Genomic DNA, 72,089 nt, shown 5'->3' on the forward strand with positions numbered 1-72,089 from the left:
AACACTTGTAGGCGAAGTTTGAAAGAATGTGAAAGCTGAAAACGGATATGATTGAATATAATTGAATTTTTCTTTTTAAATTAGTTCAAAGAAAATTAGAGAAGGCATTGTATTCATTTTCAAAACAACTTTTTATCTAATTAATTTTATCAATTCCCAACCATTACATAAAACATGAGAGTTGGCTGAAGAAAAAGACAAAGTGTATGTTTGGTTTGGCTTTTGGAAGGGTCAAAAGCACTTCTATAGATGTAGAATTGATTTTGAGTGATTTAAAGATGTTTGTTTAGGCAAAAGTAGAATTGATTCTGTCTCCAGAATTGATTTTACTTGAAGTTAGAATTTGTAGCTTCTGCCTCCAGAATTGATTCTGGATGTTTTTTACCCTGAAATTTATTATTCAACTCACTTTTACATAAATGTATCCAAACATAAATCAATTCTGCTAAACTCAATTCTGATAGAATCAATTCTACCAAACTCAATTCTACTAGAATCAATTCTGTCCACCGCCAATTCTATGAAATGGCAGTACATAAAATAGCATATGATAGTGAAGATAGTCTCTATTTTTCCTCTCCATTACTATAGTTTTGAAGACATTTATAGTACATTAAAAATAAGTGAATTTATTAAATGTCACATTATTATATTTATATTTACGAAACTTTTATAATTGATAAAATGGAGAAGAGAAAAATAGAAAGGATCTTGACTCGATAGATGAAGGTAATTATCCTTAAAAAAATGCTTACATTCGGATTTGTAAAATGGACAAGAAGGCAAATTATTTAGCTGAGTTCCTCTTCATTTTTTTCATTATTATAGTTTTGAAAAATTTAATGAAAAAAAACTGAAATAACCAAAATTTTAAAAAAAATACAAAAAATGAAAAATAACTTTTTAAAATATTTACCTGGATAATCATATTTTGAGGTGCCTTCATACGAGTCATTTTCTATGGCGCTTTAGCGTATTTTTTAACTTATTCGTCACTTTAGATGGCATATAGTGCCCGTCTCTATAGGGTTGTCATGTGGAGTGACGGCAATGTGCTTTAAATTATTTTAATTTTGTATATAATATTAAATATTTAATAAATAATTAAAAATATAAAAAAAAAGCACACTTTAAAATTTTTTAATTTTTTATATAATATTAAATATTTAATAAATAATTAAAAATACAAAAAAAAAAAAACACACACAAAATAAAACAACGAGATTACAATTATTATTATTTTAATTACAAATATTCTAATGATGATCACCACTTTAACAGTCGTCGTTTCTGCACTTGAATTGGCTTGGTAAAAAGACATTGTTGTTTGTGGTGTGTTGTAGCCATATGTTTGTTGTTAGGTGCTATGGTAAAGTGACGGTTGTAGGATTATTGGGTCGCTTGGATCGTATTCCTCAGGTTGGCCCAAGTCGGGGATAAGTTGGGATCTGGAGGAGTCTGCCTCTTGATGTTGGGTGTATTGTTTTTATTGTTGGTATGAAGTTTGATAATATGCTTGGTAAGGGAATTGGTATTGGTGTTCAGTTTGATGATGGCGTTGGTGTTGTTCTTGGTATTGAGTTTGGCGTTAGCGTTGTTGGGTTGGTTGTTGGTTATATATTTGTTGGCAATGGTCGTGTAAATAGTATGGGTCGGACACAAACGATTCATGGGTGGTAATCGATATATATATATATATATATATATATATATATATATATATATATATAAACACCAGCATCATATATTCTTTGGTTGGTTTCAATAGAAATGGGACAACGAGGAACCAGAGAACAAGTCGGCGACGGTCCTTCCACATCAGACAAAATTCGGGTGCGAAGCCTTTCCAATTTTGATCTATTGGTGATTCACTCTTTTGAGATGTCATTCTCCTAAAGAAGTCGAGGGACTCGAGATTTCTTGACGCATGCCAAACTGGAGTTTCACACGGTTACTCTGGTGCATCCCACAATGTTGTACCGTATGATAGTTGTTGTCGCAGTCCAAACAACTTCAATGCCATGGTTCGGCTCAAGTTGGAGACTCATAGATGGTCTCCAATAAAAGGGATTTGTTGATGTGCATAAGGTATATCCTTATGCACAGTGCATAAATACTCAAATATTGTTTATATAACTCAAAATATTATATTTATTATTCAAAATAATATACAGATTACTCAAAATAGTATAAATATTACTCAGAACAATGAATATATTACTCAAAATAGTTACAATTCGATATTACTCAGAATGATATAAATATTACTCAGAATAGTGTACTCATTACTCACAATTAATAATTACTCATAATTAATAGATGTGTACAAATAATGCATATATTATTCATGGATTATGATATTATTACTCGTTTCTAACTAAAATGTTACTCAGAACAATTTAAATATTACTCGTACGAGACTTATGCGCCGTGCAAAAGGATATACCCTATGAACATCAACCTGACCCCCAATAAAACTACATAGGAAAATAGAATTTAATAAACTATTTGGAAGATGGTTGATATTACAAATATGATTATTTAAAAGTTTTGTGGTATTACATCCTCCGGTTGAAGGTGATCCAAAGGTTGTCGATACAGTAAGATATTTTCCCTCGGGTTCTTGCTGTAAGTCATCCCTCTAACACAGAATTTTAAACAAAAAGCGAGAAAATCGATAATTTATAATTTTTTTTAGAAGAGAGTGAGAAAATTGAAATAGAATTATAAACTTACTTTGTTGCATATGAGAACATGTAGTGGCCGTTGGTTGCAGGGGCTAGTATGGGCACTCTCCACCAACCCCATACTTGGAGCAAGAACGCGCAACCATAAAATGTGCAAGTATTGTTTTTTGCGTTTTTGTCGAGAGAATTATAAAGCATGGCCAAAACGACGGACCCCCAGTTATACTTTCTAATTTTATTGATGTTGTCAAACAAACTTAAATACATAAAATTGACAATGTTACCTGTACTTTCTGGAAATAGCATGTTATCAAACAGTATCATAAGATAACACTTAGTTTTATCGAATATCTGTTCCTCAGTCGAGTTCTCGTCCAATTTAAGAGACTTATAATACTCTTTAAGGGTATTTAGGTTGATATATTGGCCCCTCGAATTCACGTCTCCCTCAATCATATCCTTGCCCAAGCCCTTCTCATATAGGGCATTTGCATGTTAAACACACTCATTAACCGCCTTTCCCTCAATTGGAAGACCCATCACATGTGGATGTCCTCTAGTATGATTGTATACTTACCTGTTGGAAGATGAAACATATGGGTTTCAGGTCTCAATCGTTTTAATAAGGCAAGTATGAATTTTGGATCAATGGTGTTGTTGGAAATTGAAATTCTGGTATATAGGTCTCAGATGTCCTAATAAATATCGAGAATTGATATTTGAGCAACATACAATGGCAAGGTAAACTTGATATAAAAACAAGGTTGGAAAGTAACTGAACACACAAAATTGTTAGCCCAGTTCGGTGTACAACAATACCTACTCTGAGGGCTACCAAGTTAGGAAGGAAATCCACTATTAGTAGTATTCATTCAAATTAAAATAACATCAGATTTACAAATTCTCACTTAATCTCTACCCAATGCAACTTCTACGTAGAAACCTACCTAGATATGAGAAACCCCTCTCACTTCCAATCACTGCAGTGATGTCTCACAATAACAATTACTGATATTGACGACCCTTTACCTCAATATTCAATTACAAACGATACTAGATTAAGAACCTCTTAATTAAAAAGAATATTTGATCTTACTTAAAAGCTTCGACCAAGAAAAATAACTCGAGACACAAGCAACACACACTTAGATTCCTGTATCAATGATACCTAAGTGACATGCATACATTTAATACTTAACAGCATATGAATGCATGACAAAACTTACAACTAAAAAATAATCCTTCTCTTCTATCAAGAATGATATTAGAGAGACTCATAACTTACACACAAATCCTAACACATTCTTTCATAAGTTCTACTATTTAATTAAGTTTGTTATCTTCTATTTAAAGCACACATCTGATCTGGATTTGGGTTTCAAAACGCAGCAAAGAGACTGCTAAAAATCTGCAAAAGTTCTCCTTGAAAACAGGTCTATAGTCATTAGTTTCCTAAATAATCTCCTTATTTAGAAACTATGAATACACCAGGAAAAACAAATAAAATATTTTATCCTTAAATTAAGCGCCATATTGGATTGCACATATTCTCCAAAATATTTTGTATCTGTAACAATCAAAAATAGATTCCAAAAGCCCAACTCATTCACAATGTCGGATGATACTACATAGAGAATTTCTTCTCAGTCATATGAAGATTGTCAAGACATCTTGTTTAACATTTTTTCACTGTTGAATAATTCCTCCTGCTGTCACTGATGGATAATTCTTCCAGATGGCATAAGAGACCCCTTAACCAGCAATCAAACACCAACCTAAAGTGTCTAGAGGAAAACTCAGGGGTGCAGACCTCAATTTTGGGTAACTCAGAACACTAGACACAATTGCGTTCATAACTCCATGTTCCACTCCATTCCATTCATTATTTGCAAAATTAAACAATGAAATCACATTATTTACCACTTCATTCAATATCTTTCCATCACATCTCATTAATGCAAACATACTGATGGAAAAAGGTAAGACACAACAAGGGGGTTGGACTGTGTCCCTTTTTAAATTTGTTTATATGATTAAAAGCTTTTTAATATTAAGATGTATGATAAAGATATATACTAATAATTTCTATGAAATAAAAGGATAATATGAATAAAGATTGTCAGTGTATGAGGTTAAATATAATAGTGAATAATATAAGTAAAAGACAATAATAGAACAACACAATAACTTATCCTGGTTCGCCAAGTTGGTTAGTCCAGTCCTCACACTTTGTGAGATTATTCTTCTATTGAATCTTCTTATAACAACTTTCCTTCTATGTATTCTTAGCCTCATCAAGCTTACACTTCTGAATGGTATATCTTACAGGCAACTTACACAATAATTAGTTTTGTATATCTTTGTTGTCCTATACTATATGGTCTCAGGATGTTTATAATTTGTTTCAAGATACTCTCTATATGGCAGTGAGTAAATGAATTGAGACTTAGAATAACAATATGATAACTATAAGGTTTAATTGCTAACTATTTGGTAGTGAGTTTTAGAAGTGATTCTAAAGTGAATGATATACTTTGCTTTAGAGTTTGATTTTCTTGTTGTACTCAATGTTGTGTTTGATACAGGATGTGTATCTCCTTTATATAGAGAGCCAAGACTTGTTTCGCATCTTTGTCAAAAAGTAAGACTGTCATTTACAAAAACGTCCTTGAGAATATAAGAGACAAATGCTGAGAAGTACTTTGGAAGTGCTGAGAATAAATCTTGTCTTATTTTTGAAAGACTAAGTCTAATGCTTGATCTTGATAGATGCTGAGAAGTACTTTGGAATTGTTGAGAATAACTCTTGTCTTATTCTTGAAAGACTAAGTCTAATGCTTGATCTTGACATATACTGAGAAGTACTTTGGAAGTACCGAGAGGAACTCTTGTCTTATTCTTGAGAGTGCAACTTCTTGTTCTTGAAAGACTAAGTGTTATACTCAAATACTAAGTCTTATGCTCGAAAATCTCTTTTCAGTTCTCAAGATATATTAATCCTTTGTTTGATAAAGAACATATCATGTATGTAATGTCAAGGTAAATTAACTAAATTAATGATGAGATATACCGAGATTTCTTTAATAAAATAGTTTGTGATATTCAAAACAATAAAAGAATATGTTTTAGAACATACAAGTATAAATTACTTCTTTATGGTTTCATGTAAAATTGTACAATAAAAACTATTTAATTTAAATACTTATCAACATTCTTTAAATATGTTTCACAAGCAACTTCTCAATATTTAATTGAACAAATCATATTAGAAATCGTCTAGCGAGCAAATACTAACAAATACTTTTACACCGTCATTCAAAAAAATTATATCACTCTGTTATGTCATACAAATAATTTAAAATTTTCATTTTGATTTAGCAGGATACAGGATTGTTATTGACTGACAGTGTAAAATTAATTTACACTGTTAGTTCATCATCCAGTCTTTCTTGATCTAATTATGAATAGCTTTAACTTGACTATTACTAACCATTACTTGATCCAATGGTGCAGGGAGGACCACAATTACACATTCATGTAATTATAATATTTTGCAAGTGTTCGATTAAGATCCAACGACTGAGATTTAATATATACTATCTAGATATATGACAACGTGGATGCATGCTTTCTCTTGAATCATTGTCATTTGTCAATAAAGACGAATAAGTAGAATGTTACAGATTTGAACCGCACTTCTATGCAATTGATATTTAGGTACAATTATCAATTGAACTGATTTAACATGTATAAATTTGACTAGAGAATTTTTATTCTCTTAGTGAATAAAACTTACTATTGTTTTGCTAAAAAGAAAAAACACCATTAAAACTCTATTAAAGAAACCATTAAAAGTTGAGAAAATGGTAAATAAGAAAGAATCCGATTTTGCAAAAACGCAGCAGTAGAAGAGCAATAAAATTAGGGTTCTTAAGGTATGCGCCGTTTTCGCTTCTGCTTCTTCTCTCTCACTCAATTTCTCTGCTCAATTTTCATTGTTTGTTGCTCTATTCACAGATTCACCTAACGTTCCTTCTTCTGAAGTGTTTTGATTCAGTCAAACACAATCCATTTCCACCATGTTCATTGTAAGTTCATCAATTCCCAAATTCCCAAACTGATAATGTAATAAATAAGTTAAATTTATTATTTCTATTTTTGGATTTGGATTGATTTATTGTTTATTATTCTTGTTTTTGAGAAATGAAATGGTGATGTTAGTTTATGTGTTTGGAATATAGGAACTAGATTGTCCTGCTAGTGTCAGGAAGCAATTGGCGAAGCTGTTTGCAGAATCTCTCAAAGTAACTGTGCCTAGTGAATCTGATGTTGTGCCGTTAATTGATGCTTGTGTTGCTAAAAATGGTGTAAAACATGCTGATTATCAATGGTGAGTTTTGATATGTGAAATGGATTTAGTTAGGGTCTGTTTGGATAAGGATTTGTGAGCTATGAAGCACGGATACCGGAAACAAGTCTGACACCGATATTAATTTAAAAAATAAATTATACGTAATCATAAGTATCGGTGTCCGTGTCGGACACTGACACACATATTTATTTCAGAGGTGTTGGTGCTACAGAGCGGTGCTACAGAGCTTGTGAGACTATTTGAGAGAGCTCATAGAAATAACTGTGACTTCCATAAAGTCTCTGGATAGCTTAGGGAAACAGCTTACTATTTATATGAAATAATATTATCTTTTGTTAGACAAGTGCTTCTGCTATAAACCATAAGCCCTTGATTAAGCTGGTTATTCAAACAGGCACTTAGTGTTTTATTCACACCTTAATTTGCAAAAGAAGCTTATTTGTTATTTAAAGCTATTATTATTTTTTTTATAATTCTGGATGCAGTAATAATGCAATGAGTCTATTTGCTAAGATTAAAGGGAAGCAAACAGAATTCAAGAATCCCCGTTCTCTTGGAGAGGTATAATCAGAGATAATTTCCTTAATTTCCCCCTTCCTTTGTGTGATTTATTTTAAATCCTTATTATTTACTGCTTTTGGAATTAGATTTTGTTTGTTATTGCTCAAGTGGAATGCGTGCATGCTTTGTTTGTGTAGGCTATTATGAAAAATCTCCCCCCATCAGAAATGATAGAATCGTGCTCTGTTGCTGGTCCTGGATTTGTGAATATTGTCTTATCAAAGAAGTGGATAGCAAAGGTGATTGATTGCATTTCTATTTGTAGTTTTAAATTAATAGTGTGTTGGGAGTATGTGTCTCCATCCAAATTTCCAGGCTAGTATCTGAATTGTAGCGTGTCAATTGGGTTATGCACTTAACGTACATTATTTCTCCTGCAGAGCGTACAAGAGGTGCTTACTGAGGGTATTGATTCCTGGGCACCTCGACTTCCGATCAAGAATGTTATGGTTGACTTTTCCTCTCCCAATATAGCGAAAGAAATGCATGTTGGTCACTTGAGGTCAACAGTTATTGGGGACACATTGGCACGGATGCTTGAATATTGCAAGGCAGAAGGTCTTATCCGCCGAAATCATATCGGTGATTGGGGCACTCAGGTAGATTTAGTCTCTAAAGTAAACTATGCTATTTTGTGCCCGATGTTTTGATATATTTATATTGAAACCAACGCTGAATTTTTATGCTATTTGTTGTGACTAATTCATTTCTATGCATTGTCGAAGGTAGGTTTTCTTCATTCTTAACCTTTTGTCTTTAGGCTATGGTTTCCTTATTCATAACCTTATATGGCTTTGTGCGATTCCTTTGTAATAATCTTTTAACTTCTAGTTGTGTTTGGACCAATGGTTTATGAAAGTTTTTAAACTGCTTTCACCAAAGCTCATGAGTTGCATTCCTCCAACTTAAATGAAGTCCTGATACCTTCTACAGTTAAGATTTTGCTGTACCTGCCCATAATGAAAATAGTTTAGATATTGAACTATTTCAATTGCCACCTATTAACAATGCTTATTTGAGATTTGTTTGCTTGAGTTATAGAATATTCTATCATTTAGAATCTCATTTTGTCATCTAAGCATAAGGCTTAAAGTCCATGCATTGGTTTTGCAGTTCGGGATGCTGATCGCATTTCTCTTTGAGAAGTTTCCAAACCCAGAAGACGTTAATGAATCTGATATTGGAGATCTACAGGTTAGATTACATATGGAAATGAACTTTGTAATAGTTTTCTTATGTAGGTGTATAATATACATTTTATGGGTATTTTAAGTTCAGATGACATAGATAATATAAGCTGTCATTTTCTCATAAAACAGCAAATAGCCTTGATAAGATAAGTAATTGATTTTCATTGCAGGTATTGCTTTTATACTGTGTTTGTGAAAAGGCTTTTGAGCATAAAATAGTTTTTGCTTTTTGAGATCATTTCAGCACTCCCAATACTACTTTTTTTTTAATTATAAAGATATCAATCTGTGAATTCAAAAGTAATTATTCGGGCTTATGTTTGGCTATTTTCAGTGTCACTTTGTATAAATTATAGATAGATGAATTATCAACCTTGAAATGGCAATTTTTATTGGTCTATTGGGATAACGTTTTATGTTCTCATCGTTTTTTTTAGTTTCGCTAGAAAATTATTTTAGTTATTCTGAAATTATTAGAGTTTGTGCATTTATAGGCATTCTACAAGGCCTCAAAATTGAGGTTTGATAGTGATCCTGATTTTAAGTACAATGCACAGCAGTCAGTGATCAAGCTCCAGGTAAATTTTACTCCATTTTCTTCTTTCTTCCTGCTAGTTGCGAGATCACGAGGAAATGGTTATACGTTTTTTATATAACTAAATTTTGATTTCAGAGTGGGGATCCCAAGTATCGCACGGCATGGCAGCGAATTTGTGATATCAGTAGGACTGAATTTAACAAAGTCTATCAACGCCTTGGAGTCCGTTTGGAGGAAATGGTTAGGGTTCTTTTTTTTTTTTGTATCTCCTATTATGAATTTGTTATTACTTCCCTTTCTTTTAACGTAGTGTAGAGCCTCTTAGAATTCCATGTTTTCCCCATATGTGTTTGGTTTTGTTGGTGTGACTTTTATTGTATGTTCTGTGGCTTAGATTCTGTGTTTTAGCGAGGTCTACCATATTCTTTATAGTAAATTAAAATTGTCTGTATTTTATTCCAATTTCTTGTTTGAATTAAAAATCATTCCTAATTTTTTTTTTCAATTTGAGTTTTATTCTCAGTTCTACTAGACTGAATATATTGATTTCATGTGCACAGCAATTGCCGTAACAATTATAGATTTTGCAGCTCAAAAGAAATTGTTAATGCGCACACAATGTAGAAATAAATTGATAATATCTTGAATCTATGTTGCAGTGGTTACAGTTATTTATTTTTATTGGATAATAGTGACATGTTTGGCTTTGTTCTGTTTGGTGATGTATTTGGTCACAGCCAGAGAGCTTCTTTAATCCATTGATCCCTCCAACTTTGGAGAAACTGGAGAAATTAGGGCTGATTGAAGACAGTGATGGTGCTCGTGTGATATTTGTTGAGGGTGTAGACATACCACTAATTGCCGTGAAAAGAGATGGTGGCTACAACTACTTTTCAACCGATCTAGCATCACTTTGGTTAGTTTTAGTTTTTTTTTTTTGGATATCTTGAAATTTGTGACGTGACTCGTATGAATATTTGAATTCAGTTATCCTGTTTCTATTTGTCTGTAGTTTTATCTGAGTATGCAATAAGGAAATAGATCTACTGTGGAAAATAAACTGTTTTGGTTTACCTTAGTCACTTGAACCTTGTAGGTATCGTCTGAATGTCGAAAAGCTTGACTGGAATATATATGTTACCGATGTTGGGCAGTGGCAACATTTTGATATGCTTTTTAAGGTATGTCCCAATTGACTGATATATTGTCAATACTACTGCTAATGTTCCATTGAGTTTAAATGTCTGACACCCCTTTTGATTTATCAGGCCTTTAGACGTGCAGGGTGGCTTCCTAAGGATCCAAATGAATTTCCTATATGCACTCATATAGGTTTTGGTCTTGTTCTTGGCGACGATGGAAAACGATTTCGGAGTCGCAGCAGCGAGACTGTTCGATTGGTTGATTTACTTGATGAAGCTAAAAGGCGCTGTAAAGTTGCCCTTCTTGAACGTGGTAAAGTATTAGTCGCATATTGCAATTCTTATTTATTCCTATATGCAAGCCAGAATTAATGTTTGTTTAAGATCTATGAATCTGATACTATCAATTTGACCGTTAACCTTCTAAATCCTATGCTCATTTAGATAATGCTAAAGATTGGACAGAGGAGGAGATTGAGAAAACATCAGAGGCAATTGGATATGGGGCTGTTAAGTAAGTTCTTTTTCTTGATAATGTTTTCCCCTATTTACAGTATAATAGCCAACCTGCTTTCCAGCAATAATATGTAATTAGCTTTATTGTAGACATACTTCACTGTGTTATATTGGAACCAGATTTGTTGACCTACATTTTCCTGTTTTACAGAATTTTAAAAGTTCAAGCCTCGCTTTTCATTCTGCTCTAATGTTCTGAATCTGGTTGATATATATTTTTACTTTGAGGTTTATAATAAATGTTCTAACTGCCATATAGTTAAACCAAAATTTCTAACTGGCAATTAGTTTAATTCAACACTACCTCTGTTCCTTATTATAAGCCTCTTTTGCCAATTTCACATAATACCCTTTTGTATATGAATGTGTTCAACTCTAACTTCATCCGCTAAGACAGTAGTACTATTAATTATGGGTATATTTGAAAAAGTAGTAAATGTAGTATGTGGTTGCTTTTTTTTTCCTCACTCTAAAATGTTTCTTTTTGTATCAAATGACTCTACATATCATATTATTGTGGTTTGATTTTACAACGTTTCTGTTGTCTGCCTATGCTTCTGTTTTTGTAATGCTGAATGTGTTGTAGAATTGTCATCCATCATGTTCATGCTTATGATGTGTTTGCAGATATGCTGATTTGAAGATCAATAGATTAACAAATTACACTTTCAACTTTGATCAGATGCTTAATGATAAGGTGCATATACGCTTTTCAAATGCTTTTAGAGAAGTTTGTAGACTTGTGAAGTCTAAAGCTATAAATTTTGGTCCTTTTGATTTACAAATTATAATTGCTGTCAGTACTGCTACAACAAAAATGTTAAGCCCTTTCTTCATCACTCATGAAACCAACGAATGTACGGTTATAAATATCATACATTTCTAAGCTTTTTATCCAACAGGGAAATACTGCTGTGTATTTGCTGTATGCACATGCTAGGATCTGTTCCATTATCAGGAAATCGGGTAAAGACATAGAAGAGCTAAAAAAGGTAAGTTCTTATTTCCATGTTCATGACCTTAGAGTTGTTGAAAAAACAATTTATTTGCTTTGTATCACATGCTTAATGCCTAATTCTGCATTTCTAGTTTTACTTATATAATAGTATACCGGCTAAAAATGAATTGGTTCAAATTTTATATGATTCATATCTTGTTTAACAACTCGTGACAGAATGGGAAGTTGGTGTTGGATCATGAAGACGAGCGTACATTGGGTCTTCATTTACTACAATTTACTGAGGTAGAGTGAAACATTTCCTCTCAAGACTTTGCATGCTACACTTTGTAGTGTTTTATTTTGTTAATCTGGGCCTATCTTCTTTAAGAAAACACTAAGATTTTTTTATCTTTCAGGTTTTTGTGGAGTCATGTGCAAATCTGTTACCAAACGTATTATGTGAATACCTATATAATTTGGCCGAAATCTTCACAAAGAAATTTTATTCTAACTGTCAGGTATCCAAAGCTTCTATGTTAGTAATACTTTGAATGTCTTTCCTATGATCGTATTTACCGTGTATTAATGGGAATGCGTTTGCCAGGTTGTTGGGTCACCTGAAGAAACTAGCAGACTTTTGTTATGTGAAGCAACACTTGTTGTGATGAGACATTGCTTCTATCTCCTTGGAATTGAACCTGTTTACAAGTTATGATCCATCTAACTGAGGAGTTCAAGTTTGTAGAAAACTTCTATTGTTAAATTTATTGTGCAAGAATGAGTATACTCCATCCACATCTTGTGTTTTGTTTATTGTATTTTACTTGTAGGAAACTTCCAATGTTAAATGTATTGTCCAAGAATCACTCTCTGTTATGTTTATTGTATTTTAATGCCTGGAAAATAGTTAGAACATCTATTGTAATTTTACTGACAAGTAAAGATCCCTTGAAATTGACATTTTTAGTTGGTGTAGAGACAATTTTTTTTAGTAGTTCTTAAAAATTCCTTCTTTGATCCATGCATACAACTATGTATTTTCTTAGTTTCACTCGACTTTTGTTACTAATTTAATTAGCTTTGAGAAATTACACTATCACCTAAGGTTAAATAACTATAGACCAAAATTATCTTGTGTTTATTTAAAAAAAAACAAATGAGTCATTTATCTTGAGATAGATATTGTATTGACTCAAACATTATCATTCAATTATCTACTTTGGGTGTATGCCAACTTTTGTAGTAATGGTTGACATGCTTTGATAGATTTTCTTATATTGCATTCTTAATTTCCACTATAAAAAATGTAGTACAAGTTGAAAATGCAGAAAGAACCTAAAAAGAAAGAAGGGAAAATTCATTGTAATGTGGAAGGAGACAATACAATTTTTTTAAGTATTTTTCATTTTTTATTTTAAAACAAAGTAGCAAAATGATAAAATATTATTAAATTAACTACATTATAGTTTTGGTTGATTTTATGGTCTATTTTGGTTTTTAAAAGTTTTAGACTCTATTTCTCATTTTTGATAAAAAAATAATACTTATGTGGATTTTTCTTTAAATACGTGGCAATTAATGAATGAGGTGTAATACATTAGAATTATTGTAAGTGTCATATCATTTTTTAAATTAGAAATAGACCTAGTTTTGACCTCAAATGTTTCAAAAACTCTGTGTTCCTCTTCTATTCGTCGGGTCTTCAGCTTCTTTTTGCAAAAATTGTGGTTTTCTCCTATTCATTGTGTCTTCTTCAATCCTTTTTTTTTATATAGCTTCCCGTCCCTCTCTTCTTTACTGTATATTCACATCAAGCAATATATAATGACTTCCAAATCACTGTCATTTTTTATAACTTTTTTCATTTTAAGAAGAGAGGTATGCATTGTTATTATGGGTTGGATGGTCCACTAGCAACAGTGTGGACATATCAGAATCTTGACATAAGATTTTATGGATGTGAGTTATACTGATACACGTTCAATTTTTTTTATATATTACTTTTACATGTTTGTCTTCATCTTTTCCATATTTCATTTTTAAGTTATACTAAGTGGGTTTCTATTTGTATTGTTGAATTACAAGGAATGAAATAATGTGTCGTTTTGGATTTGTATGATGAGAAAATAACATATCGTTTCAATGATATCTCTTTTTCAGCTTCTTTTGAACAAACGATTCCAAACACAAAAATGGGGGAAGAGAGGGGTGTGAATTATGATATTCAAATTTTAAAAACTTTTTCACAAAACCAGTGGATTTAAAACAATTTATATTAGAAGCATAGATTAATAGAGAATAAGCAGTAAAAAAGTTTTTTTTTTTAAAATATATAATGGATTAGAATATAAAGAGATAGAGTAAAAAGGATCACAACAGAGATTATCCTTGTTCGACCTTAAACCATGCGATCTACTCTAGTTCCCAAGAGTTTTCTGTTATTATTTAATTAATCAAATGGATTGACATAATCAATTATTAATTAATTGTATTATGGTCAATTATTATTAAACACTATTTTATTGATGAATTGTTTGGTTGGGTTTTGTGTCTGAATGGACCTTGATGGGTCAGACCATTCAGTCAAGTCCAATGAGAGGTCCCTGCCATCAGCCATTTAGCTATTTAAGCGTTGTCCCATAAAACGATTAACATACGGAGAAAACCCTAGACGACAATGAGAGTAGTAATCCTCTTATATCATTCTCTCAGATAAAAATCTCTCGTATCCTACAAGATGCACCGTTATTATTATTATTATTATTATTATTATTATTATTATTGATGATTCTATAACATAACAATATGCTATAATTTCTGTCTATTCGGTTTAGTTAAATCTATCAATTGGTATTATAGCCTGATTTAGATACATTTTATGGCTATTATACTTATTGAAATTCATGAATAGTTTGCATGATTACATGTTATACTTTGCAGACAACATTAATATACGCATAAGTATCAAATACTTCTTGAAATTTTCCATTATACATCGTTGTGTGTTGATGTAGAAATGTTGACGCTTTAGTATATTGACTTGATTCAAAAGTTTCAGATTAGCTTATTCAATACATATTCAACATTACAAATTTGAACTACATTACAGTCATATTGATCAACATCACACATTTGGACAACAAATTTGAACTACATTACAGTCATATTGATCACCATTACACATTTGGACAACATTTGACAGACAGTTGCAAAACATTATATTACATTACATTACATCACATTACATTACATTACATTTGAACAACATTTGGCTAACAATTGAACAACATTACATCAACATCAGAACAATATTTCAACAATATAGAATCATCAACATTTACACTCCAATATCAAGTACATCTTGAGCATAAATGAGAATGCAAGACATGTTGACTTGTGATTTCCAAAAATTGCTTCAGACTTCATCTCTATTTGCTGTTTCTTGTTCTTTTTCATTGAAAATTCATACATCTCCTTCAATATTTCAAAAGCTTGCATCTCCTTTAAGTTGCTTTCATCTTTGCTTTAGTCCTCATCAACAAATTCACTAACCTCCTTTCCTTTTGCTAGGTCTTCATCCCATATGAATAAATTGCAAGTTTCCTCACTTTGCCAAAATGGGCATCTACAAAAAAGCTTTCCTTTATTAGGTCCATGCGTGCAATGGTATGATATCGTACAAACATTTCACACACACACACACCTTTTCTCTAGACGGTTGCGTCCAATTGTGTAATGAGAAGATCCTGATTTGCCGTGCCTTAAGGAAGATGCCATGAGCAGTAACACGAAGAACACGAAGGAGAAGAAGAATGAACGAGAATATTGAAACACAACAACTAGAACGAAAAGTAGAACAAAACGAAGTAAAAGAAGATAATTGGAATGGGAAGAACAATGCAACGAAAGTAATTAAGGTTTTTTGATAATATTTTTGAAAAATTATATATTTTAAAAAAGATAATCCAACGTGTATTTTCCAAGTGTAAAAAAATATGACCTTCGACCATCCACGTAGGCAGCCGTTAAGCCATTTTAACGGGAGCGACGGAATTTATGGAGGAAAAATTTGGGGAGGACCATTGTTTGAAGAAAAATTTCGAGGGACTAAATACGAAATTTGAAATATTTATAAGGACGTCAAACATATTTAACCTAGTAAGCTATTTGAAAGCCAATATACTTTTAAATAGCCTTTAAGGTCAGACTAGCCTTTTAAGAAGATATGGCAAAAAAAGCCTATGATAAATCACGAGAAATGCTCATTTCACTCTTAGTTGTGCCTCTAACACGCTTGAAAACCCAAATTTTTTCTACGTGAGTCCGGAGATACATCTCCGAACGCACCCAAATCATAACCAAAATGTGTTATTATGAATTTCACCACATTTTACACAAAACATGGTTCGCATATGCATCTCCGTAAGAAATTTGGGTGAATTCGAAGATGCATATCCGAAATGTACCCTAGAAGGTTTTTAAAGCATGGTGAATACAAAATGAGATTATTTCAGAGATGCACCTCTAAAACCCTCTCTGATTCGCATCATACCAACACTATTGTCCAAACATTCAATTTTTATGAGGCCAAAATTCGTAATTTAACTTATATTAACTTAAATTAACGTAAAATTCAAGTAAATTTAAAGTTAAAGAAGGGTAAATATTAATACATTAATAAAAAATAGTCAAGATAATTCATATATATTAGGAGTCCGAAAATACATTCGAAAATACTAAAAACGAAAAAACATCCCAATGTAAACTACTGGGTATATTTAACCGCCTGCCTCCTCTGCCGCCTATACCGCACAATATTCTGTAACTCGGAAACCATGATTTTCACGAGGGCCAACTAGGGAGAATCATCCTCAAAGAGTCATGCCTATATGAATCCTATATCCATCTCTACAACAAGCCGTCATACCGCCGTCACACTCTTTTCTTGCTCACCCGAACCTCAAGCACCTCAAGGTTAGCTGACCTAGGTGGTTCTCCAGGAGCGTATGGCATCATGATAGGGCATGAAACCCTATAAAACCATAACATTTAACCCTCTGGTACTAGGTGACTCATGAAATAATCTAATATTGCATGTAGGTCTATGCGGCGGACGCCGGGAGTAGGACCTCATAGGGAGGTCTCAGAATGATATGCATATAGCTTAAATGACGCATAACTATCTGGAAGATAATGATACATAAGAGATGACTCACATACAAGCCATTTAGAGTATAAAGAGATGACGTCAAACAATCGTATCTGGTAGTGACCCTCGTATGGACAGAAACTAACGTCATCTTGTACCACACAATCAAGAGATACTCTGAATGACCCGACAACACCATTTCATCTGTCTGGAACAAAAACATCTGCATGCTATCATTTTCTTTCACACTAGTACCTAATGTACCTAAAACAACTAATGCATCATAAAACCAAAAATCCTAACACCTTAACACCTTGCAACACTTAAACTACACGTCTAGTTAACTAAACGAACCGTTCCGTTAGAACCGTACGCAATGGCATCAAAGTAAGGGTAACACAAGAGTGTTTCAAAGAGTTTCCATCTCCAAAACGAAAACCTATTTATTCCCAAACCAAATTACCCAAACGCGAAAATCAAAAAAATATGAACTTACTCTAGTCACAGCTCATAATCAATTTTAGAAAAAAGCGATTATCCAATAATCAATGGGAAACAAAATCGCGCGCACGACGCAAGTTTCCGCGTCGGAGTATTACCTCCACGAGTTACCGTCGACCTACAATTTGGTACTGAAAGAAGTTCTTGGACGCGGCCGCTTCTTCAAATCGATTCAGTGTAAGCACGACGAAGGTTTGGTTCTTGTTAAGGTTTATTTCAAACGCGGCGATTCCATTGATCTTTCCGATTATGAACGACGTCTCAATCAGATTAAGGATATTTTTAGCAGTATTGATCATCCTCATGTTTGGCCTTTTCAGGTTCGGTTTTTGATTCTTTCTGTTTTGGATTTTGGTTTTGATTTTGGGGTTTGTAGGTGGAAATTGTGGTTGTGGTGTGTTGATGTGGTTAGTGTTGAGTTAATTTGATGAAAGATTGGAATTTGAATGAGAAGTTGTTTTGTAGTTTGAGCTAATTGGGATTTTGAGAAGTTATTTTTGTAGTTTGAGCTTAATTATGAATTTGAGAAGTTTATGTGTAATTTGAGCTAATTAGGAATTTTCAGTTTTGGTTACTGAATGGTTTTGTTGTTTTTCATTTTGATTTTTGAGTTGAATTTTGTTGCTTGTTGTGCTGTGTTAACTCGATGAATGATGAGTTAGTTTGATTTTAAGTGCTTGGAGTTGAATGAGATTTTGTTTTGTAGTTTGAGGTTATTTATTTTAATTACTATGTTTAGTTACTGAAAAGACTTGTTTATATTTTGCAATTTCTTGTTTTGATTTTGATTTTCGTGTTGATATTTTGGTTGCGCTGTGTTTTCTGACTGATTGGTGACTTAGTTTTTGTTTCAATGGGTTCGAATTTGAATGAGATGTTTTATAGTTTGAGCTAATTATACTTACTGCTTTTGGTTACTGAAAGGACTTGTTGATATTCTCGTTTTTAGTTGTTCTGATTTTTGAGCTGAAGATGCGGTTGCGCTTAGGATAGATGTTGTTTGAGGAAATCACTGAAAGGTCTTGTTGGTATTCTGCTAATCTTTTTACCTGTTTTAATTTTGAAGTTGACGCTGTGGTCGCGGGGAGTTTCCTAATTGAGTTTTAAGCGATTTGATTTTAATGTCTTAAAATTCATGGTGTTGTATGTAGTTTGAGGGAATTTCCAATTAACATATTTGGTAGCCGAAAAGGCTTGGCGATATTGTGCTCGTTATTTCGATTGGTGTTTTTATGGATCTACTTTATGTTGCTCATGTGGCAGTATCTGTGATTTCGTAGTTTTGGCAAGAAACAGATAAAGCAGCTTATCTTTTGAGGCAATATTTCTTCCATAATTTGCATGATCGATTAAGCACTCGACCTTTTCTTAGTTTTGTTGAGAAGAAATGGTTGGCTTTTCAGGTCTTCTTCACTTGTACACTTCATTTTTTTTTTTCTTTGCATTTAAAAGTTTGTACTTTTGCTGACTTTTTTTTTTGGTTTGGGGTAATATATACAGTTGCTTTTAGCTGTAAAACAGAGCCACGAGAAGGGAGTGTGTCATGGTAAGTTTTGATTTAATTGAAATATACACAATTATAAAAGAGAGAATAGAGTGGAGATGGATCTATTTGCTGTTGATTGGCGTTGCATTTGCATTGATGTTATTTGTGCAAATTTACACTTTTTTTGTAGGTGATATCAAGTGTGAAAATGTGCTAATTACATCCTCAAATTGGCTTTACCTTGCTGATTTTGCATCTTTTAAACCCACTTATATTCCGTATGATGACCCATCCGATTTCTCTTTTTTCTTTGACACGGGTGGAAGAAGACTCTGTTATCTGGCGCCTGAGGTTGGATCCTTTTTCTTTCATATTACTATTTGATTATTTGTACGATCTGTCTTGTTTCAGTTTGTTGGCTCAGCCAAGATGCTTTTGTGATATTACTGAGTTTGAAGTTTCCTACAAGTTATCTTGTGAAATTATTGCATAGAATATTTCTGGGTTTCTGTTTACCTTCATTAGTTGATGTGAATTTCAGTATAAAGATGCAAGTGAAATATGTACCTCGTAATCTTCTGCTGATAGGCTTATTTAAATTTAGAATTAAGCAAGTAGCCCTGATGACTTGATTAAGCTAGGACTCCGGTGGTTATTATTTTTTTTCGTTTTACATGTTTATAAATAATACTGATCTGGGCTTTAGGTTAGACATCGAGGTTAATGAAAAAATATGTCATGCTTTAGCAGCCACTTTATAGTTCTTTTTTGGTATAGTTAACCATTTTGAACTTTATCAAAACATTCGTGGACACATTTTTCTTCTTTAGTTTGTTTAAAATTTATAAAATGCAGTTTGTGACTTGACAATAATCCTTGCCGTGTGTCACTACTTACATTTTTTCTTGCCGGTCAGTATCAGTGTCACTACCGTTTTTACGGAGCATGATTATATTTCTAACTCTATTTCTTTCATTTTTTTGGGGGATTTTTCCTGTCAGAGGTTTTATGAAAATGGAGGGGAGATGCAGATGGCGCATGATACCCCCTTAAAGCCATCAATGGATTTATTTGCTGTCGGGTGAGCAATCATTGCTGCAAGAATCTCAATCTTGCCGGAAATCTTATGTGCATGAAATTTAATTAACGGACTTTTCATTGGAGAAATGAATTGTGTGCATTTTTTATTGCAGTAATGCAATCTGCAAGGCAATATACTTGTGTAATTATGATGTTTAATTTGTTGTTGAGTTGATTATTGTATAGTTTTCTGTCGAATCTGAAGTTTCTAGATTTATTTTGTTGAAAAGTAACCAATGTGGTTTTGTTGGCACACCTATTTTTAATACTGTTTTAATTTGATTTTTTGGCTTACCATGTTTCTAAGGTGCAAATATTATTTTACTTTCTCAGGTGTGTAATTGCTGAACTTTTCCTCGAGGGCCAACCACTTTTTGAACTGTCTCAACTTCTTGCGTATCGCAGAGGGCAATACGATCCAAGTCAACATCTTGAAAAAGTACTCTATTTGTGTGTTTGTCTTATTTTGTCCTCTGATGGTTCCATCAGTAGGGGATTGATCCCTCCTAGCCATACTCATGACCCAGTTTTTAATATTTTAAGCACTGTATTCTCTATGGGTGCAGATACCAGATATTGGAATCCGTAAGATGATTCAGCACATGATTCAGTTAGAGCCAGAGTCTCGATTTTCTGCTGAAGGATATCTAAAGGAATATGCTGGAATTGTATTCCCTACCTATTTTTCACCATTTCTGCATGATTTTTACCGTTGCTGGAGTCCTCTCCATTCTGATATGAGGGTATATGGGTTTACTGAAATATATTTTTTGTCCATTGATTGTTTGTTGTTTTCTGTAACTTGCTTATTTTACCTTGATTATGTGGGGAACAATCTATGTAGGTTTTACTATGTCAGAGTGCTTTCCAGGAGATACTTAAACAAATGATGAACAAGCAGTCATCTGATGATGCAGGTGTAACTTCTGGAGAGCTTTTGGAAGAGATGGTTGCCAAAGAAAGCGTGAGTTTCATGAAGGACACACAAAGGAAAAGAGAAGACGTAGGCAAAGGCTTAGTTCATGATCATTATGAACTTCTTGGTGATATTAATGGCCTACTGAGGGATGCTAAAAATAATAATAAAAATCCATCCGGTCCTCAGCAAGTAACAGGGAATGCACAAGATTCTACCTTTCCTGAAAATCTAAAAAGTTTGCAGTCTCCTGGTGAGCTGCTTCAAACTATCTCCAATACATTTCGAGGAAATGATCATCCCTTTTTGAAAAGTATTACTATGAAAGACTTAAATTCACTGATGTCTGAGTATGACAGTCAGTCAGATACATTTGGAACGCCTTTTCTACCATTACCCAATGATACTATGAGATGTGAAGGCATGGTTTTGATAACTTCTTTGCTGTGCTCCTGCATACGCAATGTCAAGTTGCCTCACCTGAGGAGGGCAGCTGTACTCTTGTTGAAGGCGTCTGCCCTATATATTGATGATGAAGATCGTTTGCAGCGTGTTATCCCATATGTGATTGTAATGCTTTCTGATTCAGCAGCAATTGTGCGCTGCGCTGCTTTGGAGACTTTGTGTGACATTCTTCCCATAGTGCGGGATTTCCCTCCCAGTGATGCAAAGATATTTCCTGAGTATATTTTTCCTATGCTTTCTATGCTTCCTGATGACCCTGAGGAAAGTGTTAGGATATGCTATGCCAGCAATATAGCTAAGCTGGCACTCACTGCTTATGGATTTTTGATACACTCAATGAGCTTGAGTGAGGCAGGTGTCCTTGATGAACTGAGTTTGCCACAGAAGCCATTGACATCACCTACTCAGACATCTGGGAGAATGAAGATGATAAATAGTGATGTCCAGCTTCTGCAGCTGAGAAAATCAATTGCAGAGGTTGTTCAAGAACTTGTTATGGGTCCAAAGCAAACACCGAATATTAGAAGAGCACTTCTTCAGGACATCGGTAAACTTTGCTACTTCTTTGGTGTGAGACAAAGTAATGACACACTCTTACCTATCCTTCCTGCCTTCTTAAATGACCGAGATGAGCAATTAAGAACAGTGTTCTATGAAAAGATTGTTTATGTCTGCTTTTTTGTGGGCCAAAGAAGTGTAGAGGAATATCTGTTACCTTACATTGAGCAAGCTTTGAGTGACATGACAGAAGCTGTCATTGTTAGAGCCTTAGAATGTTTAACTATTCTTTGCAAAAATGGGTTCTTCCGGAAGAGGATATTACTTCAAATGATTGAGCGTGCCTTTGCTTTATTGTGCTATCCTAGTGAATGGGTACGAAGATCAGTTGTCTCTTTCATTTCTGCTAGCAGTGAGAGCCTGGGTGCAGTGGATTCTTATGTTTTCCTTGCTCCTGTTATACGTCCTTTCCTTCGTAGACAACCCGTGTCTCTTGCTTCAGAGAAAGCTCTTTTGTCATGTTTAAAACCTCCTGTCTCAAGACAGGTTTTCTATGAAGTCTTGGAGAGCTCCAGGAGTTCTGACATGTTAGAAAGACAGAGAAAGATATGGTATAGCTCATCACAGTCTAAAATATGGGAAATGGATTTACTTAAAAAAGGAATGGATGAGTTGGACTCGTTAAAGAGCTGGGCTGAGAAGCAACAAGGTTCTGGGGTTCAACAAACTATTGGAACTTCCCTCCCACAGCCAGGGCTAACTGATTGTGACAAAGCCGAGTCTAAATTAAGAGATATGGGGGCCTTTATGCATACTGATAGCAATATGGGGGGACATCGTGATCCCCAATGCTCGGAGAAGTTACAGTTTTCAGGATTTATGTCACCAACCTTTAGTGGTGTAAGCAGTTTGACATATGACAAGCCATCAGAGGGCATACCTTTATATTCATTCGGTATGGACAGGAGAGGAATGGGTATACCTCCTGCAGCATCTGATTCTCCATTACAAATGAATTCTCTGGGTGTTAGTTCATCTGCAATGCCTTGGGTTAATCCTCTTAGTAAGTCCTTTAATCTGGCCAATTCAGTTCCAGCACCAAAGCTTTTTTCAGGTTCGTTTAGCACCAGCAATGGTTCTAAACAGTTCCACCGAGTGGTACATGAACCGGATCCCAAGGAAAGTGAAACAGCTTTTGTCAATAGCACATTTCAAGATTTGGGACTATCTTCTAATAATAAAGGTGCATCAATTTCACTTGAAGAAGCTACTGCCCAAGCTGATTTATCAGGATTTCAATCTTTTGCTCGGACATCCATCCCTGATTCTGGTTGGAGGCCGCGTGGGGTGTTGGTTGCGCACCTCCAGGAGCACCGTTCAGCAGTGAGTGACATAGCAGTTTCTTCTGATCACAGCTTTTTTGTGAGTGCATCAGATGACTCTACAGTCAAGATTTGGGATTCCAAAAGGTTAGAAAAAGACATTTCATTCAGGTCAAAGCTAACTTATCACCTAGAGGGAAGCCGTGCGTTATGTGTAGCAATGCTTCCAGGATCAGCGCGAGTGATAGCTGGAGCATCTGATGGGTTTATTCATATGTTTTCCGTTGATCATATCTCTAGAGGACTAGGAAATGTTGTTGAGAAGTACTCTGGGATTGCTGATATCACAAAGAAGGATACCAAAGAAGGTGCCATACTCGGCCTTTTAAATTGCCCTACAGATAATAATAGCATTATGTATAGCACCCAGAACTGTGGCATTCATCTATGGGATACAAGATCAAATTCCAATTCTTGGACGCTGAAGGCTCCTCCCGAGGAGGGCTACGCCTTGGCCCTAGCATCAGGGTCTTGTTCCAACTGGTTTGTATCAGGGTCGTCCAGGGGTGTAATTACACTTTGGGATCTGAGATTTCGTGTACCTGTAAACTCTTGGAAGTATTCTCCTGCTTGTCCTATAGAAAAGATTTGTCTCTTCCTTCCTCCTTCAAATGCTTCTCTATCTTCAACCACTAGGCCCCTTGTTTATGTGGCTGCGGGATGCAATGAAGTTTCTCTTTGGAATGCAGAAAATGCTAGCTGCCACCAGGTATAGAGTAATTATAATTGTTTATAGTAAGTGAATGCAATATGTGCCAGAACACGACCTAGTTCTATCCAATATACTCTCTAAATTCAAAATTTTATTTATCCCGAGAGGATATGTTTTTTTTTTTACTGAAGGTTACCACCTTTCGTTTTTATGCAAGTACGTTAAGTGCTGTATAAGTGATAATTTATCACGGGCTGGTTTGATGATGCTAATAACTATGTTGGATCCCTTGAATTACATTGATGTTTCATATTTACAGTACTCTGATTATTTTCTTGTACAAACAGGTACTGAGGATGGCCAATTATGACAGTGATGCAGAAATGTCCGATATGCCTTGGGCCTTGGCCAAACCATCTAGTAAACCAACTTCTCAGTCAGATCCAAGACGAAATATTAATCGCAAGTATAGAGTTGATGAGCTAAATGAACCTCCTCCCCGTCTTCCTGGTATTCGCACATTACTTCCCTTACCAGGGGGTGATTTATTGACTGGTGGCACTGATTTAAAGATACGTCGATGGGATCATTACAGGTTTTGTGTTGAACATTAATCCCAATTACTTGTTTTTCTTGTGAAAATAGTCTAATTGAATTTATTTTATGCACTGTTTCTTTTTTCAGTCCTGACAGAAGCTACTGCATTTGTGGACCAAGCCTAAAGGGAGGTGGAAATGATGACTTTTACGAAACAAAATCTAGTTTTGGAGTGCAAGTTGTACAGGTAATTTATGTTTCAGCTTATTATGCTATTCAGCCTTTTTTAGGGGTGAGGGGGAGGTTGTCATTCAGTCTAGTGGCATAGACCATTACATTGCATGAAATTGTGGTTGGTATGGCAGGTTTTTACTCGGCAAATTGTACACTTCTGGTTGGATCAGCTAAACAGTTCCTTTTTATTTTCACCAGTTACTTCTGTTCCAACTACCTGAAATCAGCTAGTGTTACCTTTGCCGAACAAATCAAGAAACTGAACAAACCTAGCTATCATGAATATTTGCTTAAATAGTTTTTATGAATGTTTTTTTTTTCTTGTTCAAATTTTAGCCAGTCTCCATTAAAGTTTTCTATTATTACATTTACAGAAATAGAGAAAATATTGATGTGTGAATGTTTCATTCTTAATCAGCTTTATATAGGTTATTTCTACATTATGCATCCCTTTGTAAAAGTTATTTCAATGGCCAAAATCTTTTACTTTCTTCAGTCCAATGTTTTCCAATGGCCAAAATCTTTTACTTTCTTCAGTCCAATGTTTTCCAATGGCCAAAATCTTTTACTTTCTTCATTCCAATGTTTTCCAATGGCCAAAATCTTTTACTTTTACTGTTTAAATTTATTGTACCATCTAAATGCTGCTGGATATTGCTTGTTTCTTCAAGGCTTTAACTTTCCAACTTGATTAGAATATAGACAACAAAATTTTAGCCTTCTACTCTTGTTTGAACAGGAGACAAAGAGACGTCCTCTTGCAGCCAAGCTGACACCAAAGGCAATTCTTGCAGCTGCTGCTACTGATTCTGCCGGTTGTCATCGTGATTCTGTAGTTTCTGTGGCTTCGGTTAAGTTAAATCAGAGACTTCTACTTTCAAGTGGTAGAGATGGGGCCATCAAGGTTTGGAAGTAAATTACTAAAGTTCATCTTGGCATTGTTGCACATAATTAGCAATTCCTGGTAGGTAGAACTGTACATAAAGTAAGTTATAGGAACTAACCTATCAAACCTTCATTATAGTCCCCAATTTTTGATGTACCCTTGATCTGTACAGCAGGTATTGTTAATAGAGAATTAGAGAAGTTTGTTAAGCTTAGAGTGTTCATGATGCCGGTAGTTGGCTAGATTATCCTGTGTTTTTATTTTATTTAAATAGACTTTTAGATAGAGCACACAAGTTTCTTTGAATGTATCTTCTTCTTGGCTGGCCTGATGATATCTCTTGAAGGTAGATTACCTTTTTTCTTAAGAAGTTCCGAGTCTTGTGGCTCCAATTAGTTGATTACAATTGTTTGCTTCATGTAACCATTAATGTGAACAAGGATAGTTTCTCCCATCCATAAATACAGATCGTTGCTCGTTGCGTATCTATTTTAATTCCTATGTCCTTTTTTCTGTTTCATTTCTCATCCATCCATGGCTTACCTTTGTTTTCTGTGCTGGATGTTTAGTGAGATTTCTATATATAACAGCGTCAGCATGCTCAGAATTTGAGTATAGGTTGGCTCAAATGAATGTAAGAACATGTTCAATAGTTGAGTATGAATCCGTTCAAATGAATGTGAGATTTTTCAACAGATTGCCAAACACATTATCAACCATTTGATAATTCTGTGAATGATATTTTCTGATTGCTTGATACTAGGAGCCAAATATGAAAATTGATTTCTTGCAGTTTGTCTAGATTTATAATTCTCATAAGTTTTACAAATACGTCGGCTTCTCATTACACCAGTGTGACAGCCTTATAGCAAGAACGAGAGAAACTAAGTTGCAACTAATCATCGAAATTGCAAGTTATGGAATATTTATTCACCATCCATCATATTTATTGCTGTGCTGTCAAAGGTAACCATATAGGTAAAATAATATTCATGTTAATTGACCCGAAAGAACTAACGAAGCGTGTCTGATGACTCTCGCGACTCTCCAAACTTCGTGTTGTACTTGACGCCATGATTCTACAGTACGTAGTTTTTTGGCCATTTGTACAGCATCACCAATTCCAGGGAATGATTGAGAGCCATAGCCATTATGTTTAGATGGTCCATAGATCTGAAAAAACAGTGGAAAATAAAATTAAGTAGAAGTTTTCATAACTTTTCAACTTTCCAATTGCTCTTTAAGATAAGAAAAGCCCCTAGAAAAAGACTTGCCAAATGTTTATGCCATTGCAATCCAGAGAGACCATCTCTGTCAGTGAATGCGCGCTCAGCCATCATCAGTCTATCATTTACTTCTCTCACTTTCAAATGCTCCATCTTCCATGTTCTCCAATTTTTACTTTCTTCAATTTCCTGAAAAAAAAACACATTTCAACAATCTATTTCCATATTGAGCTGTATGATAATTATGTTGTTATGGTTTAAAGATGCTCAAAGACATACCTTTATTTGGTTATTTATCTTGGTAGCTGCTTTTTCAAGCTCCATGATGGACTTATACATAGGAGACAAATTTATATCCTTATTTGAAATCTCACTCTCCAGTTCCTTCATGTTAAGCTAACATTCAAATATTTGATGTTGTAAGATTCTCTCAAATTTAATGAAAATAGTCTGTTATTACAAATGTTTGACTAAATCACCTTAAGCTCCTTAGCATATGATACATAATTAAAAGGTAAGAATTCCTCATCTGCTAGCCAAAGTGCTATTAGACCCCAAACACTTGCAGCTGTTTTCCAGAACATAAACAATTACTAAGGGTAAGAGAAACACTGAAAACAAAATTTTATCGAATTTAATTTATATACATTGACAGATTCAAAAGCATAAAATATTTTCGCAAAATGAAAAAGACCCTTTGGATAACACTAGTCTGATGTACCAACCTGCAACATGTCTTTGAAACATAGGATCACCAAATTTTTTCATCCAGACGAAATCATCATATAGTGAATGATAAACCGGGTATCCTGCAACATATTTGAAATAATTTTTTTCTTCATATTTTAGTGACAAATCAAAAAAATTTGTGTATAGAAGAAATGAAATTATTGATATGATTAGAAGAATTAATTGTGTTCTACCTTCTCCAAAGGATATATCAGTTGCTGGAATCCCCACATGCTGCAGAAAAGCTTTATAATCTGATCCTCCTCCTCCTAACCTTCCAAACTATTAAATAACTGTATTAGAACTTAGTAATCGCATGCTTCATGTATATTCATTCATGATCACAATGAATTGAGCTTACAAACACGTTATAACGAAGATAGCTAGTTAGTTACTTGCATAACAAGTAAGTTACCTGAGGAGAGCTGCCAGAGCTAGTCAAAGAATCATAGATGCTCCGAGATGAGTTATTTGGATCTTTCACCTACAAATGGAAAAATAAACTCATTATCGACACAAGTATTGGTTAAATAAACTCATCATTGAACTTCCGTCATACTTTCTGAATAGCTTTTTTGATCAATTCATCAAGCTGTGGAGTAGCACTGGCATAGAACCCTGGTCCAGCTACTGCACAGTCAACATTCAAGTAAGCAACTGCTCTTGAAGTAAGAATTTCTCTGTTCTCTTCTACCCATTCTGTTGATCCAATCTGTAAGAAATGAATGTGTGTCAAATTTTGAACTTTTGTGTGAAAGAAATATAGAAAAAAAAAAGAGAAAGAAAGTTATTACTAGGCCATATTCCTTAGCATCCCAATTGCATAATATGATTGTTCTTCTAGGCTTCCACCCTCTTTTCTGAAGCTTCCCTAATCTTTGTGCTACCTGAAATAATCAAAACGAAAATCGCAAACAACAAATGCAATACTTGTTTACATAGTTCGGCCAAGTGTGCCTACGTCTGCAACTACATAGTAGAAAGCCATTGTTACCTCAAGCAGTGTTGCGGTGCCACTATTGGGATCAACTGCTCCAAAAGTCCATGCATCTCTATGGTTACCTAAGATCACATATCTACAAACAGTTGCAAAAGTTAGTAAAAGTTTTGCAAAGGATATAGGAGGAACTTTTTCATACCTGTCAGGCTCTTCTGTTCCTTCAATCACACCAATCACATTTTGAATTCTTGTTATAACATCCTGCCCCTAAAAACGAATATCCAAAATTTTGAATTATAACACAAACGTTATTCAATAAGAACTTAATCGATTCGAGCGGATACATAAACACTTATACGATACCGTGTAACTAAGATTGAGAATCCCTGGTCCCGGTCCAACCCTATAAGTAGGTGCATCTTTACTTCCCTGCCAATCATCTTCCGCAACAGGACCACCAATTGACCTAATTATCTTCTCGCCATCTTCACCCGACACTGGCAATGAAGGTATCAAAGGAACATCACCGCTTTTCTCAACTTCATCCTTCGATATTCTCTCGCACGCATCACTGCTAGCCCAACCGGGTGTTGTAGGATCTCCAGTCCCACGATAAACACTCCCAACCTGAACACCGCTCGGTGGCAACCATTTTTCATCAGGAAACCACTTTGATCCGCCTCCACCTCCGCCATAGTCCTTTCTATCCGAATATATCACAACTCCAATAGCACCTTCTTCATATGCATTCCTCACAATGTCTCCTCTAAAGATCTTTCCGTACTTCGCCAAAACAACTGTATTCGAAACATTGATTCCTATTTCTTTGAGTTTCAAATAGTCCTCCACCCTTCCATAGTTCGCGTAAACCACAGAACCAACGACCGTACCTGATCAGTTCAGCGGTAAGAGTTTGACTTTATAATCTCAAATAACAGAATTCAAAATTCCGGTAGTATAATAGTAGTACCTGACTTGGCATATGCATGGAACGTAGGGACAACTTCATCAGCAACATCAGCATAAGGATCACCTTCATAAACTTGTTGACTAAGGTTAAAGCTAATGGAAGAAGATTCTGATTCTGATGATGATTTTGTCAAGACCAAAGAACGAGAAAGAGGATATGTAAGAGAAACATCATAGGATGTTACATGGGAAAGTATGTTACATGAAGTGAGAACTGAGACAACATAAGCTGCAGCTTCATTGTTGGCTTCAGAACCTGCTATGTGGGGCCTATGTGTGAGAATTTCAAGGTTGTTTGATATGGAAACATTATCTGAAAAAGAATCTGATAGAAAGAGAGAATGATAATAGGCAGGATTCTTGGTTGGAGTAGCTAGAAGTAACAAGTAAGAAGTGCTTATGGCTAATAAGGTGATTGCTGTTTTGATCATTGTATAGGTTTTGAAGAAAAAGTAATAGATTCTACTATTGCATAATTTGGTGGATATATATAATGTTTTTTTTTTCCTTAACTTATTTGATGTTTTTTAAGTGCTTAATGTAGGATAAGTTTCTTGGTTTTTATGGATTCTTCTCTGGTTTGGTTGTTCGAGAGAGATGGAGATAGAGATAAAGACTGAGTTTTATATTATTTGGAATGATTGATTTGATAAAGAAACATAACATATAGTCTATGTAATGAATGTGAATTTAACAAAATTAAATTATGTTTATTATGGTTACAATTGGACACATGACTAATAGATATTTATAAAAAATATTCATGAGAGTAAGATAAATACCAACACAATAATAGAAATGTGGTCTATAGCACATGATCTTATATTTTTTCACCATTAAATTATGGAGTCTTCATTCAACTTCTTAAATAAAATTTCTCAAAAGTTTGAGACTTTGAATATAAAAATAGGGAATTTCTTAATGCACACCCATAACCTTCTAGCGCACTGCGCGAAAATACTTTAATGTCCCTAGGTTTCAGAGATGTATCTCTGGACGCACTAAATTTAAGTTGAAACATAAATTATTTCGAAAATGTATATACGTAACACCTTCAGAGGTATAACTTTGGAAACTTGCGAGGTAGAAGCAGAAAAATAGAATGGAAAAACAACAACTTGACAAAATGAAAATACCATTGATATTCTAAAATCAAAAATACATAAGGGATTTTAAAATAGATCAAACATCACACTTCAATATCTAGGTGGATTTTGTAACATCTTGATAATATCATCGGCCGATCTCGAAACAGTCGCATCCATCGTAGATCCCATTCATCGTTTTCTTAACATATCCAGGTGGCTCAATAAAGCAGGTAAGATCAGAGAGATTAACTCCCGTCTCTTAGGTCTCATTCATCGTTTTCCATCGCAATTGCCTAAAATGAACCCTAAATCGAAAACATGAGTTCCATAAGTATGGGGTACGGGCGTTGTTCATCCTTAGGGAAAACAAAGAGTTTTGGAAGTTTTGATTCGTAGGTTTACACAAGTTTGAATATGCGATGAAAACCTTGTTGTCATTATGGAGACATTGCTGTTATTCACAGGACAACAACAATTAGTAAATATGAAAAGAAATTGTGGGGTTGTCCATGTTTTGAGGTAAGCTTTAATGGTAAATTTTTTTCGTGGATTTTTTTTTGGTAAATCTTCTTCTTATGACATTTTTTTTTGATTTCTTAATCTACCTAGGGTTCTAATCAGGTTGGGTGTGGCTTCTTTGACAGGTTATAGGAAGAAGTTGGAGATGAGAAGGATCAATTCATGATGAAGCAAAAATGTAAGTTGGAAAAGTTAACAAAAGAATACGAGGAAGCAAAAATGGAGGTTGGAAAACTAAGACTCACAAATATTGAACAAAAGCAAGAGTAGTTGGAAATAGAAATGGCTATGAAGAACACGATGAAGTGGACTAGTTTTTGGGAAGATTATGTTTTTTCTTGTTTTCATTGTATTAATAGTCAAAATGTTTTAATTTGGCTGTATCAATTTTATTGTTTGTACCAAATTGAATGACCAGAAAAGTTAAATTACAAGAGTTAATTGAGTTAATTTAGTTGAATTATGTACCAATTTTAGTTGAATGCATTAGTGGAATAATGTACCATTGGAATTTTGTACGAGTTTTAGATGAATGTATCAATGGAATTATGTACCACTTTAATTTCACTGAATTATGTACCAATTTTACTTAGTAACTTGAATGTAAATTTTTTGAGATGTTTATCAATATGCATACATTATACCAGAACTTTAATTTGTTACCATAGAATATATATTATTCTTAAAATTTAAATATACCTTGTTCAACATTCAACATTCATAAAACATTGTTCATACTACAATGTGAAATCTTAAAGACCTTATACCAAAATACCTTGTTCAAATAGGCATACAAAACAACAACATAATCTTCCAACATAAAACATGTCAAAACAAGTAGTACATAACTAAATATTGTTCATAATACAACATAAAACATCTCAAAACAGACAATACATAACTAAACTAAACGTTCTTTTTATTTGGAGCGATTATCTTTATTGGAGTAGTCATCCTCAGGGTTGAGCCAATTGCATTCTTGAACATTATGTAATACCAGAAGATGATTTCTTGCTAACACTCAAGTTCTTTGGCCTTCCTTGACTTGGTTGAGATTACTGACAAACTTGACTTGCTTGAGTTGTGTGTGTAAATTGACTGGGTTATTGATTTTGTTGAGCTAATTAAGTAGGTTCTTGCTAGTCCTAGCTTGACTGTCTTGAATTGGATATGGATATGGTGTCATCTTACAAATAGACTTATTCTGACATGTCTTCTTGCATCTATTGCATCTAAGAATCATTTCAATTTTTCTCACTTTATGATTTGTGTCGCCTTTGGTCTTCCTAACATTTTTATTTATTTATGTGGTTGGAGATCTGAATATTCTGTCTTGACCCACAAATTAGAGTGACTCTCAGGATATATCACATGATTATAGATTGCCTGATACCTTGATTTCTTGTAATACTTTGGGATGTAGTCAGTTACTCTTAGGTTCTCACTGTTCATGGATGATATTGCGTGAACGCATGGAAGAACTGTGGTTTTCCATTTTCTGCAAGACCATAGACATTCCTTCAAGTTGACAAAAAAATTTCTGCTTGATTTTCAATATGTTTGACCTTAAAAATGTGTTCAGCTAACACCCTACAACATTTTTCAAAATCAATATGGAAATTTACTAATGAATAATGACTTTTAGTAATGAAAAATGACATTTATCTTACAATCCATAAGTTGGTGTATGTGATGGTTCTCTCCAGTTTCTTCATAATGTTGGGTAAAAAGTCTTTATCACTTAAGTACGAGAATCTCATCCTATCATGTGCCCACTTTTTCATAAGGTAAGTTTTGATTTTTCCACCATAGTCACCAATGGATTAGCCTTTGATTCAACAATGGTACTATTAAATGCCTGATACATATCATTAAGAACGGAGTCACATTTTGAACGTGTCTTGAAAAATGATTTACTCCAAAATCTACATGGTGTCTTCATCTTGTGCTTAAAATCCTCTTCATTGGCATCTCTCATTCCTCTAAATTCTTTTTCTCACGCTTGTTGATAAGTTGATTTGGAAGCCTTCCATATGATTTCTTTCAATAACTTTCCACAAAAATTCTTCCTAAAGTTGTTATATAAATTTATCACACAAAATATTTGTTTGACATTAGATAATAGCTCATCCATTGCAGATAATAAACCCTAGAATACAACATACATAAATAGTCACATTAATAAATTAGAAATAACATAAAGAACAAACATGAAAGTTTAACATAAATACAACATACCTTTTGTTGATCATAAATAAATGTGTAGGAAAGACACTTATTCCTAACTCCTAAATCATCAATCAAAAGCTTCAAAAACCATGACAAACTATCTTTTGTTCCCCCCTCCACAACATCAAAAGCTATTAGCAGCATCTGATTATTAGGATCTCTACCAATTGCTTCCAAAAGCATCCATCAAGACCAATGCCACGCCTACACAACTTGAAACTCTTCTTACATGCAACATAACATATGTATAATCTTTTGAAATAAGGCCTTTTATCATCAATCCCTTCTTGCACATGTTGGACATTTAATTTGATCGTTGCTCCAATATTTGTTCTTAGGATTTCATGACAATAGTCATAAGTTCTTGTGTAATCCCCTTGAAATGAACCATCATCCATGTCCCTAGTTGCAAATCTAGACCGAATTGTATTTGTCTTATTATCCCCTACATTTCATTTCCTTTGAACTTTTTCCTTTATATCCTTAATCTTCGTCTTATGATAGTTTTTAGGAAATTTTGAATCCCCTTACTCAACCATTTTGTACTCATCATCTTGAAATTGTATTCTCTACTATAAGTGTGGTTATCAATTACTTTGCTAAGTTGCCAAGTTTCCTCCATAGGCAACTTAGCACAATATGCTTCCCACTCACACCCTCTTTACGTCTAACCCTAGTCTTTTGTTTGTGATTTTTCTTAAACTTGAGGTTCCTACCAGATTGGAAAACATATGTTGTTATTGCTTCCTTAAACTCGCTTTTAGTACTAAAAAATGTTCCTAACTCCCATTTGTAATTTGACATATCTTCTTGTAACTTGAACATTTGATACTTCTTCTTGATTGTTCCATTGCTCCCATCACTTTCACATGTACTTTTCCAACTCTTCACTCTCATTTTCACTCCTTTTTGATTCTATATTGTGTTTTTCCCACTTCTATTTCTTATTTTTGCTATTTACCTCTTGATTTACCCCATAGTCAATTAGATTGCCAATTTTTTCTTCATCATTATATTCGCTCTCATCAGAATCACCGAAAGCAATTCCAAAGCACTATCATAATTATAACTCTCATCCTCATTGTCATCAGAGCTTACATTACCATTCAACACACATGTATTAGTTTGATCAATCTCTATCACATAGTGTACCTCACTAACATCATTCAGCCTCTCACCAACATTAACATCACCTCATGATTATTCAAACCCTACACCTCATCATTATTCAGCCCTCACCAACATTAACATCACCACCTTAATCATCCTACACACTACCCGTAACTACTTCATCATAAATTTTTGAAATCAAATTTTCTTCCTCAAGATTTACTATGCCCTCATCATTTTAATCTTCTTCTCCGGGAAGAGGACCCTTACAATATTGCGGTTGGGACATGGAATGTTGTATATACAAAGATCAGCAATGTCTAACGCACATTTGTCATCATTCATAACATTCATCCCAAAAGTGAGGTCTTTATAATAAATTGTATCTACCTCATTATAACCTAATTCCTTTAGTATACCTACCAACTCAAAGTAACTCCACTTATCAACATGAATTTGTAATTCATCACATTTTCCTCCTTCATACATTGTTTGTTCACTATCCATAAATTCACCACCATGATGAATTTTTAAACTCAAGTATTCATCCATTTCTATCTAAGTCCAGAAAATTTAAAATTAGAAAAGGGGGGAAACCCTAAAATCTAAACACCAGAAATACATAACATTGATGCATGAACACAAGATAACATTGACTTTCCCTAAAATTGTAAAACTAGAAAACATTTCATTATTTCATGACATCACATTACATTGAAAACCCTAACATCCTAACACAAAAAAACCCTAACATTTCATTGATGCGTGAGCACAATATAACATTGAAAACTCTGAAATCGCAAAAGTTCATTTCTACAAGAACATCATATAACATTTAAAACTCTAAAATATGAATGAAATAAACTGATACTAACTGTATGAAAAGGTTCTTCAATGGCGTCTGTACCTTCGATTTCGCCTTCAATTGCCGTCTCCTTCACTCGTTTCAACCTTCGATTATACTTTCGCCTTCAAAACTTCGCAGTCACCTTCTTCAAACGTTTGTCTGCTAAGGTTAAGAAATGCGAACGAAATACATTGAGAATATATTTAACTTCACTTAATGTTCACATCAAATTATATTCCTTCATATTAGCGCCATTTGACAATTTAATTGACTTTAACTGACAGATCTAACCGAAAGAATAAATGTGATACGTAATGAATTGATAAAGGATCAAATTGATGTTTTTAAAAGAAAATGATTAAAATGAACTATGGAATATAACCAAGGGATAAAAAGGACACATAGCCTTTATTCATTCCCATTCCCATGTAATTAATATAATTTAGCAGTTGTAAATGGTTATTAAATCTTGGTCTTTCAAATAAATCTAAAAGATATTTTAATTAAGGAATAATTTATTGGATCCTCTAATCAATATCAAAGAGAATAGAATGAAATGAAAAATGTAAGCTACTTTTCTTCATTGTAATCATCTCAAAACCGATATATGTTGCTTTCTATTTAGTTTTGGCTTCATTACTACGTGGCTTTCTCCTAAAGGAGCATAATATCAACCTTTAATTTGTTATCAAGAATCTCTATATATGAAGAAGGTACCAAAATTGTGATTATGTTTTCCACTTCAAAACAAATTATCTTACTTAGATGGCATATAATGACATCAAGTGGAGAATTATTTCACAATTATTCATCAATATATGTTTACTTTATGTTCATGGATCCTAATTAAGTGGTTTGATGTCTTTTTCACTCTTATGTCTTTATGTTCATGTAATTAAATTAACTAATATAATGTCTATGTCACTATATGTTTTGTTTCTTAAATATGATTCATGACAATGCAACTTACAACTTTTTAAATTGGCATGTCACTTTCATTTGTACTTAAACAGAATGTTACATTGAAAAATAGTGTATTCAATTAACTAGATGTTTAAAAATTATTGTTTATAATATAGAATGTTACATTGAAAAAAGATAAATGAATTGATAAAATATCTTAACTAATTATATTATTGACATGTGGTTTTTACAGATAAATTATCCATATAAAAATGGTTTTGTTTCTCTATGGTATAAAGTGTGAATTGGTCAACTATGTCACTCATTTTGACTCAGAACAAACTAAGCAAGTTAGAGCACCTTTGATGAACATATACATCTTGAATAATTTTGAAGAAAATTAGCAGATCACATTCAATCATGTTGAGAGAAAGTGTCAAGAACTTGAACAATAGAAGTTTGATATCCAATAATGTAGATCAAAATTGAATGGCAACAAGTGAGAGTTAATCTCACAAGCAAAACGACTTTTTCGGCATCGGCATTGCAACTTCACTTGATCTTTCTAAGAGTGTTCATATAAGTATAACTGGACAAGATTACAAAAAGCTTGCGAAACCTGCAAAAACGAAATTGATTGTTAATTGAGAAAAACCATATGTTTTGTCATGCAATGCTGATAGATTCACAATAAAAATTATGTAAAGCGTTGCATACCAAACCCATTGGCTTTTGTGTTGCGCCATAGCTGTAAAACTTCTACGCGAATGCTCGTTTACCAAGCACTGCACTGTTCCATTTGAGGGCAGCATGGCCCAAAACATAGATAACCATATATCATTCGGACCGCTATATTTGCGCAGTATGTTGGTGCTGACCTGAGTAATGAAAACACCCAAAGACCCAAAGTAAGTAAATCAATTTGAGAATATTCTAACAAAGCACAATTGGATCATAGAAGAATAGAATAGAATTAAGAAAGCAAAAACATACAAGCTCCCAAACTTCGATATCTCCTCTTGACGTATCATATAGTACCTTGCTGCTTACATTACAACATGGAGTTTGTTCAGGTTAGTGGTATGGTAGCAGCATAAGAATGAGAAAAAAAATGACGTGAATGATCAACTGGATTTAATCTAAATAGCTAAATGATGTGATTACCATACTCCATAATGCACGTCACGATGATTACAATGTCCCGAGACACCGTATTTGTCAAAAGTAATAATCTGCGGTAAGAGTAATAATGAGAGTCTGCCAAAAGATGATTGTGATAGCACAAACGAAAGCTTCTTGACTCAAACTACGTTTGTAGAGGCAGGGTCTTACCATATCAATGCAGTGACTGGTTATTTCTTCGTCAATAATCTTTGCCAATAAGCTATGGTTCCAAACTTTACCAAAACCATCCTAAGTATAACAAGAGAATAAACAATGACAATATAAGGAACTAACAGATTTTTTTTATAGTAACATTAAGTTTTACAACTCCAATAGACCTATTAGATCAAAACCTGCAAATCTGGATGGTTGATAATCTTCACTTGTTGCATTGGAACCTGTAAGGATAAAAAGTTTATCAAAGGCTTCCCATGTTTTCCAAGATTAGTTCTAAGGATAGCTATGACGAATAAATGATCTAAGGATAAAAAGTTAGAGTGAGCGGGCAGTTTTTAATACGTAACAGGAAGCTCTTATCAATGTTTCATTCAATCCACATCTATTTCAAGACTCTTTGCAAATCACCTTGAGGGATACACAAGCCTGATAAAGTTCTTGTTTTCTGATATTCCCTTTGCCATCAGCATCACCTACAGAATATAATAACAAATACGCTATATAAAGGATTGAAGCATAAACATTTAATGATTCTCAAAGCCTATGGCAGAAAAGCAAATAAAAAGAACAAGAAATTATAATTGCATGCAAAATATCTTCCATTTTAAGCCGTATATAACGCCACAGTGCCGCCATCCTTCACAAATTGGCCATAACGGCTAGCGAAAAAAATCTGCTACCACAATCTGCCACGGCGCATGCTACTTGATAATACTTGTACACATTGAAAACAGTTAAAACTTATGTTCTACTTAAAATTTGAACTTGCTTAATTCATAAAAATTCAGCTCGGAAGAAAATTGAACTGCAATACGGGTAGAACGAAGAAATACAATAATTTTAAAATTGGTTAAAAATGAGCATAACTAAAATTGCCGAAAGCACAAAAGAATCAACATAAACACACACACACACACATAGATATACCATAACTAAATGTTATAAATAATAACACAAATAAATTATTTAAAGCTAATCACCATTAGATAAGCAGAGTATTTGAACATTGTGCCCTCTTGAAGTCAGAAAATTTATAGTTGGAGCAAAGAACCTGCCAAAATGGAATAAAGTTTCAAAACAATGTGAAACCACAATGCAGACATTTGAAAATATAAACTTCAAAACAGTTAGATTCATTCACATACAGAGAATAAAGGAACCTTACCTAGAACTAATTTGACAGAATAGCACTAAAACTAGATCAAACCATAAATAAGTTTATCATAAACCTTGAATTTAAGGTTATATTAAGAGATTGACGAGTCAATCAATATCATTAACAAACTAAAAAATAAAAAGATTGGCATATTTAAACATACATGGATTCATCATCAGGGTGAGCAATAACCAGTAAGACATTTCTCTTCCGAAAAGCTCTACCTGAACACAAGCGAGGAAACAAAAATAATATAAACAAACAAACAACAAATTTTTAGAGTGAAATAAAATGGAACCCAAAAAAAAGAGAAAAAGAAAGCGTACCATTCAACGTAAAATGTTTGGTGGAACGGATGCGAGCGAGAAGGAAAATTTTGAATAGAGAAGTTATCCAAACAAAAATGATACAAGCGATTACGAGAATCAATGCCATGGAGATTGAAATTGAAACATTGGAGAATCTGATAAGAAGTATATAACAAATGGTTCAAACAATGCATGTCTATCTCAAAATCTGCATAGTAAACACTATCATCAAGGGAAAAACCTCTGCATCTGCAATTGTAAACTGTCTAATTGCGAAGCGAAACACATACAAAACCGAAATTTATCATTCCATACACTCAATCACAGGAATCACATGCAATGTAGAAGCTAAACCACTTAATTTTGAGCAATTGTTGAAACAATGAAGCATCAAGCATGTCATAACAAATTTAGGGAAACATGATTTCATAAATCCTCAAATTGAAATCTAAATCCCAAAACAATTCATATAACAAATCAGGAAAAGTTCGTATCTTAAATCAAAAAATCAAATTCAAATGTGTATCCTAAAAAAGATGAAATTAATTCCTAATTATACATGAGAAACCCTAACTAAGAGGATGAAGATTTGTAAAGTTACAGCATGCAATAATGAATGAAATAGAGAAAAGAGAGAAAATTGATTAAGAATGGATGAACCTGGAAATACAAAATGGTGGGTTGAATCACTGGTTCGATGTGGTTTGGAGATTGAGAGAGGTGGTAGAACCAAGGAGGAAGAGGGGTAGAGTAGTAATTAATGGATCTTATCAAATTTTATTTAATAACTACATTAAAAACTGAAATATATTTATTAATTTTTTATTTAAAATTCATGAAATGAGTTAAGTCGAGTCGAATTCGCCTTAGCTCGGCTAAACTTTTTATGAATTGGTTCAACTAAACTCGACTCTTTATATGTTTACGAACAATTCAGTTCAATTCGTTAGATTGATCTCATTAGATTCATTTCGCTTGTTTCACGGACTTAAAATTATTTTCTTAAAAACAAGATGTTGATTTTATTTGTATAATTATTTATAGAAATATTTTGTTCACTAAAGAATATAAATGATCAATTAAAATCAATATTTTAAAAGAAAATGCAGGGCTAAGATTTGGAGTAAATCTTTAAACTTACTCTTGAAACGTTACGAAGTTGATGGAGTGTGAGGGGAATAAGCTAGTGATCGACACTTATTTACGTAAGTTCACTTTATTTATATAACATTTAGGTACTCCTTATTTATTCTCTCAGTAACTTTCAATGTTTTTATGTAGATAGGATGTCTTTTTAGTGTCCTGGAAGTAAGGGTTGTTGGAGAAGGCGATGGAAAAGAGAGGCGGGGTAGGGTCTTACATTCAAAAAAGTGACATGTCTGATTTGTTGACTCATATTTTGAAAATGAAGAAGCCTTTGAACGAGAGAAAAATCATCCAGGCTACACCTAAGGTCGTTTAGGGCCAAAAACCCTAAGGTCGCTTGGGAAAGATTCATATCGACTTGGAGCTGTGATTCTCCATAGACTTGGCTAAGCTCGCGAAGAAAACTGAGATTTTTGACGATTAATCTCACAAACCAAACAAGAGCTATTATAAGTTTAGATCACGCACCAATCAACGACTTATCACAAGAGATATTTCACAAAAAATATTACACAAAAGATAAAGTCATCTTGCATAAATCATAAGAATAACCCTAACACTAGAATAAAAAGCCTTAGTGATATTTTTTTACTCCCAAAGCAATAAGGCAATCTAGTGGAAAAGAAAGAAATAAGAAATGATAGAATATATTGTGATAAAGTATATAAAAATTTGTCTTATTATGTGTTTTGAAAGTGGGGAGAAGCTCTTTATTTATAGGAAAAAATTGACTCAAAAAGGAAAAAAATCAATGAACCTTTAAATGAGATAAATGCTTTAAGCCATATGGTTAATTGATTATGAGATTCAAAATATGACAACCTTAATTCCCAAAAAGGAAATCCTACAACGACCAAGCTTTTTATCTGAATAGGAATATTCTTAATCGATTAAAAAACTATATGCATTGCTCTAATCGATTAGTTAATGTTCCTAATCAATTAGGCAATGTATACAAACTTCCTAAATGACCAGACACATCCTTGTTCAATCCATAAGCACCTTGATAGTTCCTTTAAAGGTTTTAAGGTGTTTTTGAAAATTTTAGAGAGGTTTAAAACAATTTTAGGCGAGTGTGTGCATTGCCTTAGTAATTTAAAAATTATTCTAATATATTTATAGAAAACTTCTATCACTCAGACATTAACTAGGAAAGCTATCACAAATATTTTAATTTGTTAGTCTGTATAAAGTTGAGTTGAATGACTTATTTACAAATGTTCAAATGAAATAGGCCTTTAAGTAGGCTAATAGGCCAATCAGGCCTTCAAATAGGTCAGACTCAGGCCCAAAAAATAAGCCTACGATAGGCTATAGGCCAGACTTAGGCTTTGAATTTTTTAGCAGGTCAGACTCAGGCTTGGCAAAGCCTAGCTCGGCCCAGCCTATTCCCACCCCTACCGAAAAGTGAGACTATTAATGAGTGTACCAACTTATTAGAAAAGCATGGTAAAGAATTGACAAAGGCTTCTTGAATCATTCTCCTATTCCTAGCTAGCTTTTGTTTCCTCTTGAGAAAGACAATAGTAATATCTTTATAGCTAGATATATTGCTATGTAGTTTTTTCTTTCTTTCTGGGGCTTTTGCCCTCCATAATACAAAAAAAAAAAAATAAAAAATTAGAAAACTAAAATATACACTAAAATGTATGAAAACATGCATTTCTCATAATTCAACAATAATATGTGATAAAACAAAAGAATATTGTTTTGAAGTAGAAAACTTGATTGGGTATGGAATAAAATTTTGGCATGGTTTGAAGAAGAACGGTGGTATGATCATGAGTGAAGAATACATGCAAGGTGGTGTCTTATTCAATTTTCTGCACTTTTGAATTATTCACTGAGTTGTGAAATACATGCAAGGTAGTATTTTATTCCATTTTTTGCATGAAAAATCCGGAATCATAGTTCTAAATTATTGACTGAATTGTAAAATAAACACAATCAATGTAGGGGTTAGTCCGAAGATGCACTTTCGGATCAATTTTTATGAAAATTTAAATGTCTCACTTCCAACGTGTTTTAGTGTCCATTAAGAGTACATACATACATACATACATACATACATACATATATATATATATATACATATATATATATATACATATATATATATATATATATATACATATATATATATATATACATATATATATATATATATACATATATATATATATATATATATATATATATATATATACGTACGTACTTCCAAAATGTTGAAAAGACAATTTCAAAATTCATGGACTTTTCACTACTAAGAATGGAAGAACAACTTTAAAAAACCCTACAAATCACTAAACAAATATAGCATATGATTTTTTTAAAAGGGTTTCTTTAGCATAAGAGAAAGGACAAGAGTATAGCTAGCTGTAAGGCCCAATTGTAATTATCATAAAGATACTATCAGATAAAATTTTTATTTTAAAAAATTAGCATATAATTAATGTGTAAGATTAACTAAAAATTGATCCATTCAGTCCCATCAATAAAGGTAAGTGAAAGAAAAGGTTTAGCTTCTTCATCAGTGAGTTCTCTTGACCATGATACTCTCCCTGCAAAACTTGCTCCAGGTCCTGTGCATTTGTATTGTCCATAGAACACAGTCCTGATAATGGTTTCAGTGCACATAATTAAATATTAAAAAACATGACAACTCATATATTATAAACCTATTCACTAGCATGCCAATATTAATATATTTTTCATGGCCAGAATATTCTCTGTATTTAGTATTTTCTTATCATTTTCCCTCAAAAGTGGTACTAGCATTGAGCTAGCTCTTATAATTTTTTATTAATTTTAAAATATAAAAAATATTGGAGGGTACATAACATAACACGTAGATTTGCACCATACAAGTGCTATCTTTTGTTGGATAACATTTTCCACAAACATATATTATAAAAGAAGTATTAAAAATTAGTTACTAAAAATTAATTTTCCAACACTTTTTTTTTAACTTCTCTACAACCACTTCTTAAAACTTTCACATGTTCAAATAAATTCAAATGCACTTTTCATGTAACTAAATGGTTGTACTCAATAAATTAATAAATATGTATTGTTGGTTAGAAATCTAAGTGTTTCGGAATGGACAAAATAATCTTACATTACTTAAAAATTGAGGTTAAAACGATACATTTTAAAGGACAAATACTCATACATTTTAATCTAATGAAATGTCTTTTTTAAAGGACAAATAGACAATACGTCATAGTCGCAGTATTGCAGATTTGAGGTCGACTGAAATATTGGTGTCATATGTAAGAACTCGAAGTTCACATCGTGCCCTTGACCGAGGACAACTGTTTTAAGGTGGACAAAATACTTTTCTAAAAAATCAAGGCTAAGCGCTCGACCAAAAAAAATAAGGTTTCTTATATGTCTACCTCTCTAAAATCTAAGGGCGAAACTCACATATCAAAGCAGAAAAATGAAGACATTTGCAAGTTCGAACCCGTGCCTCAATTCTAGAAAGTCAAATGTTCCCAGGGGCGGTTCCAAGGCCCAGCGAGCCCGGGCACGCGTCCGGGCTCAACCCTTATTTTCTTTGTACTCCCCCCAACTTAATAGTTGATTTTTAGACAAAATCAAGGGTAAAATTAGGGGTAAAATTAGTAAAAATAGGGTGTGAAAATTAAAACAGATGAATAACCAATGGTATAAAATTTTCGCCCAGATTGCCGAAAATTCCTCTAGTATCTTTCTTATGTCTAAATTACCAACGATCCTTCCTCTAAAAATAGGATTATGTCTTTTTTTACAATAAGCTCCTTATGGGACTATTAAGAACATAGAAAACATCACAATCAATTCAAATGCATGCATGTTACCATGTATGTGTGTTCATATACTATATACTATGTTAATGTGTGACATTGATTGATTGATAAATAAAAAGATAAAGATACATACATTTCACGGTTAGGATCACCCCAATTATACCATCCTTTAGGAATGATGATATTGTCCATATTTGTATAAGCAAACACAACTCGTGAAAAAGGACCCCAAGCTCTTCCAAGGTATAGTGCCCCTGAACCCGTGACCTTACAGTTCACAAATGAGAAACCTGTGTCTTGTAACATACTACTCCTTCCTTGTGCCGTTAGCGCTCCCGTATTTCTCGCTATCGCGTGCACGTGACATCCCTAACGATCATCAGACGGTTACGATTAACTGACAGTACTGTTAAACTCGTGTATATTGGTAGATAGAGAAATGTTTCTAACTAACCTCGAAGAGGGAGAGAGCGTTGCCGAAGATGAAATCGACAGAACCTTCAATATAACAATCTTTATAGTAATGTCTACCAAGATGATCATAAAGTGTATCTTGTGCTCCTAAAAATTTGCATCCTAAGAAAGATGCTGTGTCTGCTGAAATTCTAAATGCTACTGCTTGTTTTCCAATTGCTCCAGGTGCAGGAACAGGAAATGTATTCTACATTCACACACAAAATAAGGTCACTAATTTGAATTCTCTACCGTCAGCATATCAGTGGTCGTTGAATAAGATCGTACGGTCTAGACTTAATTGCAGATCTTGATTCAACTGCCACTGATGTGCTGACGGCATTAGTCTAATACTTAGTGACAATTTCGTATTTATTTATTCCGTCTCAAAGTATTTGTCACAAAAATAGAAAGTGTGGTTTTGTTAACATACTTGGAATGTGATGTTCTTGGCAATGAAATAAGGTGAATTAACAGCAAAAGTTGCTGAGCCATGTGTTCCCATTGGAATCCCTCTAGGACCTGGTGTTTGAGCAGTGTCACCCCATTGAACAATTGTTGCATCTGCTCCATCTCCTTCTATGCTTATGAAAGATTTCAATGGAGGGATGTTTACTTTCTCCCTACACAAAAAAATTCAATCACGGAGTTAGTTCAGTAAACTGTGCCTACGTCTGCGACTACAGAGTAGCTAAATGAGATAAAGTAGTAGTACTCACGTGTAAACTCCTGCATGAACTTTGATGACAACTCTAACAAGATTGATAGAAGGAAGAGAATCAATGGCATCTTGAATTGTAGTGAAATCTCCAAAAGATGGATTCTTATCAACGTGCAAAGTGTAAGAAGCAAAGAGCTTATTTTTTGCAGTCTTGAAAACTGTGTGTTTGAGAGCACCAACAAAACTCACCCATTTCATGAACTGTTGTTCTGACAAGTCTGTTCTTGTTGTATTGTTGGTTGTAAAACCGTTTCTTGTTGAATGTATTGGTCGAATTCCCTTTGTATGACATTGTATTGTGCTTAGATTTTGCACAAAAAGAAGAAGAAATGATAATATGATCTTTTTTGACATTCTTTGAGAGAAGAATGTGAAAATATGTTGTTTTTTTGGAAGTTGAAGTGGTGTTAGAGGTTATAGTTATTTAAAGTGGAAAAGTGGAGCAATGACAGAAGCTTGAGATGTCACGGGTTGTTGGAGTCACATACATAATCAAGAGACAATCTAGACCACATGACAAGACACTTTGAACATTTTATGTGTGTAGAGACAAAATTGACTTGTAGTAGTATTTAGTTGAGATGAATGTTACTTTAGCATTAAAAATTGAAAATATATTAGATAATTGTATGAAAAAATTACATAATTTACCATTATTTGTTGGTAAGGTTTGGTTTCCTTGACAAAAATATGGATAAATTATGTATGATGTGCAACAATTTGTAAGTCATTATTTTTATTACAATTAATATTACATTAATTACACCTTATCTTTTTAAGAAAATTATATTTTCACTTCATGTTTTCATTCTATTTCTCAAATTATAATTATAATCCGAGTTTTATTTGGAGGAGTATTTGGAAATCCCGCGAGGTTCTAACATTAGGGTGCAGGTGGAGTATCGGTGATGGTAGTAATATTAAAATCATGCAGGAACCTTGGATTCAGGGTAGTAGTGAAGGTAATTTAGGAGGCCCACAGAAACAAGAGGTTTACCAGCTGTCAGTTAATAATCTTATGATGGCTAATGCGAAGAAATGGGATATAGAAGTTGTTAGAGATCTTTTTGATGAGGTGGATTCGGAAAAAATTCTCAAAGTCCCATTGTTGGAAGAGGTTAGACAGGACAGGTTGATTTGGAAGGAAGAGCAGGATGGTATCTATAGTGTGAAAAGTGGCTACAATCTTTGGTATCAAGCAGTTAGAAGTAATAAGGAGGGAGGAGGGTTGGAGAAGTGGAGCAGTATTTGGAGTATCAAAGCGCCACCGAGAGTAAAGCACCTTCTTTGGAGAATTTGTGCGGGTTGTCTCCCTACCCGTAAGAGACTTAGACAACGTTATGTTATGTGCCCGGAAGTTTGTCCGTTATGTGAGAGTTCAACCGAGGATGAGTGGCATTTGTTTCTGGATTGCACACCTACTAATCAGTGCTGGAGAGCGGCAGGTCTTTCTAATCTTATTGAATCTCGTTTGCATGTTTTTCAGGACATTAAGTCGCTTCTTCTTGATATTTGCTCGAAGGAAGACAAGGAAGTTTCAGGCAGACTTGCGGTTATGATAGATGTTATTTGGAAAAACAGAAATGACTATGTCTGGCAGAATGAGAAAGATGACGCGACAACCTTGGGATTTAAAGCGATCCAGATATGGAATGTCTGGTTTCAAGCTCAAGACAATTCAACAAATAATGCTCGAGCACAACAAGCTTTAGTTTGGAGTGCTCCATCTGTGGGCTGGCTTAAATGTAATGTGGATGCGGCTTTTAATAACAATAACGGCACTACTAACAGGGGGTGGTGTGTGCGTAACCACCTTGGAAACTTTATCTACGCAGGTACTTCATGGGATCCCAGAATTCTTCCCGTTTTTGAAGCCGAAGCTTTGGCTTTTAAAGAAGCTATTCTTGGAGCTATTTCCTCGCATTTGGAGTTTGTGATTTTTGAGAGTGATTCCCAAATAGTGACACAAGCTATCCATTCCAATAGGAAGGGTAATTCCGAGTTTTATATCATTATTGAGTCCATTCGTAGTTTATTGTTTTCCTTTCCAAACTTTGAGGGATAAAAAAAATTATAATTTAAAACTTAAATATAATATAAGTTTTATATTTTGGGAACTCTCAAACAAATTTAATGATTGGGAAACAGTCACTTTCTTAATTTAAAAATTTAAAAATTTCACCAATTCAACTTTTAAAAATCCAACATCACTTTCTCAAATCACAATTCATGTGTCTTCTATTAGACCACATTTTGGAGAAGAGAAAGTAATTCTAGAAATTGTATATGATAGTCCACATTTTTGGAGAAGGGACAAAATTCCAGAAATTTGCATATGATAGTCCATATTTTTGGAGAAGGGAAAGATATTTCTAGAAATTGCATATGATAGTCCACGTTTTTTGAGAAGGGAAAGAGATTCCTGAAATTGCATATGATAGTCAACATTTTTGGAGAAGGTAAATAAATTCCATAAATTGCACATGATAGTCAACACTTTTGGAGAAGGGAAAGAAATTTGGAGAAATTACATATGATAGACCACATATTCGCAGAAGGGAAATACATTTTAGAAATTTCATATGATAGTTCACATTTTTGGAGAAGTGAAAGAAATTTGCAGAAATTGCATATAATATTCCTCATTGTTGGAGAAGGGAAAGAAATTATAGAAATTTCATATGATAGTCCACGTTTTTGGAGAAGGGAAAACAATTGGCAGAAATTACGTATGATAGACCACGTTTTTGTAGAAGGGATAGAAATTCTAGAAATTGCATATGATATACCACGGTTTTGGAGAAGGGAGAAAAATTTTAGAAATTTCATATGATAGTCCACGTTTTTAGAGAAGGGAAAGAAATTCCATAAATTGCATATCAAAGTCTACGTTTTTAGAGAAGGGAATTTGTTTTAGAAATTGCATATGATAGACACTATTTGTTGGAAAAGGGAAAGAAATTCCTGAAATTTCATATGATAGTCCACATTTTTGGAGAAGGGAAGGAAATTGGCAGAAATTGCGTATGATAGACCACGTTTTTGGAGAATGGATATAAATTCTAGAATTTGCATATGATAGTCCACGTTTTTGAAGAAGCGATAGAAATTTCTAGAAAATGAATATGATATACAACGTTTTTGGAGAAGAGAATGAAATTCAAAAAAATTCTAATGATAGTCCACGATTTTAGAGAAGGGAAAGAAATTCCATAAATTGCATATTACAGTCCACGTTTTTAGAGAAGGGAAAGAAATTTATGAAAATGCATATGATAGACCACGTTTTTGCAGACGGGAAAGAAATTCTAGATTTTTTCTTATGATAGTCCACGATTTTTGAGAAGGGTAAGAAGTTTGCAGAAATTGCATATGGTAGACCACGTTTTTGCAGAAGGGAAAGAAATTATAGAAAATTCACATGATAGTCCATGTTTTTTGAGAAGGGAAAGAACTTTGCAGAAATTGCATATGATATACCAAGTTTTTGGAGATGGGAAAGAAATTTAAGAAATTGCATATGATAGTCCACGCTTTTAGAGATAGGAAATAAATTAGCACAAATTGCATATGATAGACCATATTTTTGGAGAAAGGATAGAAATTCTAGAAATAACATATGATAGTCCACATTTTTGGAGAAGCGGAAGGAGTTTCTAGAAGGGAAATAAATTCCAGAAATTGCATATGATATTCCACATTTTTTTAGAAGGAAAAGAAATTTGGAGAAATTGCATATGATAGACCATGTTTTTGGAGAAGGGAAAGAAGTTCTAGAAGTTGCATATGATAGTCCACATGTTTGTCGACGGGAAAGATATTTCTAGAAATTGCATATGAGAGACCAATTTTTTGGAAAAGGGTGAGAAATTCTAGAAATTTCATATGATAGTCAATATTTTTTGGAAGGGAAAGGAATTCCTGAAATTGCATATGATAGTCCACGTTTTTGGAGAAGGGAAAGAAATATGTAGAAATTGCATATCATAGACCACGTTTTTTGAGAAGGGAAACAAAATCTAGAAATTGCATATGGTAGTCCATGTTTTTGTAAAAAGGAGAGGTTTTCTAAAAATTGCATATGTTAGTTCACATTTTCCGAGAAGGGAAAGATGTTTCCAGAAATTTCTTATGATAAACCACGTTTTTAGATAAGGGAATGAAATTTGCAAAAATTGCATATGATAGACCATGTTTTTGAAGAAAGGAAATAAATTCTTAAAAGTGTATGTGATAGTCCATGTTATTGAAGAAGGGAAAGAAATTCCATAAATTGTGTAACACCCTTCTAAACCCCCGCGGAAATATAATATAATCAGAGTAATAACACATCACGGATGCTACAATTATTAAAATAAATAAAAACATCAAGTCGATTGTCATGCTTTATTAGAAATTAACCAATATCAAACATGTGTTTAGCACAGCGGAACTTAATTCAACAGTATTAGGAAACATCTCCACACAAATACTCAATACATAAATCCATAGCCAAAATGGCAACAATGTATAACAAGTAACGCTAAGACTAATCGGTCCCAGTGTTACAATCAAAGCATGACTCGACACGAACTACGGGCTAGCCTACAAGCTATCTTCACCCAATCAAGACGCCGCTACATCCTTAATCTGAAATCATCAAAGTAAGGGTGAGTTTCATTCGAATTAATAACCATTATACAATCATAAGCAATAAAATCTCATAGCAATTATCATCCATCCAACATACATACAGTCGAAAATTATTACAATAAGCAAGCATCAATTCAACAATATTTGGCCATCGGCCCACAACTCTTCATTCCATCAAATAATCAAGTTATATTAACAACAACCCTTAATACATCAATCATGTAAACACACCAAGGCATAACACTGGATCTCATCCAATCATGTTATAACCAATGCATATGATTCAACTGACACTATGCATGTGGTACCAAACTTCGTGAATCACATTCACAGGACTTCTCTCTTTGATACTGCCCTCTAGTCGCTCACACCCCACATGAGCACACGACTACTGCCTCATCGCTCACACCCCACATGGGCACACGATGACTTCCCGCTAATCTCCACACAATGGGAATTAGCCTTCCAATGCAAATGATTTATGAATAATGCACACATGACACATACTTACATCATCATACATCATCATCATTCCGATGCTTAACATCGCTTATCACCTCGTACCAATAACGTCACAACAAGTATGTACATGTATAAGCATCATTCAATCATTCACATACGTTCACCATAACCAACATATTAATATTAACAACATATTAATATTCACAATCATCAATCATCACCATCATCATACATCGTTACATCTATCATCATTGCACACCATGTAATAAATTGCTAAAACAACTCGACAGTAAAGTCACAAAGCATGTATCATTTACGACATGTTATATACCAACATCACTCATTGGATATCATAATCCCATCACCAACATAAATACATGCATCAATAGTCATATAAATAAGCACATATACATATACCATGTTTCAATTCATCAACAATTAAACCGAGTTTTAAAAATAAAGTCGACTACTGCCCATTTTATCACTTTATCAAATAAAGCACCTAATTAGCTTCTCAACGCCCAAAACGGCACATAAATCGGATACTCGGATCAAAAGTTATGGGTTTTTAAAAATAAAACATTTTTAGAAAATATGCTGCAGAACCCGGGTTGTCCCTACGTGGGAACCGGTTCCTGGCTGCTTCCAAATCACGCCTCTGATTTTTAATATGGGGAACCGGGTTGTCCCTATCTGGGAACCGGTTCCCAGCACCCAGAATCCATACCTCTCTGTTTTTATAAGGGGGAACCGGTTCGTCCCACATGGGAACCGGTTCCTACAAACCTACACAGCCAAATTCACCATTTTGACAGCATTTACCCTATCCCATTTCCCCAATTTCAGGTACATACGAACATAGCACACAAATACCATCAATTTTCACATCATCACACATTTCAGACAAGTTTTATACAAGTATTAACAGCATATATCATGAGTATTAACAGAATCATGTAATTCATACAAATTCATCAAAACCTATTAAATTCCCAAACCCGACACGTACGATTGAACTAGATAACAATCCTAATCAATCCTACTACCTACAATTGCATACGGATTACTAACCCGAAGAATCCCCCCTTACCTCAGAGTTGAATCTTCGAAGGTCTTCTTCCCCTTTGGCTCTTCTCTATTTCACGTGTTCTTCCTTCCTCAGACTCTGTCTCCTTTTCCTCTCTTCCTCTTTTCCCAATTTCTTTTATTTCATGAAAACTAAAATAAAATATTATAATGGGCTTGCTTAGCTAACACCCCTTTACTGCTAACCACCACTCTAGGCCCAATGCCAATATTTCATCATTTTCCAAATAATTCCCAAAAATTATTAATTCTAATAATTTAATTAAAAATAATAATTAAATTAATAAACAAGAATTAACGGGGTGTTACAACTCTCCCCCACTAAAAGAGTTTTCGTCCTCGAAAACATACTTCAAGTGAAAAGTCCCAGATAAGAGTCCTTCATCTGACTCTCCCGTTCTCAGTTAACACTTTCTTAGTCGAACTTCAAAATTCATCTGACATAACCAACATAAGCACATCTCATGCATTCCATCTCAACTCTTACGTCGCATCTGACCATCCCAAGGTATACCACTTGCTATAACTCCAACGGTTAACAGCAATGAAACTTCGAGGTGCGATCCATACAATACGCTCAATAATTGAATAATACAATTACACAATCCATGGTATGATCACAACTGATCAACACTGTAGTAATGGATTCCATTTACCCACGTACCAACCTTAGGCACACTCTTCCAATTGAGCGATAAAGTAATACTTACACTTACTCAAAGCAAATTCCCGAGTTACTTCATCTATTAAAAACATTCCCACTATCGGAACAAGCACACATCAGTAGTTATAATTACATAGCTCATCATCCTCAATATACCATTGCTTACAAGATAGCTCAACTGAGTACCACTCTCCACTAAGAATCAAATTAACTTCGTCCTTCGCAGAGTATAATCCTTCATTATATTTAGAAATTTACATAACACCTTACAACATCACAAGATTATTATAGCATCGTGTAGTATCAACTCTTCGTCTTAACTTCTCCGAATACATACTCGTTAACTACGTACAACCATAACAACATATTCATCGTCTCGGCAATTATTCAAAAGGGTCCGAATCCTTTGGCACGACATCTTTACGTCCACGAGATTCTAAACCTAACATATAGATAAACACATATTCTCTATGTAGGATTCCGACATATTAATTCCTCACTGCTCACAAGTAGCACTCCTAACACCACTCTACATCATACTTTCGCTGTACGACTACGACTACTCGTCTTAAGTCACCGTCCAATACTTTGCACTCCTTCATATTCACTTCCTCATAAGTTCCCACAATATGGTGAGTGGTTATTCTCACATCTCAGCATTCATCACATCTTATACCCTTAAGGTAACAAGCAATCTCATACCATCTATATGATTCCGCCTACTATCAACAAGAGATTAAGGGTGATCAAGTCCTCAATTTGTCAATAGATAGCCGACAATCATACGTTGTTACTACATAATAGTGTCTTTTCCGAGTTTGCACCCAAACTCATTAACATTGTCATAGTCTAAAAATTCTCTATGGTGTCCTTCTTCTAGAATATTCTTTCTCAACTTGGTAACATCTGGAACACAAACGCAACTTTTAGACCTCATTACACCATCCTCGTCAATTCTGAATTCACCGTCTTTACCTTGGTAATTCAAAGTCGACTTATCGATCAACTCAACATCAACTTTCTGACTTTCTCTAATCTCGTCAAGAACACCATTTCTCTGAATTGTTCAATTAAATCCAACTCTTTCACCATCAGCATCGACATTTTTAGAGGTTCCCTACTCAGTGCATTGGCAGAACATTTTTCCTCACCAAGATGGTAATCCAAAAACTCTAACCATTTCTATTGCTTCACATTAAGCCCTTGCTGATCAAACGGGTACTCCAGACTCTTACGATCACTAAACACTTCGAATCTCGAACCATACAAATAATGTCGCCACAAACAAAACCACAGTCGTCAACTCTAAGTCATGGGTCGGATAATTCCCTTCATGCTCCTTGAGTTGTCTCGACGCATGAGCTACTACTTACTGGTTTAACATCGATACACCACCCAAACCCATCAGTGACGTATCACAATATACTAAAAGCAGTTTCAAGTCTTTTTCACCTTCTCTACTACTTCACTCATTACTCAAATCCATCGGTACTTAAATCATCTTTATCAGCTTATTCATCCACGTCACATTCTATTCAACCTCATTTCAACACTGGTTCATGCTTCTTTAACCGACATCATCATATCTCCTCATAGGACCAGTCTATGGTATTTATAACTCTTCCACAATGTAGAACATAATCTCTCCTCTTCGTGGGTTCAAACAGTACATTAATCCGACACTCAGAGCTCAAGACATGAATTTTCTAATTGTTATCCAAAAATGCAACACCGACGCCATGCTGCGACACTCTATACGATATCTCCAGAACTCCTAAATTGGAACACCTATTCCTAAAATTGCTTCACAACAAGCCTTCTCATTATTCTTTCAACCCGTTCAACTCTGACGCTGAAGTCTCGTGCGGTACCAATGAACAAGTCTAGTTCTAAGGACAAGTGTAACCGTAACTTCACCTCTTTCTAACATCATCCTGACACAATTAAATATGTTACAGCTGCTGCAACCATTTTTATAACAAATTTCATCTCGTTAGCTTTCCGACGCTTCAAACGGAACTCAAATCGGATGTCCAGAACTCCAGTTATGAATTTTCGAAATTTCATAACGATTCAGCAATTTTCCTGCGATTCGCTTACGGAAATTCTGCTCCAAAACTCATCCTTTTCAAATTAATCTCATTATTAACATCATCTTATCACATCTCTTCGCTTCCAAACTTCTTATAACTTAAACAACACATTTCATCGCTGAAGTTCGATTTCTGCAACATCCTGAAACCAAATTCATGTACGCCATCATCAACCTTCTTATCCTTGAGATCATACTCGTCTCTTTGCATTACTCGCACTTCGAAACTTCCTCAACAACATCGATAACCTCTACTATCATCTCAATTACTTACTAGTAATCCTACGACAAGGTCTACGACAATACTTCCTTTAATCACTGCTTCAACAGCGACCTTTCACATATGGCTACTCACACAACAACATCACAGTCCATCAGTAGCACTTGAAGCATCACAACTTCGAAATTCCATTTCTCAGAAATAACCATCATCTACTCCGAGACACTCCGACTGAACAACAACCACAGTCTTTAGCCCATGTCACCTTCACTTCAGAAAACAATAACTCCACACTCTTGTACTGCTGCCCTACGCATCACTCTAACATCTTGCATCTGAGACATATCCGAGAAGCATGACTTCTCCCCCACTAGTTTCAATCCCATTTCTGCAGGCAAACAGTTAGAACACACTGAGTATCGACAGTGTTTCACACACATGTCGCATACCGAAAGGAAAATTAACAACAAGACTCTGGTCACAACGACCGACTATGCTCTGATACCACTATTGTAACACCCTTCTAAACCCCCGCGGAAATATAATATAATCAGAGTAATAACACATCACGGATGCTACAATTATTAAAATAAATAAAAACATCAAGTCGATTGTCATGCTTTATTAGAAATTAACCAATATCAAACATGTGTTTAGCACAGCGGAACTTAATTCAACAGTATTAGGAAACATCTCCACACAAATACTCAATACATAAATCCATAGCCAAAATGGCAACAATGTATAACAAGTAACGCTAAGACTAATCGATCCCAGTGTTACAATCAGAGCATGACTCGACACGAACTACGGGCTAGCCTACAAGCTATCTTCACCCAATCAAGACGCCGCTACATCCTTAATCTGAAATCATCAAAGTAAGGGTGAGTTTCATTCGAATTAATAACCATTATACAATCATAAGCAATAAAATCTCATAGCAATTATCATCCATCCAACATACATACAGTCGGAAATTATTACAATAAGCAAGCATCAATTCAACAATATTTGGCCATCGGCCCACAACTCTTCATTCCATCAAATAATCAAGTTATATTAACAACAACCCTTAATACATCAATCATGTAAACACACCAAGGCATAACACTGGATCTCATCCAATCATGTTATAACCAATGCATATGATTCAACTGACACTATGCATGTGGTACCAAACTTCGTGAATCACATTCACAGGACTTCTCTCTTTGATACTGCCCTCTAGTCGCTCACACCCCACATGGGCACACAACTACTGCCTCATCGCTCACACCCCACATGGGCACACGATGACTTCCCGCTAATCTCCGCACAATGGGAATTAGCCTTCCAATGCAAATGATTTATGAATAATGCACACATGACACATACTTACATCATCATACATCATCATCATTCCGATGCTTAACATCACTTATCACCTCGTACCAATAACGTCACAACAAGTATCTACATGTATAAGCATCATTCAATCATTCACATACGTTCACCATAACCAACATATTAATATTAACAACATATTAATATTCACAATCATCAATCATCACCATCATCATACATCGTTACATCTATCATCATTGCACACCATGTAATAAATTGCTAAAACAACTCGACAGTAAAGTCACAAAGCATGTATCATTTACGACATGTTATATACCAACATCACTCATTGGATATCATAATCCCATCACCAACATAAATACATGCATCAATAGTCATATAAATAAGCACATATACATATACCATGTTTCAATTCATCAACAATTAAACCGAGTTTTAAAAATAAAGTCGACTACTGCCCATTTTATCACTTTATCAAATAAAGCACCTAATTAGCTTCTCAACGCCCAAAACGGCACATAAATCGGATACTCGGATCAAAAGTTATGGGTTTTTAAAAATAAAACATTTTTAGAAAATATGCTGCAGAACCCGGGTTGTCCCTACGTGGGAACCGGTTCCTGGCTGCTTCCAAATCACGCCTCTGATTTTTAATATGGGGAACCGGGTTGTCCCTATCTGGGAACCGGTTCCCAGCACCCAGAATCCATACCTCTCTGTTTTTATAAGGGGGAACCGGTTCGTCCCACATGGGAACCGGTTCCTACAAACCTACACAGCCAAATTCACCATTTTGACAGCATTTACCCTATCCCATTTCCCCAATTTCAGGTACATACGAACATAGCACACAAATACCATCAATTTTCACATCATCACACATTTCAGACAAGTTTTATACAAGTATTAACAGCATATATCATGAGTATTAACAGAATCATGTAATTCATACAAATTCATCAAAACCTATTAAATTCCCAAACCCGACACGTACGATTGAACTAGATAACAATCCTAATCAATCCTACTACCTACAATCGCATAAGGATTAATAACCCGAAGAGTCCCCCCTTACCTTAGAGTTGAATCTTCGAAGGTCTTCTTCCCCTTTGGCTCTTCTCTCTTTCACGTGTTCTTCCTTCCTCAGACTCTGTCTCCTTTTCCTCTCTTCCTCTTTTCCCAATTTCTTTTATTTCATGAAAACTAAAATAAAATATTATAATGGGCTTGCTTAGCTAACACCCCTTTACTGCTAACCACCACTCTAGGCCCAATGCCAATATTTCATCATTTTCCAAATAATTCCCAAAAATTATTAATTCTAATAATTTAATTAAAAATAATAATTAAATTAATAAACAAGAATTAACGGGGTGTAACAAATTGCATATGATAGTCCATGTTTTTAGAGAAGGGAAAGAAAATCCAGAAATTACATATAACCGTCCATGTTGTTGGAGATGGGAAAGGAATTCCTGAAATTGCATATGATAGTCCATATCTTGGGAGAAAGCAAAAAATTCCAGAAATTGCATATGATAGTTCTCGTTTTTTGAGAAGGGTTAGGAATTCTTGAAATGTGCATATGATAGTCAACATTTTTTAGATAAGGGAAAGAAATTTTAGAAATTGCATATGATAGTCCACATTTTTGGAGAAGGGAAAGAAATTTGGAGAAATTGCATATGATAGACCATATTCTCTAAGAAGGGAAAGAAGTTCTAGAAATTGCATATGATAGTCCATGTTTTTGGGAAAAGGTGAGAAATTTGCAGAAATTGCATATCATAGACCATGTTTTTGGAGAAGGGAAAGAAATTTGCAAAAATTGCGTATAAAATACCATGTTTTTGGAGAAGGGAAAGAAATTTTAGAAATTGCATATAATAGTCCATGTTTTTGGAGAAGGGAAAGTAATTTGCATGAATTGCATATGATAGACCATGTTTTTGGAGAAAGGAAATAATTTTCTGAAAATGCATATGATAGTCCACGTTTTTGGAGAAGGGAAAAATTCCAGAAATTGCATATGATAGTCCTCGATTTTGGAGAAGGGGAATGAATTCCTGAAAATTGCATATATACTCAATGTTTTTTGGAGAAGGGAAAGAAATTCCAGAAATTGCATATGATAGTCCACCTTTTTTTAGAAGGGAAAGAAATTTGGAGAAATTGCATATGATAAATCACGTTTTTGAAGAAGGGAAAGAAGTTCTAGGAATTGCATATGATAGGCCATGTTTTTGGAGAAGGGACAAATATTTCAAGAAATTGCATATGATGGACCAAGTTTTTGGAAAGGGGTGAAGAAATTCTAGAAATTGCATATGAGTGTCCATGTTTTAAGAAAAGGGAAAAAAATTCTAGAAATTGCATATGATAATCCCCATTTTTTAAAGGGAAGGAAATTCTAGAAATTGCATATGATAGTCCACGTTTTGGAGAAAGGAAAGAACTTCCTGAAATTACATATGATAATCCATGTTTTTGAAGAAGGGAAAGAAATTTGCATAAAATTGCATACATTAGACCACGTTTTTGGAGAAGGAAAAGAAATTCTAGAAATTGCATATGATAGTCCACATTTTTGGAAAAGGGAAGAAATTCCAAAAATTGCATATGATAGTCCACGTTTTTTAAAGAAGGGAAGGAAATTCTAGAAATTGCATATGATAGTCCACATTTTTGGAGAACGGAAAGAACTTCCTGAAATTGCATATGATAGTCTACGTTTTTAAGAAGGAAAAAAATTTCCAAAAACTGCATACGATAGTCCTCATTTTTTGAAAAGGGAAAGGAATTCCTGAAAAGAGCATTTGATAGTCCACATTTTAAAGAAGGAAAATAAATTTGGAGAAATTCCATATGATAGACCACGTTTTTGGAAATGGGAAAGAAGTTCTAGAAATTGCATATGATAGTCCACGTGTTGTTAAAGGGAAAGATATTTCTAAAAATTGCATATGATAGGCCAAGTTTTTGGAAAAAGGTGAGAAATTCTAGAAATTGCATATGATAGTCCATGTTTTTGGAGAAGGGAAAGGAATTCCTGAAATTGCATATGATAGTCCACGTGTTTGGAAAAGGGAAAGAAATTTGCAGAAGGGAAAGAGATATGTAGAAATTCCATATCATATACCACGTTTTTGGAGAAGGGAAACAAAATCCATAAATTGCATATGATAGTCCATGTTTTTGTAAAAGGGGGAGAATTTTTAGAAATTGTAAACGTTAGTCCATGTTTTTCGAGAAGGGAAAGAAATTTCCAGAAATTGCATATGATAATCCATGTTTTTGGAGAAGGGAAAGAAATTTGCAAAAATTGCATATGATAGACCATGTTTTTGGAGAAGGGAAAGAAATTCCTAAAATTGCATATGATAGTCCACGTTTTTAGAGAAGGGAAAGAAATTCCCGAAATTGCATATGATAGTCCATGTTTTTACAAAAGGAAAGAAAATCCAAAAATTACATATAAGAGTTCACGTTGTTGGAGAAGAGAAAGGAATTCCTGAAATTGCATATGATAGTCCACGTTTTGTGCGAAGGCAAAAAATTCCAGAAATTGCATATGATAGTCCTCGTTTTTTTAGAAGGGTTAGGAATTCTTGAAAAATGCATATGATAGTCAACGTTTTTTGAAGGGAAAAAAACTCCATAAATTGTATACGATAGTCCATATTTTTTGAGAAGGGAAAGAAATATGCAAAAATTGCATATTATAGACCACATTTTTGGAGAAGGGAAAGAAATTCTATAAATTGCATATGAAAGTCCACGTTTTTGGAAAAAGGAAAGAAATTCTAGAAATTGCATATGATAGTCCACATTTTTTAAAGAAGGAAAGGAAATTCTAGAAATTGCATATGATAGTCCACGTTTTTGGAAAAGGGAAAGAAATTTCATACATTGCATATGATAGACCATATTTTTTGAAAAAGGGAAAGAAATTCAAGAAATTGCATATGATAGTCCAAGTTTTGGAGAAGGAGAAAGAAATTGCATATGATAGACCATATTTTTTTGGAAAATGGAAAGAATTTCTAGAAATTGCATATGATTGTCCATATTTTTTGAGAAAGGAAAGATAATTCTAGAAATTGTATATGATAGTCCACATTTTTAGAGAAGGGAAAGAAATTTCTAGAAAGGAAAGAACTTCCTAAAATTGCATATGATAGACCATGTTTTTGGAGAAAGGAAAGAACTTCCTAAAATTTCATATGATAGTCCATGTTTTTGGAGAGAGGAAAAAATTCTAGAAACTGCATATGATACTCCTCGTTTTTTGGGAAGGGAAAGGAATTCTTGAGAACTGCATATGATAGTCTACGTTTTTGGAGAAGGGAAAGATAATTCTAAATATTGCATATGATAAACCAAGTTTTCGAAAAATGGTGAAAAATTCTAGAAATTGCATATGATAGTCCGTGTTTTTGGAGAAGGGAAAGGAATTCCTGAAATTGCATATGATAGTCCACGTTTTTGGAGGTGGGAAAGAAATTTGCAAAAATTGCATATGATATACCTTATTTTTGAAGAAGGGAAAGAAATTCTAGAAATTGCATATGATAGTCCACATTTTTTGAATAGGGAAAGATATTTCTAGAAATTGCATATGATAGATCGTATTTTTGTAAAATGGAGAGAATTTCTAGAAATTGCATATGTTAGCCCATGTTTATGGAGAAGGGAAAGAAATTTCAAGAAATTGGATATGATAAACCACGTTTTTGTAGAAAGGAACTAAATTTGCAAAAATTGCATATGATAGACCATGTTTTTAAAGAAAGGAAAGAATTTCCTGAAATTGTATATGATAGTCCATGTTTTTGGTGAAGGGAAAGAAATTCCAGAAATTGCATATCATAGTCCACGTTTTTAGAGAAGGGAAAGAAAATCCAGAAATTACATATAATGGTTCATGTTGTTGGAGAAGGGAAAGGAATTCTTGAAATTGCATATGATAGTCCACATTTTGGGAGAAGGCAAAAAGTTCCAGAATTTGCATACGATATTCCTCGTTTTTTGAGAAGTGAAAGGAATTCTTAAAGAGTGCATAAGATAGTTAACGTTTTTTGGAGAAGGGAAAGAAATTCCTTAAATTGCATATGATTGTCCACATTTTTTTAGAAGGGAAAGAAATTTGGAGAAATTAAATATGATAGGCTAGGTTTTTGGAAAAGGGTAAGAAATTAAAGAAATTGTATATGTTAGTCCACGTTTTTTAAAGATGGGAAGGAAATTCTAGAAATTGCAAATGATAGTCCACGTTTTTGGAAAAGGGAAACAAAATCAAAAAATTGCACATGATAGTTCACGTTTATGGCGAAGGGAAGTAAATTTCAAAAATTGCATATGATAGACCATATTTTTTGAAAAAGGGAACGAAATTCTAGAAATTGCATATGATAGTCCATGTTTTTGGAGAAGGGAAAGGAATTCCTGAAATTGCGTATGATAGTTCACGTTTTTGGAGAAGGGAGAGAAACTTGCAAAAATTGCTTATGATAGACCAGGTTTTTGGAGAAGTGAATAAAATTCTAGAAATTGCAAATGATAAACCATGTTTTTGGAAAAGGGAAAGAAATTCTAGAAATTGCATAATATAGTCCACGTTTTTGAAGAAGGGAAAGAAATTTGTAGAAATTGCATATATTAGACCACGTTATTGGATAAGTGAAAGAAATTATAGAAATTGCATATGATAATGCATGTTTTTGGAGAAGGGAAAAAGAAATTTGCAGAAATTGCTTATGATAGACCACGTTTTTGGAGAAGTGAAAAAATTCTAGAAATTGCATATGATAGACCATGTTTTTGGAAAAGAGAAATAAATTCTAGAAATTGCATATGATAGTCCACGTTTTTGAAGAAGGGAAAGAAATTTGCAGAAATTGCATACATTAGACCACGTTTTTGGATAAGTGAAAGAAATTATTGAAATTGCATATGATATTCCACGTTTTTGGAGAATGGAAAAAGATTTGCAGAAATTGCATATCATAGACCACGTTTTTGGAGAAGGGAAAGAAATCTAGAAATCGCATATCATGTTTTTGGAAAAGGGAAAGAAATTCCAGAAATTGCATATGTTAGTCCATGTTTTTTAAAGATGGAAAGGAAATTCTAGAAATTGCATATGATAGTCCACGTTTTTGGAAAAGGGAAACAAAAACCAAAAAATGCATATGATAGTTCACGTTTTTGGCGAAGGGAAAGAAATTTCAGAAATTGCATATGATAGACCATATTTTTTGAAAAAGGGAAAGAAATTCTAGAAAATGCATATGATAGTCCATGTGTTTGGAGAAGGGAAAGGAATTCCTGAAATGGCATATGATAGTCCACGTTTTTGGAGAAGGGAAAGAAATTTGTAGAAACTGCTTATGATAGACCACGTTTTTTGAGAAGTGAAAATAATTCTATAAATTGCATATGATAGTCCATGTTTTTTGAAAAGGGAAAGAAATTCTAGAAATTGCATATGATAGTCCATGTTTTTGAAGAAGGGAAAGAAATTTGCAGAAATTACATTTATTAGACCACGTTTTTAGATAAGTGAAAGAAATTATAGAAATTGCATATGATATTCCACGTTTTTGGAGAATGGAAAGAAATTTGCTGAAATTGCATATTATACACCACGTTTTTGGACATGGGAAAGAAAGTCTAGAAATTGCATATGATAGTCCAAGTTTTGGGGAAAGGGTAAGAAATTCCTTAAATTACATATGATAGTCAATATTGGGAAGGAAATTCTAGAAATTGCATATGATAGTCCAGGTTTTTGGAAAATGGAAACAAAATCCAAAAACTACATATGATAGTTCACGTTTTTGGCGAAGGGAAAGAAATTTCAGAAATTGCATATGATATACCATATTTTTTGAAGAAGGGAAAGAAATTCTATAAATTGTATAAGATAGTCCATGTTTTTGGAGAAGGAAAAGAAATTTCCAGAAATTGCATATGATAGACCACGTCTTTGGAGAAATGAAAGAACTTCCTGAAATTGCATATGATAGTCCACGTTTTTCAAGAAGGGAGAAAATTTGATAAATTGCATATCATGGTCCTCATTTTTGGAGAAGGGAAAGGAATTCCTGATAATTGCATATGATAGTCAACATTTTTTGGAGACGGGAAAGAAATTGCAGAAACTGCAAATGTAGACCATGTTTCTGGAAAAGGGAAAAGAGTTCTAGAAATTGCATATGATAGTTCACGTTTTTGAGAAGGGAAAGATATTTCTTAAAATTGCATATGATAGACCGAGTTTTTGTAAAAGGGTGCGAAATTCTAGAAATTTTATATGATAATTCATGTTTTTGGAGAAGGGAAGGGAATTCTAGAAATTGCATATGATAGACCACGTTTTTGGAAAAGGGACATAAATTCAAGAAATTCCTTATGATTGTCCACGTTCTTGGAGAAAGGAAAGAAATTCCTGAAATTGCATATGATAGTCCAAGTTTTTGGACAAGGGAAAGAAATTTGCAGAAATTGCTTATGATTGACCACATTTTTGGAGAAGTGAAAAAATTCTAGAGATTGCATATGATAAACGATGTTTTTGGAAAAGGGAAATAAATTCTAGAAATTGCATATGATAGTCCACCTTTTTGAAGAAGGGAAAGAATTTGCAGAAACTGCATATATTAGACCATGTTTTTGGATAAGTGAAAGAAATTATAGAAATTGCATATGGTAGTCCACGTTTTTGGAGAAGGGAAAAAGATTTGCAGAAATTGCATATGATAGACCATGTTTTTGGAGAAGAGAAAGAAAGTCTAGAAATTGCATTTGATAGTCCACGTTTTTGGAAAAGGGAAAGAAATTCAAGAAATTGCATATGTTAGTCCACGTTTTTTAAAGATGGGAAGGAAATTCTAGAAATTGCATATGATAGTCCACATTTTTTGAAAAGGGAAACAAAATCCAAAAGTTGCATATGATAATTCAAGTTTTTGGCGAAGGAAAGGAAATTTCAAAAATTGCATGTGATAGACCATAGTTTTTGAAAAAGGGAAAGAAATTCTAGAAATTGCTTATGATATTCCATGTTTTTGTAGAAGGGAAAGGAATTCCTGAAATTGCATATGATAGTCCACGTTTCTGGAGATGAGAAAGAAATTTGCAGAAATTGCTTATGATAGACCACGTTTTTCGAGAAGTGAAAGAAATTCTGGAAATTGCATTTGATAGACCATGTTTTTGGAATAGGGCAAGTAATTCTAGAAATTGCATATGTCCATGTTTTTGAAGAAGGGAAACAAATTTGAAGAAAATGCATATATTAGACCACGTTTTCAGATAAGTGAAAGAAATTATAGAAATTGCATAAGATAGTCCACGTTTTTGGATAAGGGAAAGAAATTTGGAGAAACTGAATATGATTGACCACGTTTTTGGAGAAGGGAAAGAAAGTCTAGAAATTGCATATGAGAGTCCACGTTTTTGGAAAAGGAAAAGAAATTCCATTAATTACATATGATAGTCCATGTTTTTTAAAGATGGGATGGAAATTCTAGAAATTGCATATGATAGTCCACGTTTTTTGAAAAGGGAAACAAAATCCAAAAATTGCATATGATAGTTCACGTTTTTGGCGAAGGGAAAGAAATTTCAGAAAATGCATATGATAGACCATATTTTTTGAAAAAGGGTAGAAATTATAGAAATTGCATATGATAGTCCATGTTTATTGAGAAAGAAAGGAATTCCTGAAATTGCATATGATAGTCCATGTATTTGGAGAAGGGAAAGAAATTTGCAGAAATTGCTTATGATAGACCACGTTTTTGGAGAAGTGAAAAAAATTCTAGAAGTTGCATATGATTAAACATGTTTTTGGAAAACGGAATGAAATTCTAGAAATTGCATATGATAGTCCACGTTTTTGAAGAAGGGAAAGAGATTTGCAGAAATTGCATATATTAGACCACCTTTTTGAATAAGTGAAAGAAATTATATAAATTTCAGATGATAGTCCACGTTTTTTGAAGAGGGAAACAAAATCAAAAAGTTGCATATGATAGTTCACATTTTTGGCGAAGGAAAAGAAATTTCAGAAATTTCATATGATAGACCATATTTTTTGAAAAAGGGAAAGAAATTCTAGAAATTGCATATGATAGTCCATGTTTTTGTAGAAGGGAAAGGAATTCCTGAAATTGCATATGATAGTACACATTTCTGGAGATGAGAAAGAAATTTGCAGAAATTGCTTATGATAGACCACGTTTTTCGAGAAGTGAAAGAAATTCTGGAAATTGCATATGATAGACCATGTTTTTGGAATAGGGCAAGTAACTCTAGAAATTGCATATGATAGTCCAATTTTTTGAAGAAGGGAAACAAATTTGAAGAAAATGCATATATTAGACCACGTTTTTGGATAAGTGAAAGAAAATATAGAAATTGCATATGATGGTCCACGTTTTTGGAGAAGGGAGAGAAATTTGGAGAAATTGCATATGATAGACCACGTTTTTGGAGAAGGGAAAGAAAGTCAAGAAATTGCATAAGATAGTCCACGTTTTTGGAAAAGGGAAAGAAATTTCATAAATTACATATGACAGTCCATGTTTTTTAAAGATGGAATGGAAATTCTAGAAATTGCATATGATAGTCCATGTTTTTTGAAAAGGGAAACAAAATCCAAAAATTGCATATGATAGTTCACGTTTTTGGCGAAGGGAAAGTAATTTCAGAAAATGCATATGATAGACCATATTTTTTGAAAAAGGGTAGAAATTCTTGAAATTGCATATGATAGTCCATGTTTATGGAGAAGTGAAAAAAATTCTAGAAATTGCATATGATAGACCATGTTTTTCGAAAACGGAATGAAATTCTAGAAATTGCATATCATAGTCCATGTTTTTGAAAAAGGGAAAGAGATTTGCAGAAATTGCATAGATTAGACCACGTTTTTGGATAAGTGAAAGAAATTATATAAATTTCATATGATAGTCCACGTTTTTGGAGAAGTGAAAGAGATTTGCAGAAATTGCATATGATAAACCACGTTTTTGGAGAAGGGAAAAAAAGTCTAGAAATTGTATATGATAGTCCACGTTTTTGGAAAAGGGAAAAAATTCCAGAAATTGCATATGTTTGTCCTCGTTTTTTAAAGATGGGAAGGAAATTCTATAAATTGCATATTATAGTCCACGTTTTTGGCGAAGGAAAAGAAATTTCAGAAATTGCATATGATAGACCATATTTTTTGAAAAAGGGAAAGAAATTCTAGAAACTGCATGTGATAGTCCATGTTTTTGGAGAAGGGAAAGGAATTCCTGAAATTGCATATGATAGTCTACGTTTCTGGAGAAGGGAAAGAAATTTGCATAAATTGCTTATGATAGACCACGTTTTTGGAGAAGTGAAAGAAATTCTAGAAATTGCATATGATACACCATGTTTTTGGAATAGGGAAAGTAATTCTAGAAATTGCATATGATAGTCCATGTTTTTGAAGAAGGGAAAGAAATTTGCAGAAATTGCTTATATTAGACCACGTTTTTGGATAAGTGAAAAAATTATAAAAATTGCATATGATAGTCCACGTTTTTGGAGAAGGGAGAGAAATTTGGAGAAATTGCATATGATAGACCACGTTTTTGGAGAAAGGAAAGAAAGTCAAGAAATTGCATAAGATAGTCCACGTTTTTGGAAAAGGGAAAGAAATTCCATAAATTATATATGACAGTCCATGTTTTTTAAAGATGGGATGGAAATTCTAGAAATTGCATATGATAGTCCACGTTTTTGGAAAAGGGAAACAAATTCCAAAAATTGCATATGATAGACCATATTTTTTGAAAAAGGGAAACAAATTCTTGAAATTGCATATGACAGTCTATGTTTTTGGAAAAGCGAAATAAATTCCAGAAATTGCATATGATAGACTACATTTTTGGAGAAAGGAAAGAACTTCCTGAATATGCATACGATAGTCCACGTTTTTCAAGAAGGGAAAAAAATTCCATAAATTCCATATGATAGTCCTTGTTTTTGGAGAAGGGAAAGGAGTTCCTGAAAAATTGCATATGATAGTAAATGTTTTTTTGGAGAAGGGAAAGAAATTCCAGTAATTGCATATGATAGTCCACATTTTTTGAGAGGGGAAAGAAATTTGGAGAAATTGCATATGATAGACCACGTTTTTGGAGAAGGAAAAGAAGTTCTAGAAATTGCATATGATAGTCCATGTTTTTGGAGAAGGGAAACATATTTCGAGAAATTGCATATGATATACCAAGTTTTTTGAAAAGGGTGAGAAATTCTAAAAATTGCATATGATAGTCCATATTTTTGGAGAAAGGAATGGAGTTCCTGAAATTGCATATGATAGCCCACGTTTTGTGAGAAGGGATAGAAATTTACAGAAATTGCTTATGATAGACCATATTTTTGAAGAAGAGAATGAAATTCTAGAAATTGCATATGATAGACGTCGTTTTTGGAAAAGGGAAAGAAATTCTAGAAATTGCATATGCTAGTTGACGCTTTTGAATAAGGGGAAAGAGATTTGCAGAAATTGCATATATTAGACCATGTTTTTGGATAAGTGAAAGAAATTATAGAAATTGCATATGATAGTCCACGTTTTTGGAAAAGGGAAAAAGATTTGCAGAAATTGCATATGATAGACCATGTTGTGTGAGAAGGGAAAGAAAGTCTAGAAATTGCATATGATAGTCCACGTTTTTGGAAAAGGGAAAGAAATTCCAGAAATTGCATATGTTAGTCCACGTTTTTTAAAGATGGGAATGAAATTCTAGAAATATGATAGTCCACGATTTTGGAAAAGGGAAACAAAATCAAAAATATGCATATGATAATTCACGTTTTTGTCGAAGGGAAAGAAATTTCAGAAATTGCATATGATAGACCATATTTTTTGAAAAAGGGTAGAAATTCTAGAAAGTGCATATGATAGTCCATGTTTATGGAGAAGGAAAGGAATTCCTGCAATTGCATATGATAGTCCACGTTTTTGGAGAAGGGAAAGAAATTTGCAAAAATTGCTTATGATAGACCACGTTTTTGGAGAAGTGAAAAAAATTCTTGAAATTGTATATGATAGACCATGTTTTTGGAAAAGGGAATGAAATTCTAGAAATTGCATATGATAGTCCATGTTTTTGAAGAAGGGAAAGAGATTTGCAGAAATTGCATATATTAGACCACGTTTTTGGATAAGTGAAAGAAATTATATAAATTGCATATGATAGTCCACGTTTTTGGAGAAATGAAAGAGATTTGAAGAAATTGCATATGTTAAACCACGTTTTTGGAGAAAGGAAAGAACTTCCTGAAATTGTATATGATAGTCCACGTTTTTCAAGAAGGGAAAAAATTCCGTAAATTTCATATGATAGTCCTCGTTTTTTGAGAAGGGAAAGGAATTCCTGAAAATTACATATGATAGTTAACCTTTTTTGGAGAAGGGAAAGAAATTCCAGTAATTGCATATTAGTCTACATTTTTTGAGAAGGGAAAGAAATTTGGAGAAATTGAATATGATAGACCACGTTTTTAGAGAAGGAAAAGAAGTTCTAGAAATTGCATATGATAGTCCATGTTTTTGGAGAAGGGAAACATATTTCTAGAAATTGCATATGATATACCAAGTTTTTGGAAAATGGTGAGAAATTCCATAAATTTCATATGATAGTCCCCGTTTTTGGAGAAGGGAAAGGAATTCCTGAAAATTGCATATGATAGTCAATGCTTTTTGAAGAAGGGAAAGAAATTCCAGTAATTGCATATGATTGCCCACATTTTTTGAGAAGGGAAAGAAATTTGGAGAAATTGCATATGATAGACCACGTTTTTGGAGAAGGAAAAGAAGTTCTAGAAATTGCATATGATAGTCCATGTTTTTGGAGAAGGGAAACATATTTCTAGAAATTGCATATGATTTACCAAGTTTTTGGAAAAAGGTGAGAAATTCTAAAAATTGCATATGATAGTCCATGTTTTTGGAGAAGGGAATGAAGTTCATGAAATTACATATTATAGCCCTTGTTTTTGGAGAATGGAAAGAAATTTGCAAAAATTGCCTATGATAGACCACGTTTTGTGAGAAGGGAAAGAAATTCTAGAAATTCTATATGATAGACATCGTTTTTGGAAAAGGGAAAGAAATTCTAGAAATTGCATATGATAGTTGACGTTTTTGAAGAAGGGGAAAGAAATTGGCAGAAATTGCATATGTTAGACCATGTTTTTGGATAAGTGAAAGAAATTATAGAAATTGCATATGATAGTCCACGATTTTGGAGAAGGGAAAAAGATTTGCAGAAATTGCATATGATAGACCACGTTTTTGGAGAAAGGAAAAAAAGTCTAGATATTGCATATGATAGTCCACGTTTTTGGAAAAGGGAAAGAAATTCCAGAAATCGCATGTGTTAGTCCACGTTTTTTAAACATGGGAAGGAAATTCTAGAAATCGCATATGATAGTCCACGTTTTTGGAAACAAAATCCAAAAATTGCATATGATAGTTCACTATTTTGGCGAAGGGAAAGAAATTTCAGAAATTGCATATGATAGACCATATTTTTTGAAAAAGGGATAGAAATTCTAGAAATTGCATATGATAGTCCATATTTTTGGAGAAGGGAAAGAAATTCCTGAAATTGCATATGATAGTCCAAGTTTTTGGACAAGGGAAAGAAATTTGCAGAAATTGCTTATGATTGACCACATTTTTGGAGAAGTGAAAAAATTCTAGAGATTGCATATGATAAACGATGTTTTTGGAAAAGGGAAATAAATTCTAGAAATTGCATATGATAGTCCACGTTTTTGAAGAAGAGAAAGAATTTGCAGAAACTGCATATATTAGACCATGTTTTTGGATAAGTGAAAGAAATTATAGAAATTGCATATGATAGTCCACGTTTTTGGAGAAGGGAAAAAGATTTGCAGAAATTGCATATGATGGACCATGTTTTTGGAGAAGGGAAAGAAAGTCTAGAAATTGCATTTGATAGTCCACGTTTTTGGAAAAGGGAAAGAAATTCCAGAAATTGCATATGTTAGTCCACGTTTTTTAAAGATGGGAAGGAAATTCTAGAAATTGCATATGATAGTCCACATTTTTTGAAAAGGGAAACAAAATCCAAAAGTTGCATATGATAGTTCACGTTTTTGGCGAAGGGAAGGAAATTTCAGAAATTGCATATGATAGACCATAGTTTTTGAAAAAGGGAAAGAAATTCTACAAATTGCATATCATAGTCCATGTTTTTGTAGAAGGGAAAGGAATTCCCGAAATTGCATATGATAGTCCACGTTTCTAGAGATGAGAAAGAAATATGCAGAAATTGCTTATGATAGACCACGTTTTTCGAGAAGTGAAAGAAAATCTGGAAATTGCATATGATAGACCATGTTTTTGGAATAGGGCAAGTAATTCTAGAAATTGCATATGTCCATGTTTTTGAAGAAAGGAAACAAATTTGATGAAAATGCATATATTAGACCACGTTTTCGGATAAGTTAAAGAAATTATAGAAATTGCATATGATAGTGCACGTTTTTGGAGAAGGGAAAGAAGTTTGGAGAAACTGAATATGATAGACCACGTTTTTGGAGAAGGGAAAGAAAGTCTAGAAATTGCATATGACAGTCCACGTTTTTGGAAAAGGAAAAGAAATTCCATTAATTACATATGATAGTCCATGTTTTTTAAAGATGGGATGGAAATTCTATAAATTGCATATGATAGTCCACGTTTTTTGAAAAGGGAAACAAAATCCAAAAATTGCATATGATAGTTCACGTTTTTGGCGAAGGGAAAGAAATTTCAGAAAATGCATATGATAGACCATATTTTTTGAAAAAGGGTAGAAATTCTAGAAATTGCATATGATAGTCCATGTTTATTGAGAAAGAAAGGAATTCTTGAAATTGCATATGTTTGTCCATGTATTTGGAGAAGGGAAAGAAAGTTGCAGAAATTGCTTATGATAGACCACGTTTTTGGAGAAGTGAAAAAAATTCTAGAAGTTGCATATGATTGACCATGTTTTTGGAAAACGGAATGAAATTCTAGAAATTGCATATGATAGTCCACGTTTTTGAAGAAGGGAAAGAGATTTGAAGAATTTGCATATATTAGACCACCTATTTGGATAAGTGAAGGAAATTATATAAATTTCAAATGATAGTCCACGTTTTGGAGAAGTGAAAGAGATTTGCAGAAATTGCATATGATAAACCACGTTTTTGGAGAAGGGAAAAAAAGTTTAGAAATTGTATATGATAGTCAATGTTTTTGGAAAAGGGAAAGAAATTCCAGAAATTGCATATGTTAGTCCATGTTTTTTAAAGATGGAAAGGAAATTCAAGAAATTGCATATGATAGTCCACGTTTTTGGAAAAGGGAAACAAAATCCAAAAATTGCATACCGTTCACGTTTTTGGCGAAGTAAAAGAAATTTCAGAAATTGCATATGATAGACTATAATTTTTGAAAAAGGGAAAGAAATTCTAGAAACTGCATATGATAGTCCATGTTTTTGGAGAAGGGAAAGGAATTCCTGAAATTGCATATGATAGTCTACGTTTCTGGAGAAGGGAAAGAAATTTACAGAAATTGCTTATGATAAACCACATTTTTGGAGAAGTGAAAGAAATTCTAGAAATTGCATATGATAGACCATGTTTTTGGAATATGGAAAGTAATTCTAGAAATTGCATATGATAGTCCATGCTTTTGAAGAAGGGAAAGAAATTTGCAGAAATTGCTTATATTAGACCACGTTTTTGGATAAGTGAAAGAAATTATAGAAATTGCATATGATAGTCCACGTTTTTGGAGAAGGGAGAAAAATTTGGTGAAATTGAATATGATAGACCACGTTTTTGGAGATGGGAAAGAAAGTCAAGAAACTGCATAAGATAGTCCACGTTTTTGGATAAGGGAAAGAAATTCCATAAATTACATATGACAGTCCATGTTTTTTAAAGATGGGATGGAAGTTCTAGAAATTGCATATGATAGTCCACGTTTTTGGAAAAGGGAAACAAAATCCAAAAATGGCATATGATAGTTCACGTTTTTGGCGAAGGGAAAGAAATTTCAGAAAATGCATATTATAGACCTTATTTTTTGAAAAAGGGTAGAAATTCTAGAAATTGCATATGATAGTCCATGTTTATGGAGAAGGAAAGGAATTCCTAAAATTGCATATGATAGTCCACGTTTTTGGAGAAGGGAAAGAAATTAGCAGAAATTGCTTATGTTAGACCATGTTTTTGGAGTAGTGAAAAAAATTCTCGAAATTGCATATGATAGACCATGTTTTTGGAAAACGGAATGAAATTCTAGAAATTGCATATGATAGTCCACGTT

General features: G+C 33.7%; 5 protein-coding genes across 5 annotated transcripts; 2 read left to right on the plus strand and 3 right to left on the minus strand.

Annotated features, from left to right (window-relative positions):
• The first annotated feature begins 6,482 nt into the window (after positions 1-6,482).
• LOC131594278 (arginine--tRNA ligase, cytoplasmic-like) lies at positions 6,483-12,912 on the plus strand. The gene is made up of 18 exons (XM_058866364.1): positions 6,483-6,622; positions 6,705-6,775; positions 6,929-7,077; positions 7,545-7,620; positions 7,758-7,859; positions 8,001-8,219; positions 8,734-8,814; positions 9,305-9,388; positions 9,484-9,588; positions 10,086-10,264; positions 10,445-10,529; positions 10,617-10,803; positions 10,935-11,004; positions 11,634-11,703; positions 11,909-11,998; positions 12,181-12,249; positions 12,363-12,464; positions 12,551-12,912. Exons 2-18 carry the CDS (start codon positions 6,767-6,769, stop codon positions 12,659-12,661), a joined length of 1,788 nt encoding a protein of 595 aa, XP_058722347.1. The 5' UTR covers positions 6,483-6,622; positions 6,705-6,766; the 3' UTR covers positions 12,662-12,912.
• A 4,520-nt stretch (positions 12,913-17,432) lies between these two features.
• On the plus strand, positions 17,433-26,221 carry LOC131594279 (serine/threonine-protein kinase VPS15). Its single transcript, XM_058866365.1, has 11 exons — positions 17,433-17,916; positions 18,877-18,999; positions 19,097-19,142; positions 19,273-19,433; positions 20,084-20,163; positions 20,496-20,601; positions 20,729-20,905; positions 21,007-24,132; positions 24,423-24,670; positions 24,760-24,859; positions 25,586-26,221. Exons 1-11 carry the CDS (start codon positions 17,644-17,646, stop codon positions 25,760-25,762), a joined length of 4,617 nt encoding a protein of 1,538 aa, XP_058722348.1. The 5' UTR covers positions 17,433-17,643; the 3' UTR covers positions 25,763-26,221.
• A 284-nt stretch (positions 26,222-26,505) lies between these two features.
• Positions 26,506-30,248, minus strand: LOC131594280 (probable glutamate carboxypeptidase LAMP1). The gene is made up of 13 exons (XM_058866366.1): positions 29,598-30,248; positions 28,991-29,517; positions 28,827-28,894; positions 28,682-28,763; positions 28,482-28,574; positions 28,247-28,399; positions 28,103-28,171; positions 27,882-27,969; positions 27,684-27,767; positions 27,438-27,526; positions 27,238-27,354; positions 27,007-27,147; positions 26,506-26,905 (listed from the first exon to the last, which is right to left on the minus strand). Exons 1-13 carry the CDS (start codon positions 30,025-30,027, stop codon positions 26,723-26,725), a joined length of 2,124 nt encoding a protein of 707 aa, XP_058722349.1. The 5' UTR covers positions 30,028-30,248; the 3' UTR covers positions 26,506-26,722.
• Positions 30,249-36,501: 6,253 nt separating this feature from the next.
• On the minus strand, positions 36,502-39,911 carry LOC131598680 (probable N-acetylglucosaminyl-phosphatidylinositol de-N-acetylase). The gene is made up of 11 exons (XM_058871268.1): positions 39,758-39,911; positions 39,116-39,252; positions 38,953-39,013; positions 38,614-38,684; positions 38,042-38,106; positions 37,810-37,854; positions 37,625-37,705; positions 37,457-37,524; positions 37,286-37,334; positions 37,010-37,170; positions 36,502-36,911 (listed from the first exon to the last, which is right to left on the minus strand). Exons 2-11 carry the CDS (start codon positions 39,222-39,224, stop codon positions 36,845-36,847), a joined length of 777 nt encoding a protein of 258 aa, XP_058727251.1. The 5' UTR covers positions 39,225-39,252; positions 39,758-39,911; the 3' UTR covers positions 36,502-36,844.
• A 2,635-nt stretch (positions 39,912-42,546) lies between these two features.
• LOC131598681 (probable pectinesterase 53) lies at positions 42,547-45,638 on the minus strand. Its single transcript, XM_058871269.1, has 5 exons — positions 45,207-45,638; positions 44,921-45,110; positions 44,489-44,695; positions 44,168-44,403; positions 42,547-42,857 (listed from the first exon to the last, which is right to left on the minus strand). Exons 1-5 carry the CDS (start codon positions 45,560-45,562, stop codon positions 42,710-42,712), a joined length of 1,137 nt encoding a protein of 378 aa, XP_058727252.1. The 5' UTR covers positions 45,563-45,638; the 3' UTR covers positions 42,547-42,709.
• Between the last annotated feature and the right edge of the window lie 26,451 nt (positions 45,639-72,089).

This window comes from Vicia villosa, linkage group LG4 (assembly GCF_029867415.1).
Source record: "Vicia villosa cultivar HV-30 ecotype Madison, WI linkage group LG4, Vvil1.0, whole genome shotgun sequence".
NCBI classification, from domain to species: Eukaryota; Viridiplantae; Streptophyta; class Magnoliopsida; order Fabales; family Fabaceae; genus Vicia; species Vicia villosa.

Coding starts and splice junctions, on each gene's coding strand:
- LOC131598681 (XM_058871269.1), bottom strand. CDS start 45,562: ATGTCAAAAAAGATCATATTATCATTTCTTCTTCTTTTTGTGCAAAAT. Junction 45,111..45,206: donor GTTCATGCAGGAGTTTACAC/GTGAGTACTACT, acceptor TTTTTTGTGTAG/GGAGAAAGTAAACATCCCTC. Junction 44,696..44,920: donor CCAAGAACATCACATTCCAA/GTATGTTAACAA, acceptor GTGTGAATGTAG/AATACATTTCCTGTTCCTGC.
- LOC131594278 (XM_058866364.1), top strand. Junction 7,621..7,757: donor ATCCCCGTTCTCTTGGAGAG/GTATAATCAGAG, acceptor TTGTTTGTGTAG/GCTATTATGAAAAATCTCCC. Junction 12,465..12,550: donor AATTTTATTCTAACTGTCAG/GTATCCAAAGCT, acceptor TGCGTTTGCCAG/GTTGTTGGGTCACCTGAAGA.
- LOC131594279 (XM_058866365.1), top strand. CDS start 17,644: ATGGGAAACAAAATCGCGCGCACGACGCAAGTTTCCGCGTCGGAGTAT. Junction 19,434..20,083: donor TCTGTTATCTGGCGCCTGAG/GTTGGATCCTTT, acceptor TTTTCCTGTCAG/AGGTTTTATGAAAATGGAGG. Junction 24,133..24,422: donor AAAATGCTAGCTGCCACCAG/GTATAGAGTAAT, acceptor TTGTACAAACAG/GTACTGAGGATGGCCAATTA.
- LOC131594280 (XM_058866366.1), bottom strand. CDS start 30,027: ATGATCAAAACAGCAATCACCTTATTAGCCATAAGCACTTCTTACTTG. Junction 28,895..28,990: donor TTCTCAATCTTAGTTACACG/GTATCGTATAAG, acceptor ATTCGTTTTTAG/GGGCAGGATGTTATAACAAG. Junction 28,575..28,681: donor GCACCGCAACACTGCTTGAG/GTAACAATGGCT, acceptor TGATTATTTCAG/GTAGCACAAAGATTAGGGAA.
- LOC131598680 (XM_058871268.1), bottom strand. CDS start 39,224: ATGGCATTGATTCTCGTAATCGCTTGTATCATTTTTGTTTGGATAACT. Junction 38,107..38,613: donor AATACTCTGCTTATCTAATG/GTGATTAGCTTT, acceptor TATATTCTGTAG/GTGATGCTGATGGCAAAGGG. Junction 36,912..37,009: donor CACAAAAGCCAATGGGTTTG/GTATGCAACGCT, acceptor TCGTTTTTGCAG/GTTTCGCAAGCTTTTTGTAA.